This window comes from Indicator indicator, chromosome 22 (assembly GCF_027791375.1).
Source record: "Indicator indicator isolate 239-I01 chromosome 22, UM_Iind_1.1, whole genome shotgun sequence".
NCBI classification, from domain to species: domain Eukaryota; kingdom Metazoa; phylum Chordata; class Aves; order Piciformes; family Indicatoridae; genus Indicator; species Indicator indicator.
This window is the reverse complement of record NC_072031.1, coordinates 11,791,127-11,856,378: the sequence shown is the minus strand read 5'-3', so window position 1 is coordinate 11,856,378 and position 65,252 is coordinate 11,791,127. Positions and strand designations below refer to the sequence as shown.

Here is a 65,252-nt window from a genome sequence, read left to right as displayed (position 1 = left end):
CTCCAGGGCTGCAACTAGAAACATTTACAGTCAAAACCAAATTGCTTCATTGGCCCCAAAATTCTGTCTGTTTGGTGATGCCTGCTGTGAGCTCCTCCTGGTTTGGAAGAGCTGGGGATGCTTAGATGTTGGCAGAACTACTCAATGGCCCTTCAGACCAGGATGACCAGGCTTTGCAGAGCAGTGTGAAAAGAGATGTGTCTGAGAAGGTGGAAGGAGCATCTCTTTAGCAGCAGCTGCAGAAATCATCTCTTGGGAGATCAGGAAACAAACTCAAAAGGGTGGGACCATGGGTGGAAGCTTACTCTGCAGAGCTGGGCCTTCCCAATACAAAAAAAATCATCTGTGATGTGCTGATCTCTCCTTTTTGCTGTATTGAAGGTTCCCACAAAGCATTTGTTCTGCTGCCGTCCTCTGCTTGGACCCAGTGGAGCTCAGGAGGTTCTCCTGGCTTGGGGCATGTCACTGAAACCAGATCAGGGCTGAGAATGGAGCTGTCAAAAGGCAACTGGCTGTGCAGAGACAGCTGATGGCAGGAGCTTGTTCCTTCTGTCTGCAGCAGCCGTGACAGCTCTGGAACGGCAGCGGCAGTGCTGAAGCCCTGACTCTTGCCTGCCTTTTCATCAGCACTCTGCAACTTACATCTCTGCCTGGCTGAGCACCTTCTCTTCTCCCATCCTTGTTAATCTGACACTGTTATCCTTCACAGGACTGCTGAGCTCCTCTTGGGGGATGGGGCTACAAGAAAGCTGGTGAGGAACGTTTTAGGGTGTCAGATAATGATAGGATTAGTGGGAATGGAACAAAAATAGAAATGGGTAGATAGAGATTGGATGATAGGAAGAAATTCTTCCCCATGAGGGTGGTGAGACACTGGAGTAGGTTGCCCAGGGAGGTGGTAGAAGCCTCATCCCTGGAGGTTTTTAAGGCCAGGCTGGATGTGGCTCTGAGCAACCTGCTCTAGTGTGAGGTGTCCCTGCCCATGGCAGGGGGTGTGGAACTGGATGATCCTTGAGGTCCCTTCCAACCCTGACAATTCTGTGATTCTATGATTCTCTGCCTAGAAGGAGAGCTGGTGCCTTGCTTAGAAGAGCAGCAATGTGGAGGTTTGTGTGGTTGTTCCTGGGCAAGCCCATGGGGTCCCTATAGTTCACCCATTAGAAATCACTGCTCCCATCTGCCTTCCAGACAACATGTCCCAAAATCCCTGCTTAGACATTTCTCTACCATAATATTCTGTAGTTGAGAGCTTCCTAGGAAAGCCATGGGCTGCCAGGGCTGGTGGCTCCACTCAAGGCTGGGCAACATGCTCAACAGTGGCTGATGGGGAGGCTTTTGGTCTCCTCAGACTCCTTGCCCAGCTCTAGGGGAGGGACAATGGGAAAGGGAAAACTTTCGATAGGATTGTTCAGCATCCTGTGGCTGCACTCAGTTCAGCTCATGACAAGGCTGCAACAACCCTTGTGCCTCAGCTGGCACTGTTTGGTGCCTGCAGCCTGGCACTGGGCAGAGGTGATAGAGGATTGGAGCCCAGGAACTGGGCAATTCTGGAGCAGCTGAGGGGCTGCACTGGTTGGCAAGGAATGGGGCAAGAATGCAGGAGTAGCTGAATCCAGGCTGGGAACAGGCCCCAGCATGCTGGAGTGGAGAAGGTGACATGGTGCAGGCAGGCTGCAGTGAGAGAGACTAGGCTTGGGAGAAGGGGGACAGGACATGTCCTCACCCATGTTGTGATGGCATTCGCATTGAGTCCTCTCAAAGCCCAGCTGCTCCTCCATAGAGGACACCAGGACCTACCTCCATACCCTGCAGACTCCAGACAGCATTATTTATCTCTGCTGTAAAGATCAAATGTGTCTATGACCTATGATCAAAGCATCAGGTTTTTATGACCCCTGATGTGGCAGCTTCAAAAGGGAGACAGACCCTTGTCCAACATGCACAATGGACCTTTGCTGCCTTAGCTGGCACAGGTGGGCATCTCCAACCTGACTCTACCTTGCTCCTGCCAGGCCTGATGTGGCTGGCAGCATGGCCCCTCATCTGCACCAGTGCCCCAGAGCAGGACTGTGGCTCTTTGACCCAGCTCTGGGCAGCAGTGTACATCCCAGGAACCATGAAGGGTGTCCTGGAGCACCACACGGGTTTGGCAATGAGCAGGGCATGACTAAGCAGTGAGGTGCCTGCATGCTCTTGACTCAGTGGCAGCTGCCTGTGGGGCATGCCTAACGTTGGGGAACTGGAAATGTCCCAGCACTGAGCTCAGAGGCAAATCTGCCCAACCCACTACGTCAACAGTGGAAAGGCAGGGAGAGGTATGCAGGTTACAGCCACCACATGGAATCTCATGGCTAAAGGCCCTGATGTTTTGCCAGCCATTAGGAAGGAGGAAAGGTAGAGAAAGAGAGACCTTGCTTTGCAAGGAGCAGCACGCAAGAAATCTTGGGGGGGGAAAAAGGGAGAGGAAAACTCCCTCTATCATCTCTGTGTTAATGTGGGTGGTGGGCTCTATTTCTGTGACCGCCCCCCAGGGCTCCATCATCCCTTTCCTCCAGCCAGCTTCACCTGTGGCCTCAGTCAGTGACAAACCTCAGTCAGTGACAAACCTCAGTCAGTGACAAACCCTGCCTGCCCTCAGTTAAATTCCTCTGGCCATATCACAGTCCAGGATGGTATAATTCACACTTAACTTGAGGAGTTATTCACTAAAAGCTAAAAACTGTAAGATTTTTGTTAGCTTTGGGTATGTTAAAGCCAGCCCCACACCAGCTAAGCAGTCTGGTTTCTCAAGGGATAGCAGTTGCCTAAGGTGAACTGATTTTTAAATCTCTCCATTGCCTTTCTATGTGTTTAGATACTTCAGCCCTAAAGCAGCAGAACACAGAGCTTGCATTCTCCCCTCCTTTTAAATTCAAGAGACCCTTAGAATAATCAAGCTGCCTGTCCTGGGTCTCCCCTTTGGTGTCAGCCTGTTTGTGTGAACAGCATCTCTAGCACAAGAAGATATTGGGCAAAACCCATCAAGACACCCCCCCCCAGCAACAACTGAAAAATCCATTAAGCTCCAATAGGCCACTCATTGTTGGGTCATTAAGCTGTAAGAATTGATAATTGTCTTATTAGCATTAAGCAATTATGCAAATAATGGAAAACATACCATAAGAGTAATAAAATTGCCTCCCCCCTCCCCTTTTTATTTTAAACCAATAATGGCATTTAAAATCTTAAGTGATGTTTATGGTTTTGCTTCCCAGAGTTTATTTGGAACATCTCTGAAGAGGAGCAAGGCCTCTGTGGGCACTCAGCATAGGGAGAGCAGGACATCTTGAACCACATCTACCACAGGTTGTCTTGCAGAGCTTGTAGTGCCCCAGCACAAGGCTGTTCCCCCTTTCTGCACCCACTACAGATGGCCAGGAAGCCACACAGGGACATGCAGGTGCCCGTGGCTCTGGAGGACCATGCAGTGGTCATGCTGCTAGGCCAGGACTACAGAGGGAGAGTTTGAATTTTGTCTTATTGTAGACATCCAATGGCAGCCTCCATTCTCCCCTAAACAGAGCATGTGGTGCTTCAGGTTTGGTCAAGTGAAAACAAAGCGAGTTGTAGTTTTCCACAATAATTCAGTGCACACATGGAAAGTTCTGGCCTTTAAAGTTGTACTGGCTGAATTTCCTTACTATCAACTTAGTAGTAACCTGAGGTAAGAGCTGGCCTCTTCTAGCTGAGGTTCCAGCTGGATTTTGGAGGTCAGCAATGAACCAAGTGGTGAGCAAGTGGCTTTCTGTTCCTGTGAAATAAAGCCTTGTTTATCCCCACTGCCAGGAAAAGGAGACCTCACTTGTTCATGTCCACAACGAGCTTGGAAGAGGCCTGGTGCTCCTTTGCTTCAGCATGTTAACATTGTTAATGACTAACAAACACTATTTGTTTTCCAGGCTCTAAACTCTGCTCTGTTGATAAGACACAGCATTTCATATTAACCAAGCCAGCTCCTGCCTGCTCCAGGGTGGGTCTTGCTCCCATGGTGATGACATCTTAGATATGGGTCAGCTCACTCAGTCTTGTGATCCAGGCAGGTTCTGATTTGCAAAGCACACCTTTGCTTTCACTTTCTGGTATGAGCAGGGAAGTTTGCAGCTCCTGGACAAGTGGAGGGAATGTTCTGCCACAGCAGTGCAATGATCAGGGATCACCACTGCTGGTTTTAGCTTCCTCAGAACAGGAGTGGAGGTTACCCTCTGAAACAAACACCATCCCTGATTCCCTGGAGAGCTGCTTTTAGCTCCCTGGGACTCTCTGGTGACTCACCAAGCAGTTATTTATGGCCTCTTCACGTTTTCCTTCTCACCTGGTGTGTAGGATGTAGCATGTGAGCATTTGCTCACCCTCGTTGGCTGGAAATGTTTTTCTGACATTGAACTCTAACCTGTGCCTCACCTCTCTGTTGGCGGGGACAGGAAAGCCAGCAGGCCATCTTGCTGGTGGGCAGCAGGGACAGCTTTTTCCTTCCTTGTTGTGACATTGTGTGACACCTGGGTGACAGGGCAGACTTTGATGCTCACTGGTTTTGGTCCTTTGAGGTTTTAGGATAATGGATTTACCACTTATTAGCTTCTCAGAGGCATGTGTCATGGAGAGATTTAGCCAAGTGCCTCCTTCTGTGACTTCACATCTCACTTTTGTCTTCTTTCAGTGGAAATTCATGGTCAGACTTGAATTCTGTAATAACTTTTATTTTTTCTGCTACTTTGCAGGTCAAACTAGCCAGATTCTGAGGAGAGGAGGGTATCATGTGGACGCAGTTCCATGTGAGTAGCTGTGAAATCGTTGGGGCTTTCTTTTCCCTGGCTTGGGTCTTTCCATCTCTGTGGAGTCAGCCTGGCTGCCTTCTGGGAAGAGAGCTGATGAGGCGTGTTACTGATGAGACACAGTTTTTCCTTCTTGTTTTGAATCCCTCAATTTAATATGAACTGTTGGCATGAGAATGAATGAGAGCTCTTGGCTAAGAAACACACTTCCTATTGTTGGGAGTGAACTGCTCTGCATACAGCCTGCAGCAAAATGATGAAGTAGCTCCATTTGATCAGCTGATTTCCCACAATAGTTAAAAGATGAGATTTTTCTATGATGTTATGCTCTCTTACGAATAAAACCTGCATCACTTGATTCTCATCTTCATGAGGCCCCACATTGTCTGAAACAAGGAATCAACCCTTTCCCCCTCCCTCAGGTCCTGAAGCTAACAAACTCTGGTTGTGTTTCTTTGGGGATTAGGGTAGACCTAGTGATATATTTAAGATTTTTCTCTGCTAATGGTAAAGTGAAGGCTGGGGCATATGTGAACCAGGATAAATTTAAGTGATAATGCCAAAGGGTTATCCCCACCATAGTCATAGCAACCATCAGAAAGCACTCAGCATTCCTCAGCTGCAGTTTGGTATCTAGGAAGAGAATTGAAAGGAACTGTGGAAGAGAAAGAAAAGGAGAAGTGTCTGTAGTAAAGGAAGAAATCAGTCCATGTCTGTGGGCTTCTGTTTTCCAACAAGCTCCCAAACACACCCTGGGAAGGGATCTAGGGGAGCAGCACTGCACTCGCAGGATGCACTCTGCTCCATGAGCTGAAAGTGCATCACAGGTGGGAAATTCCAGCAGCACTGGGAAAAGCTCAGTGAGTGTGGGAAAGGTCCCAATAACAGAAGGATGTTTAAGGCTCCTCCAAGGAAAAGATGTAGAAGGGAAAACTACAATCCAGAGTAAAGATTTGTAAGCATCATCCTACAAAGAACATCCTGGGAGAGCAGTGGCTGTGGGTAATGGGGGGGTCCTGGGAGGATCCTCCCTTCCAGCTCAGTTCCTCCTGCTAGTGCTTGTTAGTTTACCTGTTGGTGTGTTAAAGTCTCACCATAGCTATAATCTCCTGCAAAGCTCTCCTTAATCACCAACTAAGAACACTGCACTGATGTCTGTATTTTGAAAAGCCATTATTGGGCCAGCAGTAATACTACTACTGCCTTAGCTAGCTCCTTCAGAGATGGCATTTTAATCACCTTAGCATACAATGTAGACCTGCTTCTTTTGGTGTACTGAGGGCTGTACCTCCACCCTAGCCCTCTCTTGGGGTGCACAGCTTGGAGCCAGCAACTAATAGTTTTTTCTTCTGGTGCCTGCAAGCCTGGATGCTTTTCTGATACAACCGTCTTGGTCAAACACAGATGACCAGGCAGAGTGCAGGAAGGGATGAGGTGAAGTGGAGTGGCCTGTGATATACAGAAAATTGCAGCTGCTCTCCAAGTCCAGCCTGGTTTTCTGCTCCATGGGTCTGTATCCCTTGCCACCCAGCCCCAGCTGCCCTTTCCTGAAGCACAAGGTAATGAGAAGGGACTAACGGCACCGACTCATTAAGCTGGGTTTGTTAGAAAACAGATTGTCACGTTAAACAAATACATTGTTAAAAAACCTAAATATCATTCCCCGGGTCATGCCCCATCTGGGCCATTAAGTCTGAAAGAGGTAACTGCAGCTGTGTCAAAGCTGGGCTCCGAAGCTGATTTTCACTATTTGTACTAGTTAGCAATTGGCAACAGCTCTGTTTTCAAACATCATTTTCTCCTCCTCGTAGATTGCATGCACGGCGGGGGATTCGTGCTGCTAAACAAAACAGTCTTTGGGACTCACAGAAAGAAACAAAACCATTTCCTAAACCCATTGCATCCTCTTCTGTTTCTCACCAGCCCACAAGTTACCCGATGACAGAGGATGGGATGGGCTGCCTGTTGTTAGGCAGTTGCCTTTTTGTAAGTTATGCAAATTTTATCAGTCTAATGAAAAGGTGATGTGGAAAAAGAAGCAGGACAGCTCAGCTTTCAGGGCTCCAGCGCTGCAAGTTTCCAGCTTGCAGGAAAGCAAGCATTTTTTTTCTGAGTGGAGGGGGAAAAAAGCCCAACTTTGAGTTAATCCAGCATTTCTTTTGATTGGTCCCTTGGTAGTCCGATTAATTTTGAGTGCAGATGTTTATGCTTTCCTTCCCAGAATACCTCCAGCACTCTGGAGCAGTGCTCATCACGCCGTATTTCCTCCATGCCACACCGTTCTTGTTCTGGTAGTGCAGCAACATATGCTAAGGCCTTATTACAAGGGATTCCTATAAATGGCATAAAGGATTAATAATGTATTTATAACACAACTTTGTTTTAGTATAAAGTGATCTATAAATTCGTAATAAATGTTTTATAATGTTTTTGTAGCCTGTTATAAATGATAAATGGGAGACTATAGATGCCACATCAAATATTCATGCTGCATTGTGTGCATTATTATGCCGTTACTGTTCAGGAAACCATTAATAATAAAGTGAATGGAGATGTAAAAGTTGCTGACATGCTCAGCAAGCCATTTATAATGAAATGTATAATCCTTACCATAAAGTAAATACATTGGCCAGTGATTGTTGATGAAATGGAAACACACTGAATTATTTGTGAGGTATTTATATATTAATGTATATTATCCATATCATGTCACAGAAATGCCATTAATATATTATATGTATTATTAATTATTTTTACCTAATTTATAGGCAGCTCTTGAAGTGTTACCTTGTCTCTTTGGCTATTTTGTCAGGCACCCGAGATCGGATGAGTTATTTCATGTGATGTGGTGTGCTGCAGGGTGGCCATTTGGGTTGGCAGTGCTGGTGCTGTCCCTGCCTGTGACTGGCTCAGCTGGGCCACAGCTGGCAGCTGCCTTTCCTGCTCCCTCCTCCAGCCACCCTGCTCTTCCCCTCCGCAGGGACAGGGAGTAGGGGTGGCTGGAGGTGATGGTGGGCAGCTACTTGTCCAACAAGTCAGGTAGACCCTATGGCTTGGCCACCTTCCTTCCCTAGCCAGGATTAGGCCTCTAGGCAGCCACACTTCATCCTCCCTTCTCCTCCTCACACCTCCCCTGCATGGCTGCCCCTTCACTGCCTGTTCTCCCTTCTGACAGCTCCCTGACAGGAGGCTGGAGAGGGATCAGAGCCATCCTCTTCTCTCAAGGAACAAGTGACAGGACAAGAGGAAATGCCCCCAAGTTGTGCTAGGGGAGGTTTAGGTTGGACATCAGGAAAAATTTCTTCCCCATAAGGGTTCTCAAGGTCTGTAACAGGCTGCCCTGGCCAGGGGTAGATCTCTGTCCCTGGAGAGGTTTCAAAGCCGTGTAGGTGCGCTGCTGAGGGCCAGGGTTTAATGGTGACCTGGCAGGGCTGGGTTAACAGCTGGACTTGACGTTCTTTTTTCGCGTGGGTGTGAAGGAAATTTCCTTTGTTCCCACCGAGGAGGCTTGAGGTGTGGGATCCCAAGTCGCGACAGCCCCCGTGCCTGTGGCGCCGCAGCCTCCTTCCGACCACACACGCCGGACCGCGGCCGCTGCCGCTGCCCACGCCGCTCCCGATCCGAGCAGTCCAGCTCCTCGCCGTTCTACCCCTGCTCTGCCAAGCTCGGCCCCGGGGCGCGGCAAAGGGAGGCCCTGAGGGGCCGCCACCGCCCGCCCCTCGCCCGCCCTTTTCCCCGCCTCCTCCCGCCGCGGCCGGCTGCCACACGCCGGCAGCCTCCGGCGGGGCTCGGCACAGCCAGGGGTCCCTCCTGCCCCGCCGAGCCGCCCCGGGGTACGGGGCCTGCCGCCATCGCCGCCTCCCCCGGCCCTCCCGTGGAGGCCATGGCGGCCATCCAGAACCTGCAGCTGTGGTGCAAGCAGCAGTGCGAGGGCTACCGCGATGTCAGTATCACCAACATGACCACCTCCTTCCGCGACGGCCTCGCCTTCTGCGCTATCCTCCACCGGCACCGGCCCGACCTCATGTGAGTACCCTCGCCGGGCGTCGAGGCTTATGCGTGGGCTGTCGGTTTGGCCCCCTGCACTCGCGGCCAAGGCCCTTGCTGGGCTGCGGTCAGCCCACCATCCAGATGAGAACCCCCAGCCCTCTGTCCACCATGGGCCCTCACCTTCCCCACAGACACAGCCCTAGCAGAAATCCCAGCTCCCCTGGGAGATGCTCTGGGCCAGCAACTGGCACCAGAAGCTCTGCTGGCACCCGAGATGAAAATCTCTTAAGTGAAGAGCTCTGCTCTTGCTGCCTACTTGCCTTTTCCCCCTGTATTTTTCCTCTTCCCCCTTTCCTCCCTCTGTAACTGAATTACAAAGGTTTTAAGTGCATCCTTTCCATTGCAAGACAAGTCCAGACACTGAATCTTCTCTGTTGGTGTTTGCCTAGGCTGGGCATTCCTCGCTCGTCCAGATGTGGCTCCAGTGCTCAGGAGTATGAAGGCAAAGGCAATTTAAACAAGTTACAATAGAAGGGCAGGGCCCAGCAGCTGCTGGATTCCTGCACATCACTTGTTTTTCCCATCTGGACCTCAGTCTGTGGGAGGTAAAACGCTTTCCACCCCTTGCTGGTGCCACTGCTGGTGCCCTGTGGGGTTTGACCTGCCTTTGCCCAAATGTTAACGTCTGGAAAGGTGAATTGTCAGAGAGACATCGATCCTGATTCTAGTTGGTTTTGGTTTTACTTCTAGGCTCTTTGGACTTGGAGGTTGGGAGAATGAGAGGGGAGGTCAAGGCAAGAGGAGCAGTGCAAAGATTGCCCAGCAGTATTGATTTAAGTGTTGGGTCTCTCCTAGTCAGATGTGTCCAGCTGGTAGAGGGCTGGAGTGGGTTTTCCTGTATTGCAGTTTTCCTCCTGTTCCTTGCAATTCCGCTTTTCCCCTCATGCTCCTAGGACAGCCTGCTGCTTGGCTTTGTTTGTGGAGATCTCTCTTACAGGTGTCTCACTTCTGAAGGAAGCCCAAAGAGATCTCCTCCTACTCTGTCTCCTCTGTTGTCTTGGAAGAAACAGAAGTGGGCTTAGGCAGTGAGAGGTTAATGCAGGAGCTTCAGGCACACTTTCCCTGTAATGCCCAGTGCTTGGGCAGTCACCATGGTGTTGCTGTGTATGGCTTCCTGACATGCTGTCATGTCCATGTGACTCCAGATAGTTCCTTTCCTTCCTTTAATTCACAGCCCTAAAAATACGTAATACCAGGGCAGAAAGGTTTATGTGACCAGGAGGGATGGTGACAGCTTCCTGGCCAATTCTGGATCATGGGTGTACAGAGGGGCTCTGTGACTTGAAAGCTGGAATAATCTTGTTGACCAGTTTAGTGCATTCTTTATAATCCTTGAACTGTACATCAAGGGTTGTGGATACACATACTTAAAATAAACTCTCCTGTGATGAAGAGGGAAAATGTTTTTTATGGCAGCTCTCTGTTCTCATTCATTTTCTTTCATGATGGAAATTCTGCCTGAATTTATTCAGGACCTTACAGAAGCTCTTTCTGACTGAGACTAGCTCAGCAAAGACTGCCTGAAGGTCAAAGTGAGAGAAGCTTTTATCAGTGGTGTCAGTAGTGTGTAGGGCAGGAAAGCACCAGGTGTATCCTTGGCTGAGCAAAGTCCTACTGGAAGGAAGTGATACCTTCAAGTGGTTGTAGCCAGGGCTGCTGGCTGTCTTGGGTCAGATCCTGGGACTGAATGCTTGTGAAAATGCTCCATGCATCTGCAAAAGCTTCCCTCGGTGTTGCCGGTGCAGGAGCCACCATGACAGGAGCGCAGCAGGGTGCGCATGTGGCTTCCCAAGGGCTTGAAGTGGTTCATCCTGAGCTCCAACCCTTGCTTCTAGCAAAGATCCTCGTTGAAGCTTAAAAGCATCATATTTGACAATAAAACTAGAAAAGGCTCATTGGTGTTTGGTGCACTCGGGGTGTTTGCAGCAGCTCTGCTTTATAAGTTGGTTAGGAAATGTGATTCAGTCACGGTGCTGGAGTTTTGCAACAGTGTGTTTTCTGTCTTGCTTTCCACAAAGGACATTCTGGGGCCGAGGAGTGCGGGGGGATTTCTCCCTGCGGAAGCCTGAGAAATTCCCAAGAAAACTTCAGACAGTTGCAAAACATGGCTATAGGCATGGGCTTTTTTTGTGGGATATGTGGCTCAGAGGAGAGGATGGTGGGGGGTCCCTCTCCCCTTCCTGTTTTCTTGCTGGAAAACATATGGAAAATATGGAAACCTCTCAAACTTGGCTGATGTATGTTATCAGTGAACAGGGCAGGCTGTTTAAAATTAGAAATGCATTTCCCACTCACTTCCCACTCACCCAAGGATGCTCTGGGAGTGTGGAGACACACACTGAATCACCATGGAAATTCACTCCTCTTTTGTCCCAGCTGCAGACTGCTTCGTAGCCAGCCCCAGCCAGGCACACACACACTGCATCAAGCAGATCCTAGCCCATTTTCTGGGATGATGATGGAGCTCTGAGGCTCTTTCATCTGAGGGATGTGAATCCTCAAGGCAGTGTGGTGGGAGGCTGAGGTCGACAGCTGCCACATGTGATAGCAATGGCCGTGCAAGCTCTGACCACGGTTTTAGTGGCCTTGGCTTGGCCAGATGAGTTAGCAGAAGCAAGGGAGCTGTGCACACTCGCTCAGATATTAATGCCAGATGTGGAGGAAAGGTTTTGATTAGGCTGCTGCTCTTTGTCCAGGATCTTGCTCTTTCCCAGACTGTAAGCTGGTGTTCAGCTCAGTGTTCTGGGAATTGACTGGTTATGAAATTCCCCTTGGCAGCTGAGCAGTAGTGGGTGCTCATTCCTCTAGCAGTATTTCCTGGGACACTCTGAGCTCAGTGGGGCAGAATGAGGCCAATAGTCACCAATCTGGACAGAGAGGGCTCTCACAATGCTGAGGATGAGTTGCCTGCAGTCTCCATCTCCTTAGCAAAAGGCTGGGGCAAAGTAGAGCTGCTGCCAGCTTGGCCTCCATGGGATTGTGGTTTGTGTGACAGGCATAGGCGAGGGGAGAACAGTTCTGGGGTCAGGGAGTCTCAACTGCTATTAGTCACCCCCAGCAGCACGCTGCAGCTTGCTGGCAAGATCAGAGTAGCATGGAGAAAGCATTGTTGGGAGGAGGATGACCACATGGGGAATATCTTTCACTTGGGATTCCCAGCTCTGTTCCTTCTCCCCAAGCCATTTGCACCTCCAGAAAGAGCACAGCAGAAAGGTCCTGTTCCCAACAGAGCACATTGAATTTAAAGCTTCTGTTAAGAACTATCAGCTGTTGAAAAGGTGCTTCACTCTTTTTTTCAGTGGTCCTTTTGATTGCACATCTCTTACTGTCTATGGAAAAAAAAATGTACAAAAGTGCTGTGAAACAGAAGCTTTTTTGGTACCATCATGGCTCTGGCATTTTTTTGCTCAGTCTGCTCCAAGGTCAAGTTTCCAACCAAGTTAGCGCTTGTAGCAGCAGCAGAGATTCTTCCTTTGGAAGCATGTGTGCTTGCAAAAGACTGTGGCATGCTCTGCTAATGCTGGATCTGTGCAGCTGGAGCAGTGGGTGGTCACAGAGATTTGTGGGCATGAGAAATGCTCATCCACTTTTTGCTAAGAGAAGGATTTTTTTGGGGGAAGCTAAAAACTTTACTTCTCTTCCCATGCTAGTCAACTCCACTCTGATTTGTTTCCAACACTGGAGGCCCTCTTGGGTCAGATTTATGTTTTTCGCTTCTTCCAATTAATTCAGTTGCTCGTGTTTTCTCAGTGGAGAACTCCTACTTCTCCATTTGTATTAGCTTTGCTTTCTAAGGATTACATGGGTCCAGAGAGCTTTGGTATTCCAAGATAGGAGATGCAACAGCAAGATCAATTTGCAAAAAAAATATTGTGTGTAAACAATTCACCTGACTAGCTAGGTGAGGGGGCAGAAGGCTCTTCAAATGACTAAGTAGCCTGGTTGTACCTTCCCTAAGGGAATAAAGGTGGTTTCAGACATTTACCTTCAGAGTTCCATATTTTTAGGTCTCTGTGTGAAGCTGCACACACACTAGCACAGCAATGTTCAGCGTGTGAGAAAAAGGCACTGGCCAGCAGTAAATAGGTAACTCCACTATGTTTTGTCTTATGAGTCAGCATGACCAAGGAACTGGAGCTTGCTTTTGCTCTTGCACATGTTTTCCTGCATTCAGGATGTCCCTGATGCAGAGGCTTTATTTGGGAGTGAGGCAGAGAGCTGCAATCACATCCTTCATCTGAATCTTAAAAAAGCTGATTTTCTTGCCTGACACAAAACAGGATGGTTGTATCTATTGTTTCACTGAAAATATTTTAGCTCGTGATTATTTTTGTTGCTCTTTTGAATCCATTGTCTCAGGGAAGGGAAATCTCTGGGCAGGAGCACTGCTTGAAGAAAAACCTCTGCATGGCCCTTTGATTTTGCACAGGAAAGAATATATGATTTAGAGGTGGGATGTGCCTTGCCTTTATGTGCTTCTTGGGGGAGTTTGACCTTTGGGTCTTATCAGTCAGTCATTCTCTCCTTATCTCACATAGCAATACCAGATGTGGGAAGCAGGGAGAAGGTCCAGGCTGTGGCATGGTGGACAACCCTGTGTGAAGGCCCCTCTCTTACTTTTAATGTAATGCTTCACCTTCTGTACTAAGTAGATAAAGGAGCTGGCTTGCTCCTTGCTGTTAGAAGTCGTGGAAAAAGTTCCCCTGCTGCGATGCAGATCATGTGTTTGCCTCATGAATAGGTTGCTGTGAGGCAGCATCACCCTGGCTTTCACACAGTTTTCCTGGCTCCTCTCAGAGGTGAGGGACTGGCTAACAAGGCCAGGTCCACATCGGTTATAAAGCTGCTGCCTACCAAAATGCAAAGTTGGTGCTGCAGACTTTTCTGTTTATCAGTAAGAATTTCCTCTCTGCTATCAGCCTTTCGCTTAGGTCTGCCAGCAGGTACTGGGATTGTAAAGTGAAACAAGGTTATCAAAAAGGAATTGACCCTGCCTGCTTGCCTGGGCAGAAGGAAGCGGCGTTGGAGAGCAGGGCTGCCAGCCAACAGTCAGCTATGTATTCCCAATTTAGCAAGTGACAGGCAGTTCAAAACAAAGCTGACAGGGGCTGTTTCCTAAGCAAGGGGCACGCTTGCTCTGGCTGAGAAAGCACCACACACTCCTCCCCTACCCCCTGCTTTCTTGCTATCCTGTCAGGTCCTGGCTTTTGAGCTCCCAGCAGAGTGCAGAGAGAGATGGCATCAGAGCTGGACCAGAGAGCAGGAGAGCAAATCTGGGGAGAGGGGAGGAGGGAAGTGATGTGCAGGGACAGCAGAAAGGAAGAAGGGTTGTTGATTTTGGCTTGTAACTGCAAATGGTAATTGTCTCTTCCTTTTGAGTTATTGATGATGATTACAAATCAGAAGTGACAGCCCTAGGGAAATGAGAATAAGATTTCTACAGGCACCTCTGGTGTTATCAGCTGCGGTATTGTGTTGTGGGCAGAGGTATTTCCCAGGCAGATTCCTGGTGCTGGTTTTGTGGAGCTCTGCCAGAGGAGAAAAGAGGATCTGAAACCAGAAGCTGTGCTGGTGGAATCCCAGCAGATTCTGAGATCAGAAGACACAGGTGCATTGGAGAAGCATGTGATGCATGCAGTGTCTGAGGGATCCACACCTCTGTGGAGCCCAGGTCTCTCTGTGCAGAGACAATTTGCAAGATGGGAGATGAGCATAGATGTGACTGCTTGGAAAGTACTTCCAGGGAGGCAGTGTTGAAAATCTGGCTAGAAAGCTGCACTGTATCTTTTTGTGGTGGGAGAGGATCGAGGCTGGGTTTTTTTGGTTTTGGTTTTTTTTTTTTTTTTTTTTTTTTGAGGTGGGGAAAGCCAGAAACCACCCCAGGAGTTAGAGGTTGCTCCTGGCTGTCTCAGCAAAACCCCTGAATCTGCATGGGATGTTTTGGCATCAGCACACCCTGTCTACAGGAGGCTGCAGGAGTCAGCCCTGTAAGTGTAGATGTGCCAAAAATGTGTTGTGCTGCCTGTGGGCAGATGGCTGTGCCTGCTGGGTCTCCTGCACATCTCTGTCCTGGGAGGTATGGCAGGCCTGTGACTGACTTGAACAGGATCTGTCACACTGCCTCCTCCAGAGCATCTCTGAGAAGGCAGAGTGGGAGGAGGTGCTCTGTCCCCCGAACCAGTGAGGCTCAGGGAGGGTTGAGAAGCTGGAAGTGTATAGTGTTCTAACCCCAGCCAGCAACTGAGCACCAGACAGCTGCTTGTTTACTACCCCACAGTGGGATGGGGGAGAGAATTGGAAAGAGAAAGCTCGTGGGTTGAGATAAAGACAGTTTAACTGGTGAAACAAAAGCTGCATACACAAGCAGAGCAAAACATGGAATTCACACACCACTCCCCATCAGCAGGCAGGTGTTCAGCCACCCCAGGAGGGCAGGGATCCATCACACACGGTGGTTACTTGGGGACACAAATGCTGTCACTCTGAATGTCCCCTCCTTTCGTGCTCTTCCTCCAACTTTATATATGGAGCATGATGTCCCAGGCCATGGGATATCCCTCTGGTCAGCTGGAGTCACCTGTCCCAGCTGTGTCCCCTTCCAATTTCTTGTGCACCCCCAGCCTGCTCACTGGTGGGATGGGTGAGGAGCAGAAAAGGCCTTGACTCTGTGTAAGGACTGCTCAGCAGCAGCTAAAACATCTCTGTGTTATCAACAGTGTTTTCAGTACAAACCCCAAACACAGCCCCATACCAGCTACCAAGAAGAGAATTAACTGTGTCCAGGCCAAAACCAGCACAAGGTGTAGCAACCTGCTTGACATCACCAACCTGAGATTTTTCTCTTCTTTCTGTATTTCAGCAACTTCGATTCCCTCAGTAAAGAAAATGTGTATGAGAACAATAAGTTGGTAAGTGACTTTTAATGCTTTACTTTTGGTCCAGTCTATGCCCTGGTACCTTGCTTATGTGATTTAGCAACAGAAAGCCTGCAGGTGCAGTGTGCTGTGTTCTGCTTGACTCCAGCCTTCTGATTTGAATCAATGTCCAGGCTTGGTGTCTGCTTGAAACCACCCTCAGATGATTCACACTTTTCACTGGCTGCACAGTGATGACTGTGTCAAGTGTGCCCTGTGGCAGCAGGAATTTGGGCATAGATGCTAGAGGTTGGTTGGACCTGATGATCTTAGAGGTCTTTTTCAACCTTAATGATTCTGTGAAAACACGGACATGATGCTCCTGATGGATGGAGCAGGAGCTGGGAAGTAGCTGGTGTGAGAGGGGAAGTGTAGGGAGTCTCCCCCACTTCTGCTCAATCCCAGTGTAGGTGATGAAGGCTGCTGGAAGATGGAGACATCCTACAACTTCATCCTGCTGGGACACTTCACTTTGGGATGGGATTTGAGTTTCTCTTCTCTCCATGAAGAAACTGGCCAGTGCAATCCCCTCCTGCACTGGACTCAGGCATGGGCTTAGTGTTCCAAGGAGGATTTTTTTCCTCCCCCTCTCCCTCACAAAGAGAAGCAGCAGATTAAAATGCTTCTCTTCCTTTGGCATTGCTCCACAGCTTCATGGCTGTTTGGCAGGAGCTCAGGACGTGACCGAACCGCAACAGCTTACTCTTGTCTGGACTGGAGGCAGGACATCCTTTGATGCAGTGAGCCATCTGAGGTGGTCCTTGCCTCTGGGGGAGCTAACCCTGCCCCTCCATGCTGCTTAGATTCTGCACCCCTTCAGCCCCAGCTGTGTTCGCAGCAATGTGATGGACTCCCCTCTTCCCAAGGATGTGTGCTGCAGTATGTGAGCAGTAACTCACATGGGGTTCAGCCCTGAGTGTTTCTCTCCTTTAGTGAGAGTCAGACCAAGTATTTTTGCCTTTGAGGTTTGGTATCTGGCAGGCATCAGGGCCTTTTTGCTGTGGAAGGTCATCCTGGCCAGCATGCTATGAAGGCCAGAGTTTTGCTCCTTCCCAAGCAGGGCTGGTGGTGTCCACTCTGCTGGCAGCATTGCTCATTTCTGGGAAATGAACTGTGTGAGCTGCCCCAACTGCTTGTGTTGATGAAAACCTTCTTTGTGCTTATAATAAAAAGAGAATCTCCCTTCCTTGGTTGCTGCCTGTGTTTCCCCCCTTTGCCCTGCTCCTTCTCTTCATTTCTTCTATGTTCTTTATTTTGCTCTCTTCCTTGTTCCACCTGCTGTAGGATAACTGGTCTGTGCTGTCCTTTCACTGCTGGTATCCTGCTGCCTTGGCTTTGCTGTGAGTGGGGTTGACCTCTCCATCTCCCTGTGTGCTCCTGGGCTGAGCATTCCTCTCAGACTGCTCTCCATCCTTGCTCTGACTGTCCTTGGCATACACGTGGGTCTGATTTCTTCCAGTGCTATTCCTCAGCTATTGTTCAGCTCTTTCTTGATGCTTCAATAACTTCTTTTCAGGGGCTGTGTTATTCAGCTAAAAAAATCTTGTTTGGGCTGCAATTTGCCATATAAGGTCTTCTGCTGAGGAAGAATGTGTCACTTCTCAAGTGCCAAAAAAACCAACCCTAAATCCTAGAAAAATTTCAGTTGGTGGCAGGTTTTTGCTAAAGGTTTTAAAAACACATAAAGAGGAGAAAGGTTTCTGGAGGCCTTGGATGCAGTTCTGTCAGTGCTTATGGAGAGTGGCATGGTGTAGCAAATACAGCAGTAGCCTGTGGCAGAGCAAAGCTGTGCCTGTCTGGTTCAGACGGCCTTGAGCATATCACTTTGTTTCCTCTACACAAATTGGGAGCACTGGCACTTACCTCCTTTGTAAGGCACTTGGAGCTGCACTGATGAGAGGCATTATACAGAAATAACCTGGTGCTTCTTCAAAAGCCACCCTGGGCATGCAGGTAGAGGAGAAGGCAAACTGAGCCTTGTTAGGTGGTGATCTTGTTGGATCTCCAGGTAAAAACCAGTACCCTGGAACATGAGGATGCCCTAGGCAGAGGGAACACTACGTTCTATTGCTGCTTTCTGCATTGCTCACCTGGTTCTGGCCAAACCAGTTGTGTGCATAGAGCATCCTGCTCTTTGTGGTCCAGGCAGCCTCTCCCACTTGTTGCATTTTGATTACTTTTGGCACCGTGTGGCAGGAGGTGGCATGGCCTGTGTTGCTGCTAGACTGCACACATGGAATGTCCAGCAAGAAAACTCCACTGGTCAGACCAGTTGTGCAGCCAGAGCAATGGGGAACACTCCAAAGACTATGTCAAGTACCAGGTTATGAGACAGGCAAGTGCCAGGCTGGGCTGGCAGCGATGAGGCACTGGAGGAAAGTGGCTGAAAGCAGGCTTAGAGTCAGCACAGTCACATTTTTACTGGGACACCCAATGGAAAAATATGGTAATTATCTTGCTCAAAAATAATGGCTGTTTGTTTCTTCTAAGCAGGAATTGCTGGCTTGTACACCAATAGTGTTGTTTGTCTGGGACAGAGGTCAGATGTGGAGGGTTTTAACATGTTCAAGTCTTTCTTTAACCCTTTCACTATGGGTTTAAGCAGTAGCATTCCTTGTGGCTCTGTTTTCCTTTACAGTGTTGACATTTCAAAGGGGATGCTCCAAAGAGGAAGGGAAAGGATTTTTTCCTATAAGCCAGGAAATAAGAGAGTTGGAGAAAGCCCTTAGTAAAAGCCCTATACTGGGTTGAGCAGAGGCAAAGTTGCCTTATGTCTACTGCAATTTCTTTTTGTCCTCTAATAAAGGCTTCTTGATCTGACTTTGAACATACAGATTCAAAGCAGAGTGGAATATTTGTCCAAAAATACGTTAGGCAGCATGGAAATGGTTAAGCTGGAAGAGAGCTAGGTATCAGGAATTCTGCATTATTCCAGTCTAGTCTTGGAGAGGGAGCTCTCTCCTGCATCCCAGATTTCCCCATCTTCAGATGGGGAAGAGCAGGCAGGAGGCATTAACATTTGCACAGCACTCAGAGATCAAAAGCTGCCTGCAAACACCTACCCGAGCACCATTAACTGGGGAGCACTCCAGCTTGGGCTGGAAGCCTGCAAGCCAGTCTGCCAGCCTGGACTGGCACAGCCCCTTCTGCCAGGCTTGCCTCTCTGCAGCTGTGCCTGCCCAGATAGAGGCAGGCTCGAGGAAGAGCAGGGGAAGCCCAGGTGAGTTCCTGTGCAGTGAGCTCAGGCCAGCTTGCCAGGCCAGATTTTTGGCTCCCTTCCTGAATTTCTCAAGGCGGTGGCTGGAAGCCATGACTCTGCTGGTTCCTGTAAGGGCTGTAGGATGTAGGAGTTAAACTGGTGCAGCTGTTCCCTGGTAGAGTTATTACTCAAATGGGGCTGTTTGCAGTGGAGTCTTTTATGTCTGATGAGGAGCAGCTCTGCAGCCTGGGCTGGGCAAGACCCCTTTTTTGGTTTTCTTCCTTCTCTAGGCATTTCGAGTGGCAGAGGAAGAGCTGGGGATCCCAGCCTTGCTGGAGGCAGAAGATATGGTTGCTCTGAGGGTACCAGACAGGCTGAGCATCCTCACCTATGTTTCCCAGTATTATAACTACTTCCACGGACGGTCTCCTAGTAAGTACCATGTTCCCTGGAGGGGTGGAAAGGATCAAGGCTTAATTTTGTGCTTTCCTTTGTCTTCTAACAATCATGGAAAAGCAAAATAGACTGCACAGGGGCCTTTTGGTGCCAGAACTACTTCAGTGGAGGATATGAATCCTTTACAATGCCTACAGTAGCACCATTGCTTTTGGAAGGGCGCAGGGCTGTGCCTTGTCTTTAAAGCAATCACTTTAAAATTTAATATACAGTATAAAATTTCTTACAGTTCAACCAGACAGAAGCAATGAAAGTTCCCCTCTGTGGTTCCCACCTCAGCTTTCCTTTCTTAAGCACCTCCAGTGCTTGCCATAAGAGAGGGCTGGTGAGAACACAGAGTCTGACAAGGCTGGGCTTGTCTGTGAGGCTGTGCCAATGGCACAGCATCCATGGTGGATCTTGTACAGCACAGCAGTACTGATATAAGGAAGCAGAAGAAAATGACCCCCCCCCCCAACTGGCATAATTGTGGTAGCAATTCCTCCAAACACAAAAAAGGCCACGAAGCTGCCAAGACATTACATTCACATACTGGAGAGTTTGTCTGGGCTCACAGGAGCTTTATTGTAGACTTGGTTTGTATTTGGCTTTAAGCTCATACAAAATGAAATAATACTATAAACCAATTTCTCAGGTTCCTCCAGAGGAAACTTTAGAAAGTGGGACACAAAGGACTTAACTGGTTAAGGTGAATCTAGATGGAGAGGACAGATATGGATTGAAAATGTCCTACATCTTGGAAAGAAAGAGCAGCTCATTCTGGGAGCTGCCTTCAATGTCTAAACTCTTCTCCCTTCTTCATTTCATTACATAGTTAAGCACACTTTTTCTCTTCTTCCACAACCTCTTGTTGCACCTCTCTTAATTTTTTTTTGTATCTTAATTCTTTAATTCCTTATTTTTTTAATTTCTTAATTTTTATTGCTTTTTTATTTATTGCTTATTATTTCTTCATTTTTTATTTTTTATTTCTATATTTTTTAATTTCTTCTTTTTTATTTAATTTTTTATGTCTTCATTTTTTTATTAATTCATTTTTTATTCCTTCATTTTTTTTATTCCTTCATTTTTTATTCCTTCATTTTTTATTCCTTCATTTTTTATTCCTTCATTTTTTATTCCTTCATTTTTTATTCCTTCATTTTTTTGTTCCTTCATTTTTTGTTCCTTCATTTTTTGTTCCTTCATTTTCTGTTCCTTCATTTTTTGTTCCTTCATTTTTGTATTCCTTCATTTTTGTATTCCTTCATTTTTTGTATTCCTTCATTTTTGTATTCCTTCATTTTTGTATTCCTTCATTTTTGTATTCCTTCATTTTTGTATTCCTTCATTTTTTTATCCCTTCATTTTTTTTATCCCTTCATTTTTTTATCCCTTCATTTTTTTATCCTTTCATTTTTTAAAATTCATAATTTTTAATTTTTTTATTTCTTAAGAGTTTTATTTCTTTGGGGTTTTTTTTCTTATTTTTTATTTCTTAATTTTTAAAATTTATTCTTTTATTTCTTAATTTTTTAATTTTTTTTTATTTCTTAAGGGTTTTTTATTTCTTATTTTTTATTTCTTCATTTTAAATTTTTTAAAAATTTCTTAACATTTTTTATTTTTCAATGGTTTTAATTTTTTTTTTTTTTTTTTGTTTGTTTCTTTTCTTGAAACCATTCTGACTGAAGCCAAACAGATTCCATCATGTTTGTGCCAAGTGGTGGGAATCTGGGTCAGTTTGGGATCTTTACCCCCTCCCCCCTGCATCTTGCCTACCATGTCACCAAGCACAGCACATTTTATAGTCTCTAGTGTCCCACAAAACACTCTGGTTACATTCCTGTTGCTGGGGTGAATGTGTGTGTCTCAAAATGAGCCCAGCCAGGAATGTGCCCTCTGACACCAGGCAGACTCCTAATGCCATAGTCGTGCCCTTCAAATGGGCTCTAGCAGGACCATGAAATAAGCAGGACACAGAAGGCCAGAGAAGGTGAGCAGCCAGTATTTTATTGAGGTCAGGTGTTGAGAGAAGAGTAGAGCTGAAGCCCCTCATCTTTCTGCTGGGCTTTGGGAGTTTTATAAATGGCACATGTGGGAAGTGAGGGGGCAGCTGGAGTCTAAACTGTTTGCTGGGCTGACTGTCACCAGCCCCCTGTGTCTGGTCACTGTGGTAAAGGAACCCTGGGTGTTTATTTGGATAGCCAGCTTTCTGGAGAGGAGGTTGCTGGGAGCTGGGCTTTCTCTCTGCTCCCTGCCCAGACTCACTATATATTTACTCAGGATATAATCTCTTCTCAGACGGGTGGCCATTTAATTGGCCACTCTTACAGTGAAGCTGTGGCTCAGTTATCCCACAAGGAACACAGAGACATCTCATTCAGAGTAGCAAGTGGTGCAAAAATAACATCCCTGTGAGACAGAGGAGGGGTCTTGTCTGTAAAAACTTCCCAGGGAAGCCTCGCTGCAGTTCCCAGGCACAGGGCATCATTCTTTGCTTGACTGAAGTGTTTTGGAGATTCTCTTTTCTCTGTTTGTTGTGAGTTCAGAGGGGACTGGCCATCTGCAGGCTTGTTGTCAAGTCTTGAATTCCACATCAACACCACCATGGTGCTTCCAAGTCTTTGTCATTGTAGAATTACCCATTTTTAGTGGTCATTTCTGCATTCAACAAGCCTCTTTGTTCCATGAGAGTCCCGGCTGGGATGTGGGGTGGACACCCTCAGCAGGGACAGTTCAGAGTGTGCAGGTAGTCTGGAGCACAGCAACTCGCTCTGTGCTTCAGTTCCTTAGCTGTGATACCTAACAGCAGTGCTTGTTTCACTGGTGATCAGTTCCAGCCAACCTATGGGCCAGGTACAAACCCACAGTCTTGTTCACACCACTGATAGATGGTGTTTGGTGGTTTTCCACTTTTTCATTCCCCTCTGTGGAATTCCCTGAGAATAAATTAAAAAAAAAAATCAGCAGTTTCAGCTGAATGTTGATAAAATTTACTTACCACCTCTTGCCCCTCACTCCACTACAGAACTGCTCGTGAATCAAGCATGTGTCAATTGGTATCCATCAGGCACCTCTGGATCTTCCTGTACTGTAAATTAGTCCTAAGCCCATGGCTTTTTCTTATGTTCCTTTAAAATCCTCCCTTCTTCCTTTCTTGCAGTTGGAGGCATGGCTGGAATCAAACGTCCTTCCTCTGAACCTCAGGAGCAGCCCCTTGGGAAGAAGGCTGTGTCAGAGCCTCCTAAACCAGTGCCACCAAAACTGCCTCCTGCCCACCCACCAGCCAGAGCAAAGCCAAAAGAAACTTCCCCAGTCACCACGGTAAGAAGTGTCTTTTGGGGTGTTCTTTATACCCTAAATCTGTTCAATGAGGCTAGCTCAAGGCTCCTGGGGGTAAGGACTTGGTCTCTAAAATTTCTGCTCACTGTGAGGGATTTAATCCAGAGATCTGATTACTGCATAGGTTCCTGTGGGAGTCACTGGAAAGCCAGCAGTGAGCTGGGACTCATCTAGTGTTGAATAGACCATGGGTGTCTTAGGACATGGCTATGCTGTTCCTAGGTCTTGGGGATAGAGATTTTTAGCAGATTTTTTGCTAGAAAACTTTGATTCAGTTCTTGGAAAGAGCTTCAAAGCAGGGATGAAAACAGGGTGGAAGAAGGGGAGTTCCTCTCTCAAAAGGGTAAAGGCCTTTCCAAGCTGACTCAAATCAGAGACCTTTACAGTTTAAATTTCCCATAGACAGACAAAACACCCTGGTGTCTGGCTTTGTGGGAACAAGTTCCCCTTACTCTATGCTCCCAAGGGCTGTTTCATGAGGGGCAGTGGGAGCAGGGATTTTCTGGCTATCACTTCTCTCTGTGTGTGCCAAGTGCTCACCTATCTCAGAGATTCATAGCTGTATGCAGCTGTGGGTGCTGCCTGCTCACCCACTGCTTCTCCCCACAGAAAGGAGTCCTGGCAGAGAGTGGCAATATCCCTAGCAGCAGCTGTGGGATCTGTGGGAACCATGTGCACCTGGTGCAGCGCTACTTGGTGGATGGGAAGCTCTATCACCGGAACTGCTTCAGGTACAGCTTTTCAAAGTGGGGCTGCAGGCCTGTGGGTCACAGAGGGGCAGCCTGATTCCTTTGGCACTGGAGGGAGAGTGCTGTGGGACTTCATTTTTTTTTCAGAGCAGAGGCAGAGCCTGCTTTTGACCCCATGCATAGAAGAAGCTCTTTGCACAGGTCTGTTTTCATCCAGACCTTGTCTACTTCAGACCATGCCATCAGCAGCTCCTGGTTTGGTGCCTGAGGAGTATGCATATGGGGATTTGCTCACTGCTAGTGTGCTACCACCTCTCTGTGCAGATAGTGGAATTGTGCCTGCACTCTCAGCTGAGTGTCAATGGCCTCCCAGTGCCCTAGAGGATGTTTTCTGAAACTTCTGTATCCACAGGTGCAGGCAGTGTTGGAATGTGCTTCTTCCTGGAGGCTACAAAGCTGGGCCTGAGCCTGGTACGTTCATCTGTACTAGCCACCAGCAACCAGACAGTGTCCAGGTCTCTGGTCTCTGCAGCACTGGGAGCAAACCTGAGAGTACCCCAGCCCCTACTGCTTCCAGGGTGTTCCAGAAAGCAGCAGAACCCAAGAAAACGGAGCAGGTGTTGAAGAAACCCAGCCAGGAAGGCTTTGCCAATTCAACCAAGCCATCTGTTTCATCTTCTGGAAGCTCAGGCTTCAGAAGTGTAAATACTCCATGGTCCTCTTCAGGTGTAAATAAATCAAGTGACTGCAAAGGTACCACATTGGGAAATAAAACAGACCACCTTAAAGGTGCCCCAACAGTGCCTCCATGGACAGCCTCCACAACAAGAACACAGCAAGCCCGAGAAAACTTTTTTCGGTCATTAGAGCCCTCCAGCAATAAAACCTCTGAGGCCAAAACCCAAGTCCCTTCTTCTCACTGTCCTGGTAAAACTGCCTCTACCAGAACCACTACTGAGGCCAGTCCAGTGAATGCTGACAAGGCTCAGGCACGAAACCATATTATACAGGCTCTGGCTGGATCACATGCTTCTCCAAACAGGCCAGGAGGACTCAGTTCCACTGGCTCCTCAGCATCCAGCAGGTAAGGACTATTTCTCTTTCCCATTTGACTGCCAAGATGATCCTTGGGATAACTTGGAGAAGTCCCTGCATCTTTCTTCCCTTTTTCCTGGCTGCTTTTGTTACTGAGCTAGGAGCAGTCATACAGATCTTTGGAACAGAAGCCAATAAAAAGGTCCATCCTTTCAAAAAGACTCACTAGGTTGTTCTCTTTTACAGTGGCAAGTTTGCCCCCACCAATTCTCCACAGGAGAATCCAGCTCCAAAAGCACAGTCCAGCAAAACAGGGTACACAGCACTTAAACAGGAGAAGACTGCAGACCCTCCACCCAAGAGCCAGGCTGCCAGCAAACCTGCTGACTCTGTGCACAAGCCAGAGTCAAAAGGCCTCAAAGGTGAGGATGACTGATCACATCCAGCTTTGCCTGGGCACAGCATGCCAGCTTAAAGCCTTCCTCTTGGCCCAGTATAAAGAATGTGTCAGTGATTCCTGCACTTTGTACCACAATGTAAGATTTTTCTGAATTCTGGGGCTCAACATACCTCCATTTGTCCCAGTGCAATTGCTGCTTTAAGCATGAGGAGTTTTTCTTCTCTGAGGATCTCCAGGTATTAACTATCTCTAGGCATTAGCTATCATCAAATATTGAGACCATGGAGGATTTTAGAGGCTTAGGTAGCCTTTCCCAAATGGAACACCTTACCAGAACTTCAGGATGATTTCATGACTGCAATTGGGGCTCACCCAGCCTCTTTGTGTGTTTTGAACTGAGCTTCCACCGTGGTGACTGAGCAGTGGGACAAGGGGTGATGTTCTGGGGGTACTCAGTGTCTCAAGCACTTCCAGCTGGCCTGGGTTTTTTTGGGCCATTAGCATTATGTATCTGCATTTGCTGTGAACTTGTTGGTTTTTTGTCTTTCCCCCTTCCTGCCCCATCCTTTGGTCTGAGCTCTGGACTGTTTTGTGTTACACTGCTGCTGGATGTGCCTGTCCATTTACATTGAAGCTGTGTTTCTGTAGCTGCATTTGAGCTAAAAGGGGCAAGGTGCCACCAGGGTTATTTACTCCCTACTGAACGTGAATCTGTCCATGTAAAACTTGGTGAACTGGTGCTGGTTTGCTGCAATAACATCATAGTATCTACCCCAGTGCATGGCTTATCTCCTAAGATCCTCCTGAGAATCAAATCTGGCTCATTCCTATTTATTCAAGTGTGATATTGTGTTCTTTTCTTTAGGAAGCATGAATGTTGGTGAAGACAAATCTGAGAGCCCAGCAGACTGGAGATCTCTGTTGAAACCTGTAGCAAACAAGTGAGTGCCTTGGAGCCAGAGGCTCTCCTGACAAATGAATGGGGATGTCTGTACTTGCAGCTGTGTTTGTTGCTGCAGGTCTGTGTTCACATAGGAGGGAAGAACTCCTGTGTTTTAATGCTTCTTTTTTCAGCAAGTTGATAAAAAAGGTGAAGACTTTCATTTCTGGGGAGGGAAAGCATATTGCAAATCACCAGACTCCAATTACAAAAGCATGAGCACCCCAGATGGAGACCCAGCCCAGGATGTCCAGAATCCCTTCCTGTGGACCATTCTGCAAGAGGGGTGGTTTCCTACCTTTGTCTTTCTTCTTCACAGAGACCAAGGTGGCTCTAAGAAACCTACTGATAACTCCCAAGTGGGAACAGGGAGCCCAGCACACAAGGAGACAAAGCCAAGTCCGTTAGTTGTCCCATCAGCAAAGCAGGACTCTGGTATGAAGGATATAAGCTTTGCCTTCATTTTGCTAGTCAGGCAGGGGACAGGGATTAGTGCTGCAAGGCAGATGTAAGGAACTTGGTGGTGGTGATTGTGATTTGCTTTCATAAATTTTTGCTCTCTGCACCTGCTTTGGCCCTGTGGTGCCTTCCCTAAGGAGATGGACTCAGTCTTCACAGGGTGCCCCTCTGCAAGACAGCTAGCAAGATTTCAGTGTCTCTTGCATAGCTGTGTAATGGTGAGACATCTTGGTAGTGATTCCCAACTGTTTGTTCTTCTCCACCCTTCTCTTGTACTCTGACTTCTCTCACACTCTGGCCTTGTAATTTGTAGCTTCCCTCTCTTGTCTTTGGGCTTCTGCCCCTTGCTATCATCAAGAGAGGAGAACTGGGACTGGAAATGAAGGTGGCTAGTGGTGAGTGCCAGAGATGATGGGCAGTAATGGGATTTTTATAAGAGAGTTGAAATGTCTTACCCCAAAACTGTCTGTGCTTCTTAATCCAGCCTCATCTGGTGGATTCATGAAGAAGAGATTGATCCCCAGCTCAGATCTTATCAAGAGCTGTCAGAATTCAGAGCAAAGTTGGGAAGACCCTGGAGGCTCTGCCAAGAAAAAAGAAGAGGGCAACCAGCTGAAGAAAAGCACTATTACATGTAAGGTCTCCTCTGCCTTCTTGAAAGCACTTTCTCTTCTGCACTGTCAGGCTACAGCCTGGGAGATGTCCCCTAGGTTTCTGTGGCTAAGCCTGTGGCTGTTGTCATGGGGGAAAAATCTGTGTCATTAATTTTTATTAGCCAGCTTGACCTAAGCAGGAACTAGTGAGGCCAGAGAAGTCAGTGGGAAGGGAAGAAATTAAATCAGGGATTTGTCAAGGTCACTGCTCTGTCATTCTTCATACTCAGAGCTATGAAGGGGACCATCTCCTAATTCAGGGAACTGGGATCTAGTTGATGTCTCTCTTCCTCTCCAGCTGAGTGGCTTTGGGAAATTAAAGGAATGCAGAGAACTATCAGCCAGAGACTCCAGCTGGCAGGACCCATGGTAGCAGCAGCCAAGGCTGTTGCTCCTTGGACTTTCAGAGATGTCCTAACCAGTTCTGACCAGTTTGTCCCTACTCTTAATCTAGTTTCTTACTTCTGTATGTTCAACCGCAATTTAACTGTGTACCATTCTTCCTTTGTCCAGTTGTCCTTGCTCCTACATATCCCACCACAATGCCAATGAGGTTGATGCCACTCACCTCATGCTTGCTGCTGTCCTATTTGCTCAGCTTGTTTTCCTTACCCCATCCTGCTCTACCCTACCTGTTTGGACTCAGGCTCAGCCCTGCCTCTGAGATTTGTCTCAGAGCAAACTGCATGGGTCCCAAAGGCTTGGTGGCCTCATGCTTTAGTGTTTGTTAGCTGATTCCAGCATTGTCCTTGGCCTGCACCTCTGATAGCTACAAGGCATTCAAACTCCAGTTGTGTTGTTCAGCATGTCTTCACTGCCATCATTTTCCCAAAAGTCTTCTTCTCCTTTTTCCTCAGCCTCAGCCAGAAAGTTCAGCAGTGCATCTGTCCCAGGAGAAGGGAGACTGAGTTCCTATCTGTCTTTCTAAATTTAATGATTGCTGTTGGGGAATTTCCACTATGGGAAATGTTCTTAGCAGTCTCACTCCATTTTTCATGTGTCTACAATTCTGCCACCTGAAAGGCTGTCCTCTTGCTGCTGTCACTTGGCAGCCTGTGGCTTAAGGACAGCTCCTCTGTGTAGGTCTTTACGTCAGGACTCAGAGGCTGTGAGCAGGCAGCTACTTGTCCTGCCCCTAACCCTGTGTGTGTTGTGTGGGGCTGTGGTGAACATTTTATTTGTGTCTTTTGGTATAGGTGGTGTTTTCTGTTGAGAAAAGAGGCTCCAGGGTTTTCTTGCCAACTGTCCTACTTCCAGTTTACTGGCAAGCAGCCAACCTGTTCTGTGGCTGTCAAGACACAAGTTGAGGATATCAGAGAGATCAGATCCTGAGCTGGTCAGCAGAGTGTCGTTTTACTAGCCGTTCCCTTCCAGTGACCTCAGTCTTCTCATGACCAAGGGATGCAGCTTCCTGCCTTGGTTAGAGGTGCTGCTGAGGTCACTCAGAGCCTGGAGATGCAGGGCTGAGCTGGGAGAGGGAGGTGTTGTTCTGGGAGCAGCAGCAGACTGCTCATGGCAGGCCAGGTCTCTCTCAGAGGAACCTTTAAGAGAAGTGGGAGTTGCAGGAGGTGTACAGGGCAGCAAATGAGCAGCATCCAGAGGGAAGACTACCCTGACAGAGACCAGCAGTGCAGGGACAACACAACTGATGCCACATCCAGCACCTTACCCTTTTGCACTCTACCAAGCAAACACAACAGAGCATGGGCTGGGCAGCCAGAGAGTTGTCCTTGAACTCTTCCTCTAGTCAGTAGCAATTGACAGACTCTCATGAGGTTCCCCAAGTCTCTCTCTCTCCTGTCTTTCTCCTTGTGTGTGCTGAGCCTTCAGTGCTGCTGCCTTTTTTGCAGCCATGCTCTTTTGGTACTGGAGTTTTCCTTCCTTATCACATCATCCACGTACACCTCTGTTCTCTCTCTCTGGTAATTATCCAGCCCAGCCCCTCGGGTATCCGAATACCTCACACTCTTCTGTAGTTATCCTTGCAGCACAGTTGGGCAGAGGAAGCTGAGGCACAGTGGAACAAATACACATTGCTTAAGGATTGATTTTAATAGGTGTCCAGGGCCTAAATAATGGTTTGTAGTGGGGCCTCTGGGACTTCTCACCTAGAAAGTGTTTTGTGGAGGAAACTAAACCTTAGTTGCCCACACCTGTGCTAAGGTCCCCTAGACCATCTTTGTTTCATCAGTATTTACTGATACTTCTTTCTACAAGAGCACTAGAGGGACATTTTTAAGTATATCTTGGTGTTTCCTGCAACAGCAACCCAATATTTCTGTCCTGTCCTTTGCAAGCTTAGTAAAGAGTGGGTTTTGCCACAATAAAAATCTCTGATTCTCAACAAGGTAATGAATAAACATGGAAGTCAATATTCTCAAGTGCAAGCTCCCAAGTCACTCCTGAGTTAGGTGACTACCTGTGCCCTGGGGATGAAAGCAGCACCCTGTGACTAGAGGGTATCTGAGTGTCCAACCACGAGGAGTAAATCAGGCTGTGCTGTTTCCTGGGGACACAGCTCTCACCTTGGGCAGTCAGTACTATGTGTTGGGTGCTGAGGATCTCTTGTGCTCTCTGCTGATGTAGGCACTGTCCTACCACAAATTTTTTAATCTTTCTTGTGGTGTTTTTTTGTTGTTTTTTTTTCTCTATTCTAGTTACACCCTCTGTTCCAAAAAGCATCCAGAGGCCTGAGGCAGTGTCCCCAACGAAGGTATGGCTGAAAAGCAGGTGTGAGTGGAACAGGCTGGGGTTGTTGACTCTCCTGCTGGAATGCTTACCCAGATAGGTCCCAGTTTGTTTTATTGGGAGGTTTTATTTGAATTACAGTCTCACAGTCTCACAGTATATCAGAAGTTGGAAGGGACCTCAAGAGATCATCAGGTCCAACCCCCCTGCCAGAGCAGGATCACTTAGGGTAGTCTGCACAGGAGTGCATCCAGGTGGGTTTTGAAAGTCTCCAGAGAAGGAGACTCCACAACCCCCCTGGGGAGCCTGTTCCAGTGCTCTGTCACCCTCACTGTAAAGAAGTTTCTCCTCATGTTGAGGTGAAGTCTTTTATGTTCTAGTTTGAACCCACTGTTCCTCGTCTTATCACTGTGAACCACTGAAAAGAGCCTGGCCCCCTCCACTTAACACCCAGATATTTATAGACATTGATCAGATCCCCTCTCAGTCTTCTCTTCTCCAGACTAAACAGCCCCAGGGCTCTCAGTCTCTCTTCATAGGAGAGATGCTCAAGTCCCCTAATTTCCCAGGGCGAAAAGGTCTGTGGCAGAGACAAGGTGGACAGAATGATGGTTCTCTCTCATGCAGGGCACAATAGAAGCTGGGATAAGGCAGAGCCAAACTAAATTCTGGTAGGTGTTGCAGCCCCCAGCAAGGGAGGTGTGGGTTGTGAAGTGTGCCTGCATGTTATCACTCACAGTGGATGTATCACAGCACTGTGACTTTGCAGTGGCCACCTCTCTGTTGTGAGCAGCCAGCTCTGCATTTCTGCTGACTTGGCCTTTCCAGGACACAGCTCTGCAGCTGTGCTCCTTGTGTCATTTCCCATCTGTTTTTGGGGGGCTGTGACCTCAGGAGGCAGTCTCAGGGCACTGAGTTTTATGTGGTCTTTCTTTTCCCAGCTGCACCCAGATTACCTCCCTGAGGAGAAAATTCAGGAGAAGGTGTGTGATATTGAGAAGCAGCTGGATGAGCTGGAATTGAAAGGAGTGGATCTGGAGAAGCAACTGCGTGGCTGTGAAGGAGGTAAAGGAGACTGAGGGGCAGTTCTGTTACAGTGGGGAGGAGTGAGGTTCACATCTTACCCCTGGGCATTCTTGACTCCATTTCAAGAGTCAATGTAATGTGAGACATTACATGTGAGACACCAGGTTGCTACAAGGTACCTGGTATATCAAGATAAAGCCCTGGGAATTCTGAACACACTCTGGCTGCTCTTAACCAATAGTTTGGGCAAGGCCTTGTGTTTATTTGGCTGCGAATCAGGGAGTCTGGGGAGGGGAAGGCTGCTATTGATCTGCCTTTTGGATCCTAAGCCAGACTGGCTGTCAAGGCTGGCTCCAGTTTTGCAGGGCTTAGTGGGTTCTTTTGGAATGGCAGCATTGAGCCAGACTCATGGAAGATGAGCTCAATGTCCTGTGGCAGAGTAACTGTGAGCAGCTTCCTTGAATCTGCAGGGAGTGATCTGCAGCCTTTCCCTTGCACCCAGGACTACCTACAATGAGCTGTTTCCACTTGAGGTTGCCTGTGGCTCATATAAGTGATCTTAGTCATTGTGCATTTGAGCCAGGGAGAATGAACTGCTGCAGCTTCTGAAGGAGTCTTGCTTTTTGTCTCCTTTGCAGATGAGTCTGAGGATGCCCTCATGGTGGAGTGGTTCAAACTGATCCATGAGAAGCAGCTGCTGCTCAGACAGGAATCAGAGCTGATGTACAAGTAAGTACAACCAGAAATTCACCTGTCTGCTCATATGCTTCACCTGTGAACAATAAGCAAGGAAGGAGAGGGAGTGTCAGCCAAAAAAAGTAACGTACCAATTGGTGGGATGAGGGAAGGCTTGAGGACCTCTCTGGGAGAACTTCTTGAAGTATTAGCTGATGAGCCTTTGAGCACTGATGAGCACTCAGTGCCTGTGGTGAATTTGTGAGGAGGGAAACCTTACAAACACAGTGGAGGGAGGTTTCCTCCAACCCAACCCTCCAACCCCTCCAATCCTCCAAGCCCTACCCACGTGGTGGACACTGCAGAGATGAGGCTTGAGCATGATATGGGAAGGGTCAAGCCCTGGGGCCTGGAGGGGCAGTAACTCATCACTTCTGTGGTCGCTTCCAGAATGAAACAGCAGAAGCTGGAGGAGCAGCAGTGGAATATTGAGATGGAGCTGCGACACCTCATGAGCAAGCCGGGTAAGGACCAGCTGCACCGAGAGTCCTGCTGGCCTCTGGCTGCATGGAGCCCTCTTCTCTGACCTGGAATGTCCTTCAGATCTGAAGGACACTGCCAGGGATTCAGTTTCACTCTTGAGTATCTCCTCACTGTGCTGTGGAGCTGTCAGGTACAGACTCCCTGTGACACCTCACCCACCCTGCACTCTCTGGAGTGCTGTGGGGTGTGCCCCTGAGTGTGAGGATAATCAAACCAGGGCCTGTGAGAGGGACTTGCTGGAGCAGGGTAGAAGCAGGAGTCACAGTGGGGAGGTGCTCATCTGTAGCTGTGACATGGCTTTCCTTTGTCTTGTGCAGAGGAACTGAAGACACCCAGGGAGAAGGAGCGGGAGCAGGAGCTGCTGGAGTCGTACCTGAACACGGTCAATGATCGCAATAGCATCGTGGAGTGCCTGGATGAGGACAGGCTCAGGTGAGGGCCCTCAGGTGGCAGGACATGAGCCAAGACCAGGGATGACTTCCACTGTACTTCCTCCACTGCCCAAGCTCTAGGGGTGGATGAATGGCTGTAATCCAGATTTCTGCTCCATAAGAGGTGGGTGGTGACCTGTCACCAACCATCTTGTCCTAAATGCTGCTGCCATTGCTTCCTTGGCAGCTGTTAGGAACCGAGAGCAAGACCACAGCCATGTTCGATGCTCTTTCAAGCTAATGCTGCTCTGAGGACAAGGGCTCTAAAAATGTAGAGGGCAGGGGGAAGGGAGGGAGAAGCTGGAGATGGGAAGAATAGAGGCAGAAGAGGAGCTGCAGGGGGATTCTGGGAACATGAAGCTGGGAATGTTCATCTGCTGCAGCAAGTGAAAGAACATCTGTAGCCAAGAGTTGGATCCTCCCCAGGTTCAAAGGAAGGCTGCCATGTCAAGTAGCTGGATTTGTGCCTCCTGTTTTTGAGAGCAGCCTTCATTTCTTGACCTGAGGGCACTGACTCCAGCTCCAGCAGTCTAGTAATGCTTATATGGTTTTGGCTTTGGCCTTGCCCAGGCCCAAGGAGACAGTAGTGTGTTTGTCCCCAATTTCAGTGAGCATCTCTGCAGCACCAAGCCACTGGCATTTGAACCTTTATTCACCTCCTTGGGTCTGGTGGTGTCTCACAACTCAGTGAACTGGGATGATTCATAGGCCAGCTCAGGGAAGGGCCTCTGTGCTGCAGTGCTTGACTACCACTGTCTGGAAATCCCCACACAGGGCTTTGCTTTCAAGGGAGCCAGATCAAACTTGCTAATGTCTAGGACTTCTCAAGCTGGGTGTTTTCTTTCCCTGCATGCTTCTCAGGGTGTGCTATGGAGGTTGGCCATCTTCTAATGGGGAGATAACAGCAGTCTGCATGGTTTTCAGTATCCTCCACCTTGTCATGAGGCATGGCAGAGTTTTCTAATGCCATACTGTTCCATTACAGAGAGCAAGAGGAGGATCAGATGTTGGCAGACATGATCCAGAAGTTGGGTAATGGCCTTTTCTACTCTTACAGGGCAGCACTGAGTGGCACTGAGGCTGTCGTTCTCACCTGCTCTGTGTCTGTTCCTTCTCCTGCAGATGGATCTCTTGAGAGCCAGGAGCCAGAGAAGAAGAAAAACAAATTCTGCTTGTCCAAAATATGGAAGCAAAAAAATAAGACTTAAAGCTCAGGAGTGATATTCCTTTGCCCAGTGGCCCAGAGTGGTCCATGAAAGGTATGTTCCTTTCTCAGTGCTGCTTTCCAGGATTCCTGCAGTACTGTGATGAGGCTTCTCAGCTTCCTGAGATGGAGACTGCAGGTTTGTGGACCAAAGGGACAGTGTTAATCCCCTCTGGCCCTGGCACGGGGCCCCAGGATACTTTTCCTAGAAGATGGACTTTGAAGATTCTTTTTCTCCTTTTGGATCTAGCTTGGAGTTGGCTTCAGCCTCTCTGGCAGCTCAGGAGGGCAGAGTTCAATTTGCCCATCCATAGCTCGGGTCACTGCAGTCCCGAGCACAACTCTGCATGGCACCCCATGGTGTCCCAGCCACGTCAGCCAGGGCTGCACCACAGACACTGCTGCAAAAAGGCCAGTCTGCCTTCCCTCCTCCCTCTCTGCCTGTGCCATGGCTCTTGGGCCAGCACCAGAGATGTGGAGAGGGAGGTGCTGTGGAGCAGGAGCAATTAAGGGTCTCCCCCTTAATACACCAGTTCAAACTGGAGCTGCAGGCCCTGCAGCTAGGGGCAGGCAGGGACAGAACCACCTCTGTATCTGTGGGGTGGGATGTCCTAGGCCCAGAGCAGTCTCAGCAGTAGCTCTCTGTTTGCAGACCTCCTTTTGGGAGTTGCTGTAGGCTGATTTCTCAAAGCAATGAGGGGTTGCCCACTGCTTCATTCCCTCTGTGGGGGAGATTAGTAGCTTCCTTCTTTCTCTGACTGCACAGTGAAGCAGGGTCTGTGGCCCATCCTGGTGAAAAATAAACAGAAGTCTTCTTTTAAGAACCTGTTGCTATCTGGGGGCAGAAGGGAATTAAATGGGTTTACCTCACCCAGGAGTCTTCTGCATGGCTCCAGTATTTCAGTTCCTGAGGCTCTGTCCCTGGGCAGTCAGCACCCTCAAGGGGTGCTGTGGTTCCCCTTGGTGAGAACAGGAGAGTATGAGCAGGTCCTGGGCTGTTGGCAGTGAGTCTTTCTACTCATCCTTCAGTCCAGTGACTGCAGCCAGACACCTGCCCAGTGTGGCAACATCCTCTTTCCAAGCAGCATCCTCTCTTCCTAGGCAGCCTGGGGAGCAGAGATGGAGACAGGCAGAGAAAGATCAGATTAATTCATGGTGCTCTGCTATCTGAGGACTTCCCTCCTCCCTCCAAACCAGATACTTTGAAGTTTCTGAGGGCCCTGTCTCCAGCAAGGCCTGGGGTTTTGCCCAGAGGAGGTTTGGTGCCCGCTGTGCCTGCTGGCAAAGCAGAGGCGATGCGTCCCTCACCCACGAGGTGGCAGTGGGACTCTCTGTCCCAGGCAGCATGCCCTGGGCAGCACAGGGGTGTGCTCTGTGAGGTACCAAGTGCTCTGGGGGTTCCTGGTGCCCACAGTGGGTGACATGTGTGTACATGTGGTGGGACGCCCTGTACCTGCATACGCTTTTGTCCAATAAAGAATTGCTGGAGCAGATCTCAGAGTCCCAGGGCAAGCTTGGATGTGAGTTACTGGGTGTGGGCTGCCCTGGTCACTGGAGCTGATGATCCCTCTCTGGAGCTGAGTGGTAGCAGGAGCTTGGCATACCTGTGATGAAGAGGCCTCGCTGCCAGAGCTTGCAGACCAACTGCAGGTCCTGAGAAAGCAGCATCACCAAGAGGTTTCTCAGTGGTTTCTTTTACTTGTCAAACTCCCCTGGGTCTCAGGTAAGTACATTTTTCCCATTTTTCCCCTTGCTTTTACACGTGTCCCCAAGTCTTGTGGGATCTCAACCAAGCCAGCAATGCAGGGGCAGATCTTGCTTTGCTATGGTTGTACTGTGGTGATGTGAAAGGGTGAATTGTGTTTTCCTCAGGTAAAACACTCATGGAAGTGCTGTCACCACACTCTTTGCTCCATGTTGGCTTGTGCTTGGCCAAAGGTGACCAGAGGAGCTGGTTGTGGGGGACGTGCTGACCACAGGGCCTGGTGCACTGTGCCTTGCCATCCCAGTCTGCTTGTCAGGAAGCTCTTTCTTCAGACTGTGTGTAAACATGGGGGGACAGAAGACAACTCCTCTTCCAGACCTAGGTGTTGGCAGTAAATCCCCAGAAATAAACCTACCCGCAGGAGCTCCAGCTGAGAGGGAAGGAGCTGAAACCAACTCTAAAGGAGAGAAATACTCTTCATAATGAGTGGCTCCCCCTCCTACAGTTATCCCAGGCCATTGTTCTTGCTGGCTTCTCATCTTTTCAGATTCAGATTCTCTACCCTCAGAAGTTTAGTCTTGTGGCTTTCAGGAGGACATTCTCCAAACTCATTCTCTCCTCCTCTCTTTAGGGGACATGGGGCAGTTTAACCTTTGTCCATGTTAAAGGCAGTGAGATGGGTCTGTGCAGGAACATGATCACAAGGTGCATGGACAGCAAGCCCTGGGGCCCTGCAGTGGCAGTGACAGCATGGTTTGACCTGCTGTAGGGTTTGCTTTCGTGAGAAGGCCAAACTGCTGCCAGCTATCAGGCACTCATTACACCTGCGAGCTACAGGCTTACCCTTCTCCAAGAAGAGGTTTTGAAAGGAAAACTTTACTGAAGTCTGAGCTGGTTAGCATGGTCTAGGGGCTATGAGGCTCATCTGGAATTGCTCTATGGGTTTAAGACATCTCTAGATAGAGAAATACTGAGAATGGGAATGGAGACAGGGCCCCAGCCTTAATTACCACACCACCAAGAACAGGAGGTTGTGACCTGGTGTAAGGCTGACTTCAAGACTGCCCTCAATTATTTCCACACCAAAGATGAGCAGATAAATAGTGGAGTACTGATCCAAATGCATCCTGGCCAGAGACTCAAACTCTTGTCTCCTACTCATGCAGCACTGTCTGGTCATAGCCAGGGTCTACCAGTACAAAGGCCCTTACAGCCTGCCGTGCCTCACAGCTCCTGCACACCCAGACAGCTGCTGGTTGTGAACATGAGGTCAAGCCAGATTGTTCCTCCTTTATCTTGAATTTGGGACTCAAAGGATTTAAATTTCCACCACTCTCCTAATCCGAGGCTTGAAATGGGCCCTAGGTGAACTAAGCTGCTGGCTAAGGTGGAAAAAGGGAATGGATTTTTGGCTTTTTTCCAGCTGGCTGCTTTTGGCTGAGCTGATTCCCCTGCCTGACCCCTGTTTGCTCGCCCGGCACAAGGAGCTTTGCTCACCCTGTGGAAGTGTTCCAGGAGGCAAAGCAGGAGGGTTTGGCCTTGGGACTGAGTGGGGAGGGAGGTGTTGGGGAACCACCTCTCAGCTGCCTCCCCATAGTGGTCACTCCTGAGTAATTGTGCAGTCCAGGCACCCTCCTGTAACTGAGAAGGAATCAAATTCCTCTCTTTCTCCACGGGAAAGGGCTGTTTGTGCTTCACTCCAGCCCCATCTGACGCCAAGCCCTGAGGTCAGGCTAGCAGGGGGTTGACTGAGAGGATGCATGTGGGTGTCTGCATTTCAGTGATGACTGAGAGCTTAATTGCTCTTCTAGGTCAGCTGCTCCACTTCCAAAACGGTTTTAAGGGGGCTGAACTTCCTACTCATTTCCTGATGGCTTCCAGTCTGGTTCATGGCCTCACCAGCTCCTGGATACCTGGAGTGCTGCCGCTGCTTTCTTTGTATCTGAAGAGAAGCATGAGGAGGGTGTGGGGGCTGTGCACCCCTGAGCCTCTGCCACTTAGAAAGGACACTTGGGAGACCTTCTGCAGGCTTAGGGTGGTGGGGAGGCTGCTGTCTGCTGCAGCACTTCAAGACTTGCAGCTGAAGCTGTGATGAGGCAGTGTGTGTGTGTGTATGTCTCTCTCTTCTGCCGTTTTCTTTAATTACAATCTCGGAGGTAATTTCTGACGCATCATTAACAGTTCTGAGTAAACAAGGGGAATTCTCCAAGTTATTCGCCATGAGCACAAAGGGAAATTGGCTTTCATCGTATCCCTCTTCATCCAAGGAAGAAAGAAGCTGATCTGCAGTAGGCAGGGAGTGGAAGGGAGTTTTGTGGCTGCCCTCAGATGCCTCGAGTCAACTTGAGATGGAGCAGCAACCCATCCAATCTATCCAGCTGACTGAGGCCAGCTCTGCCTGCAGCTTTTTGTCCCTGTTGCTGAGTTAAGTGGCTGGGACTTGTCGTGGTTGTGGCTGTAAGTGCAAGGTAACTCTTGCCTATGCTTTGGGTGCTGCTTTTGAGCGTTCGTCACCTGTTTCCAGGTGGATTAATCAGCACCTGAGCTGCTCAGTAGACAGGACAGACAAAAAGCATCCTTGAGGCTGTGCCTAAGCATGGAAGGTGGCCCCTTGGTCCTTGGCTCTTGGGATGGAGGGTAATGCCGGAGGCCAGTGCAGGGTTCAGTAGGAAAGGAGGAAGTGGTGATATGAAGGGACATGGGGCCTGAGAAACTGGGTTTGGTCCAAAGCAAGAACTCAAAGGGATGCTAGTTCACCCTGCTAGAACAGCAAATATGCCTGGCAGCTAGAGTGGGAGGAGGTCACTGGAAAGGACTTCTTTGGTAGGAGTCCTTGGGAGGGCATTCAGACCTCTTTGCTAGGAGTCCTTGGGAGGACATTCCAGCCTAGTGCAGGGCTTGGGTGAAAGGGGCTGTGTTAGAAGGGTGGTACAAGTAGCTCAGCCGAGTCAGTTGCAGCCACCTGAGCACCCACACCTCTCCCCACCCCGTGTACCACACTGCCCGCAGGCTGCGGCACAGCGGTGGTGTGTCTGTGGCAGCGAGCTCGGGAGCGAAGGTTATTTGTATTCCTGTTGCAGCTCTGCCAGCCGTGACTCTGTTATCTGCCATGCATGAGCATCATTTGAATACCGAGTGTGTCGTGACTATTCTTCCGCGTGAAACGAGGGATTTGCTGTGGGATGGGAGCCCTCCCTCTGGCTGTCAGTCAGGAGGGGTTTCCTTTTCCTGTCTCACTGGAAGCTGCGTCCCCAGCAAGGTGAGACAGTGGACACTTTTTCTCTTGTTAATATCCATGTCTAATCTCCTCTCAGAGGGGCCCTTTGTCCTAGGCTGTAGCCAAGATGAGTAATTCAGGGATAGATGAGACGCTATAATTGGTTTGTGACAAATTAAAACATTTTTCCTTCGGAGCTGAGAGCAGGACTGTGGTCTGGAGCTGTCAAGCGTCACAGGGGAGGGCGATTTTCGGAGTAAGCGCATTGCAAATTGGCTCCAGATACGCCTTGGAGTCTGAAATTAAACTCCAGCTGGTGACTCTTCTCAGCTGGGTTTGTGGGTTTTTTGGGGGGGGGGACAAAGAGAACACGTGCAGGGAGGGACAGCCTGATCGATAAAAGGAATGTGACTTTTTCTTTTGGCATCATGCTGTGAGCTGGGGACCAGAGCAAGTCATGGTGGGGATGCTGGGGAGCACCCAGAGGTGTGATGGGAGTGAGCGAGCTCAGTGTCGGAGCTCATCATTGCCTGCCTTTCCTTCACACTGCTCTCAGTGGTTCCTCCATTACATCCCATCAAGGAAAGGCCATGACATGATAGTTGCAGCTCAAACCATCTCTTCCTTTGGTTGTGAGTGGTTGCTGGGTACAGAACCTCCTCAGGAGCTGCAGGATGGTCCTTGCCCTGCAGTTTTCCACAGTCTGCCACTGTGGAACTGTGGGGACTCACCCCCACCTGGAGAGCAGGGGACCAGCTAAAGTCAGAAACACAGAGGTGGTCAGGACAGACAGTTTGTTGAAGTGCTTGGTTTGACCTCAAGGTAGTTTTGAGCTGCTTTTAGGCAAAGGGATGGAGTTGGGAGGAAAACCAGTTCCTGATGCAACTGCTCAGTGCTGCGTAATGGAGAGTACTACAGCAATGGCATCTCCACTTCGCAATGAAGATAGATGGAAGATGCATGAACAGCAGGCTTGGAAAGGATGTGGGTGTATAAAGAGGGTTTAATAGAGACCAAAGAAGTCACCATGTGGGCTGTTTTGTGTGTAAAATGTGTTGGGGAAGGAAACTGAGATGGGAGAGTGGACAAAGTCCAGAGGATAGAGGTGTGGAAGCTGGGCCTTGCCAAACTGGTGAGGTGGAGATCACCATAGGTAGGTTCAATATGGAGATAGGCCAACTATGTGGAAAGAAGGCCTTGAATTGTTTGTCCAAAGACATGGTATCTAATACCAAAGAAAAAGGGGGAGCAAGGAAGGGTTGCCAAGAGTTTTCCAGGGGGTGTTGTGTCTCTTGAATTGAAGAAGACAGTATGGAAGAGAAACTTGTGGGTATCAGAACATGGAAAGCCTCAAAGCTGTCAGTAAGCTGTTAAGATTTCAGTCCCTGGAGGTGTGGAATGAGGAGAGAAAGAGGAGATCTGGGCATCTAGGTATGAAGAGCATAACTAACAGGCCGTGGTGGCAGGGTGATGGGAATTGGAGAACTTGGGAGGAAAGATCACAGGATCTAGTTTAGCAATGGAAAGTGCAGAGATGCAGCAAATCCTGAAAGGCAGGATCAGATGGTGAGCTGTGACTGGTGTCACTGGCATTAAGACGTTGGCTAATCCGGTTTAAAGGGATAAGCCCAAGAAAAACTGTGGAGACCTAAATTGGAGCTTGTCACTCTCCTGTGGAAAGCGGAAGTGTGGAGGAGGAGGATTTGCTGCAACAGCCATGGTTGGTCAGAAACAGAGGGCAGCTGGAGGAGGGCTGTGAAGATGAAGGGTCAAGTGGTATCGGGTGGGAAGGAATTGCAGGAGTCACCAAGAGCTGTATGCAGTAGAGAAACCATTCGCTGTGGCAAGAAGAGGTGATGGGACAACCTCTGTGAGGGGTGGCCAGGGCAGAAGGTGATCTAGGGAGTGTGGGAGGGGAGTGGATGGGAGAAATGAGGGAAAGGTTGCTTAAACAGAGACACCTGTGATTCAGCACAGGGAGGGCTGTGCCACATTTCAGAATTCACATTCAATTTTACCATCTTTTCTTACCCTAAGTGTGATGTCATTGCAACAGAATAGCAAAAGGACGGATCAGGTTCAATTGTCTGGCTGATGAGGGTACAACAAACACTTAGCCATTTAGTTTTGGTTGATACTGCTGGATCTATTTCAAAAAGGAGACAGGGAAGGCACTGAGAGTTTGTAACTGGAAGTTACAAGGTCTGGAAGAAATCACGGGTCTAGCTCCGGCTCCATATGTAACTTCCCTCATTAGTTTGTCCAGGAGCCTTCAGGGCTGCACAATCTCTCACTTAAGAGCTGACCTGTAGCCCATCCCATTGGTGAAACTGGTAAGGTAGCAGCAAATCCACAGGAACCCAATGATTATGGTCTGGGAAGCTTATGTGATGCATATCAAAGCCAGTGTGTGAAGTGCGTAAGTGTGGTGTAGGTCTGGCACTAACGTGATAAGAGTCATATCAAGGGAATAACTTAATTAACTGGTCTTGATCAAAGAACTATATGAATTCAATAGCCCAGTTTCCAGCACTAAATGATGAAGTTTAGGGAAACTGTACTTGACGCAATTATCAATTTTCTTGTCCAAGGAGCTTTGAAGTGGCATTAAGAAGGGGCAGTCTGTTGTTCCATTTAGGACAACTTTCTCCCTCCAGTGCTCAGGAGGCCGAAGGGCTCCCTCTCCTTCCCAAGTGCTCATTTGAAATGGTCTGGAGAACAATAAACACAAGGGGAACAGTCTCTCTGCTTTCACAAGTTAATTGTTTCAGATGGTGTAAATCAGGAACAAAGAGCTGTCCTTTCCCTGCCAGCCAGGAAAGAAGTTCTTAAGTTTCCCTGTAGCTTTCATTTTGCTCTGGATTTTTGGGGAGAAGTGGTCCTAGTTAACTTCCAATGGTCCTGGACCTTTTGGCATGTCTTCTCAGCTGCATGGTGTTCAGACATGACACTGGGTGTGAGAACAAAGAAAGAGTTAGGCTGTAGGAGGGCTTCTGGAAGTCCTTAAAGTACAAAATGCCACATGAGTTTATCCAGTTTGAATGTGTCTGTACGTACCAAGTGATGGTGTCTGTCCCACAAGTTGGGTTTCTGTGCTGAGTGACTCTTTGGGCCAAAGGGAGAGGGAAGGATCAGGTCAGCATGAAGCACAGTGGTCCAGACGTGTGTGTGTGTTGTCCACCTGATACCTTCTTGATAGGTTCCTCAGGTGTTGACTCACAAAGATACTGAAGTTGGGTTTGCACCTTGATTAACCAGTGCCGATAAAGCACTGACATAGTCTCAGAAGATACACACAGAGGTATGCTGCCCAAACTCACTCAAGCTCAAGGAGGTGGATTTTCCCCTGCTAGGGAACTGCTGCATCCAAATGTAGCTGCAAGCAGGGAGGATGTTCAGGTGCTCTGCAGAGTGAGAATATCCTGATCTCTTACTTGGAATTCACTCATAACCAGTGATGAGGTTCATGCTGAAAGGTGGTATCTGAGAGCAGAAGATGCACCCTGCTGAAGGTGCACATCAAGGGACAAACAAACCCAGAGCACAGAGTTATATTAAGTCTAATGTTTCTTTATTTGGTCAATGATTGTAAAAAAATAATAGAAATAAATGCTGGAGCATCCTGAGAAATAACAGTGAAAGGTCTCTTCTGCAGAGGGGTAGAAGTTTAATGAACTTTCTGAGCAAAATCTGCCCTGTGTATTTGGTCTAGAACTAAGCATGGTGCCAGGGCTAGTCAATGAGATATTTGGCTTATGGAATCCACCCCACTGTGGAAGCTGAGCTTTAACCTTCTGCACAACCTAACAGCTGTTTTAAAGGAGATGGGGAGGGGAGCCGCCCTGCCCCGCACTCTGCACCATCGCATGTGCCCTCCTCCATTTGCTGGTGGCTTCTCTCCTGTCCTTTGTGTCCAGCTAGGGTCCAGGAGACTCAGTCTTCTGCTTGGGTAGAGTCAGTGCAGGTGATGGTTCCTTTCTCCATTGCTGCCATGGCAGACCTCAACCAGGCCTTCCAGAGAGGTAGCCAATGCTTTTGGATATTCCTCCTGGAAAAAGGATACCTAAACCTCATTCATCCATCAGTGACAGTGATGGGAGAAAAGCCCTACTGCTTCCAGCTGCTGCTACCTGTGTGCAGACAGCCCCACTCTTCTCCATCCCCTGGGTGCTGTGTCCTTGCCACTGGTGGCTACCTCATTCCTAAGGGAGAACTGGGCATGTATTGTGCCTGCCAAGTATGATAGGAGGCTGCTGTGAAAATCAGAGAAGCCTCAGAAGGCCCTTGGGAAGTCAAGGATTAATTCAATTTCCTTACAGCTCCAGGACTTCCCGCTGCAGAACACAGATGGGCTTTGGTTTTGCTCTGTGAAATGCGGTGATTCCCCTCCCTGGGCAGAAAGAGGGAATGATTTCCAAAGACAGCAAGCACAAGGTCCACTTGCTTGGGCCTTCCCCAGGACAGGACCAAGCAATGGAGGTGGGATGATTCGCTCCCTGAGTTGCACCACTGTTTTTTCTCCAGGAGATGGAGGGAAGCTGGGTGTTGGTAGCTGGGAGGCGAAGCTGCAGCTGGCCACACCAGCTCTGAGCAGCGAGGGCAATTAGAGATCAGAAGAGCTGGGGTGGCTTCGTCACATTTCCCTGCTGCCGTTCTGGAGGTGATAATATAATTCATATCAGAAGAGTTAGTGGGCTGAAAATGAATTGGAGAAATCAATCCAGAGGGTATAAATGAATTAGCATGTAAATGAGGACACTTGCTCTACATAGTTTAATATTGCCTGCAGCTGTAAATAATTCCAGGGATGGAATCAAAAGCCGAAAACAACTTCATTTTTGTACTCCTCCCCCGTCCGGGAGTACCTGCAGCTATGACCGACCCACCCTTGCAGAATCATTGCATTGCAAGGGAATTAAAGGAGTTGAGATGTATGCACATTATTATTTTTCCCCCCTGATTGGCCATTATTTACAAGCCTGCTGGTCCTGGTTTCGTGCACTGAGGTGCTGTTTTTGCATGCACAGAGCGGTCTGAGTGTGGGGAAGGGGGAGGTGGCTACCGGCTTGCGGTGAGATCTCATGCAGCCATCCTGGTCACCCTGTGGTAGGTTGGCATGTGTGTGAAATAGCAATTTCTCACCAAGACCTGCAGCATAAAAGGCCTTGATTAGAGTGGAGGACTTACCCCTCCTGGGGTATCTGAGGGTGGGAGAGGTGGCTTAAATAAAAAGGTGCTTGGAGCTACCTGGAGAGATGGCATTTCCAGGAGAGATGGAAAAGCTTTTGCACTAGAAGCACAGTGGGACTTTGAGTGCTCTGTGTGGTCTGGAAAACTGGAAGAGGTGCAGAGATAGGCCATTAGAGTGGGGAAGGTGTTGGAACGCCTCTTCATGAGAGGCAACTAAACAGGCACAGCTTATTTAGCCTAACAACGTGAAGGCTGAGAAATGTGATTGCACAGGCAGATAAACACAAGGGAGGGAGAGGAGCTAGTTAAACTAAAGGCCAATGTTGATACCAGAACATGCAGATACAAACTAGTCATGAATAAATTTCAGAGGGAAATGAGATGGAAGTGTCTGAGCACCAGAGCAGAGACTATGGGCGAGCACTGGAGAGTCCACACAACCAGGCTGCTCTTGCACTGGTGTTTGACTGTAAAATAGGATTATAGGAGCAAGTCCCTCGAGATCAGGCAACTGTGCTTTGTGATCCTGGAAGTCCTGCCTGTTGCCAAAAAGCCCCTTTAATATTCTGGCAGGGGAAGGATGCAGATCTGAGGAGGGCATATGTCTCGTTGAGTGACTCCAAGAGCAGTTGTTGAGAGCTTTTGGAGTGGTGCTGATGACAGGAGGTTAAAGATGATCCTCGGCAGTCTTTTATCAGTGCTTCCCTCTTGTTTTCGACACTGACGGATCACTGAGTTCCCTCTTTCATCGGGTTGGAGTTTCAGGTTCTGCACTAACTAGATCTCCCAGGTGGACTGGAAACGCTGATTAAGATGGATAGAGTGAAAGCAAGTCCATTAAATTGTTAATAAAGAATATTACACACATACCTTAATCTGCAGCTAGCCTGACACTTTATAAAAGTACATTAGGATATAATCCAATTGAAGCCACAATATCGAGAACATCTTATCTCATCACAAATTGAAATTATATCATATTCCTCATTTCTTAAATTAAAAAGCTAAAACCTTTTAGTTTGCTCTCATATGCTTGTGTAAAACTTAATCAGTGGTTTTAACAACATTATTTTTCAATATGGGCCATTTCTCCTCTCATTTATTTACAAGAGAGAACTTCCTGGTAGGAGAAGTGATTCAATTTGCAGGAGGATACATCAAGCACTTAAGGATTTTGTAGGGATTGATTGATTATTTATCATGTTATCTTGCCTGGAGAAGTCTGATATGCCTCTTCTTTTGCTATCTCTGGTTCCACCTGATGCTCTTCCTTTGCATCTTGCTCCCCTCCAGTGCTAAGGGCACTTTCCTGCATGCATGTGCCTGCATGAGTGTGTTGGAGGAAAAGAGGGTCATGGAAGGCAAGGCTGAGGCTGTCTCTGTTGGGATGAAGATGCTGGACTGGGCAGATACGAGAGATTCATTTCACTGGAAGATAGCACAGAGGTAAGAGAGGTTAAAGGGTGGTTTGAAATTCTGCTGGATTTTCACGGTAGGCTGCTGTGCGGCTCAGCCATAGATCTCCAAGTGTGTCAAATGCATCCTTCCTCACACAGAAGGAATTGTGGTTTGCTGAAAGTCCCCCCAGGAGTGAAAAACAGCCCAGAAGGACCATCAGTAGCTGTTCACCTCAGGACAGTCTCCTCAGGGTAGCTGTAAACACCTTCAAGTTGCCCAGTGAGGTACTGGATGATGTCAGGACACCTTCTCCAGGCAATGCTTCCTGCACAGCTGAGCTGTCCCAGTCATGCACAGCCAATGGCTTAGCCTGGGCTCTTTGCAGAGCCACTCTTGTCCCTGTGCCTGTGATGAATGTGATGATTCTTGTAGGGTTGGGGTGTACAGAAGAAGGGGCCATCTCCTTATGCTTAAAGGAAACTGCTCTTGTAGCAGTAGCCTCACAGGGAGGAGGATGCTTCTTGCCTCGCACTGTCTTACTGTGGCAGGACAGTTTGTTAGCAATGATACATCCTCCACGAAGGTGCCAAGGTCTCAAGCCCAAGGCCAAAGGTCTCCATGTGAGGGGGGATGACCCTCAGGAGCCCTGCAAGGGGACCATGACTTGAACTTTGTCTTGAACGTGGGCTGCTCTTTGGCACTGGGGAATCAGTGGGTGAAGGAAGGATGCTGCCATGGGGGGTCTTAGCCGCACATCTCTGGTGGGTTTTTGGGACATTTGATACAGCAAGAAAGAAAACTTTCTTAACTTTAAGCAAAAGAACAACAAAAGCAGGAACTCCAACTAAACTTTCAACTATTTGGACCATGGTTGTCTTTCTGCTGAGGGGAGGAACTGGGAACAAGGACATTTGAGGTTTACTGTTTTCACTACTGCAGATTTTGGGAGATTGCTCTCCCTGCCATAGTTTTTTCCTGAGCAGTTTGAGATCAGATGGTTTTACTCTTTTATGGGTATTGGAGTGCAGGAATTGTTCTCTTCTTGTGAAAACAAATACAGAAATCCTGAAGCATGACTCCAAAGAGAGATGAGCCTGAGAAAAAGCACCACGCTGGAAACGAGAATACCTTTGGTTTCTCTCATTTTCTTTTGCTTTATGGGCTTTTAGGGTTCCTGTTTTAAGGTTTTGTGTTGATTTTGGCTAGGATACAGTTAGTTTTCTTCTCAGTATGGGGCTGTGTTTTGGGTTTGTACTGAAAACACTGTTGATAACACAGAGATGTTTTAGCTGCTGCTGAGCAGTCCTTACACAGAGTCAAGGCCTTTTCTGCTCCTCACCCATCCCACCAGCGAGCAGGCTGGGGATGCACAAAAAATTGGAAGGGGACACAGCTGGGACAGGTGACTCCAGCTGACCAGAGGGATATCCCATGGCCTGGGACATCATGTTCCTTATATAAAGCTGGGGGAAGAACAAGAAAGGGGGGGGATGCATTCGGAATGATGGCCTTTGTGTCCCCAAGTAACCACTGTGTGTGATGGATCCCTGCCCTCCTGGGGTGGCTGAACACCTGCCTGCTGATGGGGAGTGGTGTGTGAATTCCATGTTTTGCTCTGCTTGTGTATGCAGCTTTTGTTTCACCAGTTAAACTGTCTTTATCTCAACCCACGAGCTTTCTCACTCTTACTGCTCTGATTCTCTCCCCACCCCTTTGTGAAGGGAGTGAGCAAGTGGCTGTGTGGGGCTGAGCTGCGGGCTGGGGTTAAACCACGACAGGATTGCACCAGGATGGCAAACTATGAAGATTTGAAAAAAAGGAAAGCACAACCCCCTGACTCCAGGAGCTCACATTTCATTATCAATACATACCTCAGGATGCCCTTGTGGGTGCTGATGGAGCAGATGAGTCGGTGAGTGTGGAGGTGAACAGCTCCAGAACCCCGCCGAGCCCCGCGCTCCGGATTCGCTGAGCCCAGCGGAATAAATTCCTGTGTAGGATGATCCATGAGCATGGGCTCCTGCAGGATCAGGGCCAAGGTTTGCAAAGTGCTGTGAGATGCTTGGATGAAAGGGACTACAGAAGCACAAAGTATTACTTTTTCATGATTACTGCAATTGCTATCCTTGGGGCTGTCCAAACGCTGTTATTCCGAGTGCAAATATAAAATCCTTTTGGCACTTTGCTTTTTGTTTTTTTTTTTTTTTTGCATTGTGATAAATAGAAATGCAGTAGGGGAAAAAAAAAAAAAAAACAACCCACAACATTGCTCCTAACAATGAGAGAAGGAAAGCAGTCCCTGTGCAATTTGTTACACATCTCATATGTCTCTGACTGCTAGCTGCAAGAGATATTTAGAGGGAGTATTTAGTCAACCCAGTGCACAGCCTCTGGAGTGCTGGCTTCTGCTTTGGTCCATGCTTGGTTGAACTTCTACAGCAGCTTTATGGTTTTTTGACACAGCATTTCAGGAGAGGCTTTGATTCTGAAGGATGCCAACTGTGCTGAGTGGGGCTAAGATGATTAATCAAATTATTTGAAGGGCGTTCGCCAGAACTGGGAAGTGACCAGTCTCCATCCTAATCTCTGGATTGAGTTGTCAAGCCAGTCTCCAGCTTGGAGCACTGAGCTCGCCAGGAAGCAGAGGGTGGAAACAAATCTCCAGCAGCCAAGAGCCTGGCAGGGCTATCCAGGATGCAGAAGGATGCTGGCCATCAGGGGTTGTGGAATGGTGCTGCTGGGTGAGGCTGTGGGGCCTTTGCACATCAGGGGGGCCAGACAAAGCTCCTCCAGCCATGCCTGTGCCTCAAGCTGCCCTTCTCAAACCAGGCTGCAGGGGGCAAGGGGGAATAGATGTGTGTGCTGTGCTCCTGCAGCTCCTGGCTGTCCACAGGGAATGAGCTGCTCAGCTCCCACCCCGATTTTAGGTCTTCACTGAGCAGGACGGAGAAACAGGCAGGCTGGCATGGAAGAGACATAAGCACAAAGTCGTTTTTTAACTTGGGCTCCAGTGTCGGTGCTCTGAGGAGCTGAGCTTTGGCTGAAGTCCTGCAGGGGATGTCTTAGGGTAGACAGTGTGGGACTGTACTGATGAGGCTGGCAGAGGGTTCTGCAAGATGAGAAACATGGCAGGGAGCAGGGATTGGCTCCAACAATGCATTCTCTCTTCAGGGACCAGATGAGTCCGTTGCCTATCTGATAGTGCTTTCAGTAAGTGCTTGGATTTATCCACAGTTAAAGATCAAGCCAGAGCACCCAAGAAGGAGCAGGCATGTGCTGCAGTGGCATAACACAGGACAACCAGGACTGGGCTGAATGTTACAGGATTAAGAGGGAAGCCACCTGCATGGGGTCAAGAGACCTCCTGCCGCCCTCCTTCTGCTGCCTATCCTGTGGCTTGCTGGCAGATGGCCTTTCCCCAAAGCCAGGGCAAGCACTTGACACTGCTGTGCAGGGAATTGTAGGTCTTGACTCTGCTCTCTAGCTGGCTGGGTGACCATTATCCCTGCTTCCATGTGATGCCCAAAACATGCTGACATCCCCTTTGCAGCATGAGCTGAGGGGTGTTTCATGTACTTTCAAAGCCCACCTGGACACATTCCTGTGTGACCTGCCCTGGGTGATCCTGCTTTGGCAGGGGGGTTGGACTTGATGATCACCAGAGGTCCCTTCCAAACCCCACCATTCTATGATTCTGTCCTTCCATAGACCAACATCTGAGCATCCTCACTATCTGCCCTCCCTAGCACACTCAACACCACGTTCCTACCCACTCCTCAGCTCTTCCTCAGCAAACACCTCCTGCCATCTCTCCACCTCTCTTGCAGTGCCAAAGTGGGGGGCCCTTGCCCTCGGCCAGAGGAGCTCTGGGGCTGTGTGTTTGCAGAGCCCCCGCTCGCCATCTGTGCCGTGCAGTGCTGGCGACGCTGGCTCGGGGCCAGGCCGTGGTGGGTTGAGCTGCAGGGCACCCGGAGCCCAGTGCCCATGGCACCACGGTCACGTGTGGCCATCAGCTGATGGGGAGGATGACTCAGCCGGCAGCTGTCGGGCCCCTAAAATAATGACAAAAACAATTAGCAGTCCAAGCAGTAGCCTCTCCTTAATTATCTCCTCCGAGTTTAATTAACTAGCTAAATTATCAGCAGTAATGTAGGCATTAATTATGTCAAATTACAGTGTAAAAATCACAAAGTGTGGAAAATGTCAATTCAGCTGTGCTCACCTGCCGGGCTGAGACAGCGCCGGTGACAGAGGCTCAGCCTGGTGCAGGGGAAGGGGGGAAGGAGCTGTTCCCCTTCCCCAGGGGATCAGGACCCCACCACAGCAGCCTCAGTGACACCAGGAGGGATGTTGATGATGGTGGTGACAGGAGCTGGTGGCACATTCGGTTGGGAGCCGTTGGGGACTGCCTGGATGGGTGCAGGAGTGGGGAAGCAGGAGAGGTTTGGCTCTGGCGGAGGGAGGGGAAGGAGCATGGCTCCCCAAACCAGATGGCTTGGATGCTGAATTATTAAATTATGAATATTAATACAAATCAGACACGGAAGAGGTAATAATTTTGCTGCCCTACAGAAATAATTAACATAATTTTGATAAATTACATGATAAGAGAATCTCAAAATTGAGGTAGATTTATCTTAATTAATATCTTGGACTTGCTCCGAAAGGTAAATTGTTCCACTGGGGACCAGGGAAGGGTGAAGAAGGGGCCCCTGGCTCCGTGAACTGGACCCTTCCTGGTGTTAGCATGGAGGGGGGACAGGGCAGCCCCTGCATTCTGCACTCCAGCCCTGGCTCAGCAGCACAGAGGACAGCAATGTCAGGGTTATTCCCACCCCCATGGGGGACCTGAAGTGACTAATTTCAGGTTGCATGGGTCAGTTAGGAGAGCAGAGCTTCAAGCTGAGGTCTACAAACTCCCACATATCCAGAGCCACCCTGGACTGGGCTCTGATGAGCTTTTTGCCCTCTCTTTCCATAGAGGCAGTGCTGAGTGTGCCCCAAGGAGCCCTTGGGATAAATGGCTTCACCAGGACCTGCCTCCCAAGTGCCCCTTGACCTCACTTCAGGTGCCTCTGCTTGGATGTGTGCATTGTGACACACCTGCTTCTGACACTCACCCATCTGTGCTGCTGCAGGCACATGAAGGTGGGTAGAGGCTTCCTGGTTTCCCAGCTCATGCAATAATGTGGGCATCTTCTCCTGCCCATGCCTAGCCAGGTGTGTGAGTAAAACTTCCTGAGCTTTCTGTGCTGGCACACACATGTTTTTTATCCTTCCTGGTGTATTTGTAGCACCTTCATCCATGTGCTGGAGGCAAGCACACAAGTGGGTGAACACTGCTTCCCAGGGCCTGCAGAGCAGTGTCCATGTTGCACATCTCCTATGACTCCAAGGGTCTCCAGGGCTGGATCCCAAGCAGCCAGAGACACACCAGGCAGGTACAGTGCATCTGTTTGCTGCAGGTGAACACCAAGAACTGTGTGTGGCTGAACCAAAGTCGGTGTGGACATCCCAGGGTGATAGTCAGCCTGGGAAGAGGACATTCAGTTATCTAGAGATTTGCTTCACCATTCATCACCATGGTGTGGGGCTGCTTTGTTACTGCTCCATATTGTTTTCCTTCAGCTTGTTTGACTCTAGAGAAGCCTGTATCCCTCTGCAAGTGTGTGCAGTGCCTTTCCCCTTTGCCAAGTCATGGTTAGTGCCATGGTGCTGCTGCTGATCCTCAGCTCAGCCTGCAAAGGTGCAGATCTGCCTCCAAAGTGTGCGTGCATGGGGTGTTCACCTTGCTTTAGCTTGCATTCAATTTTGCACTCAGATGCCAGTGTCATTCAGGGGAGGACAACCTCATACCTTCAGCAGAGGAGCAACCAGAGCAGGCTGGGAAGTGATGACTTAACCCCTGTAGCAGCAGGCATCCCCCAGGCATAGGCAGTGCATGTGGTGGTAGGAGGATGTGGATGGAGATCATTGACAGATTGTGGCATCAAAACTGCAACACAAATTCCAGGGTTAATTGCAAAATGAAATGAAATGAAATTACTTTTTTTTTTTTTTTTTTTTTTTTTTTTTTTGCAATACCAGTTCAAGCAATTGCAGGTAAGTGTTTGGAGCAGTAGCTGTACTGCAGTTACATTTCAAGTCTGTGTGTGCTGAGAAGGCTCATAGCTTGGTTATTTGATGTGCTTCTGACATGGGTGAGCAGGAGAAGTGTGAGGAGCAGCCAGGAGACTGTTCTCAGTAGGCTTTGGTCTTGGTCTCCAGCTCAAGAGATTTTTAGATTCACATCCATGTGCTTGCCAGCTTAATTGGCAAAAGCTTTAATTTTTCAGAAGGGTTAGAAATCTTGTTGATCTGTTCCCACTGGCAGGATTTAAAGCCTCAACCACTTTTCCTTTTCAAAGAGATATACAAATGTTAGCTAATACAGCCCCAGTTAAGAATAATCTCTAGATGGGAAAACGGAGTAACGAGTCCCTTAGCCTGAATGAGAGAGGTGCTGGGTCCCGCTGTGGTCACCCTGATGCCCTTTCTGCTCTCCACCCAGCTTGTGGTAGAAGAGGAAGGTTTACCTTAGGGTTCCCTCTTGCATGGACTCTATCCAGTGGTCCTTGTGGCTGGAGCTGTCAGCAGCCTTGCCAGCAGGGAGGGATGTGAAGCCACGTGTCTGGATAGTGCTGGAAATCCTGCTAAAACAAGGGCACCCTGCTGAGGGGCATTGAATGTGGCTCTGTTCCACTTGTCACCTCAGCTGGGTCCTGCTAGGACTTGGCCACGTTCACCTTCCCTGCACACATACTGATGGGTGCCCAGCTCCTACAGGGTGGGTGCCCCTTTGGTTCTCCACACACACATCTAGACATTCTTGCAACAGCAGGTTAGAGCAGCCAGGGCTCTGGTGCTGCAGAAAGACCTTGTGTGCATCACACCACATGGCCCCAGAAGTGGTTTCTGCCTGGCAAGCCTCACACTGTGTGTAGATGTATGCATGAGCACACGGATGGATGGATGGATGGATGGATGGGCTGCATCCAACGATTCAATTTGAGCCCAACCTTAACCCCTTCAGTGCTGCAGAAGCATGTCCTCGGGCTTGGTCCCATTGGGAGGGGACACACACGCTGGGAAGGATGTGGCTGGCCACAAACCAAACTGTTCAGCTCTGTCTGAGGTGCGAGGTGGAGAAAGGAAAATGAAGCCCAGTGTAATGTGGGGTACAAATGAGGGATTTTAGAAGGTCTGGGTGGAAGGAGGGTTGGATGGAGAGTGGGGCTAGCAGGATCCCCCACTTCATGCAGCAAACCCCAATCTGTAGGTGGAGGATGTGTAAGGTGGGGGAAACTGAGGCAAGGAAGTAGTTGCACACATACAGAGTGGGAAAGTTGTTGGTGTGACTGCCCTGCTTCTGCAGAACAAGAGCAGGACCTGGGCTGAAGGACATTTGTATGGGGCGAAGGAAGCCAAACGGAGACATCAGGAGAGCACAGGAGCCACACTGATGTGAGCACACACTTGGATGCAAGCAAGAGTTTTCCACCTGGGAGAAGACAGCCAAGATGCAGAGCTGCTGGAAACATTACCCCTCTTGCAGCCTCCTCTCTGCTGGGGCTGAAGGTAGGGAGACTGGCCCTGCTTCTGCCTTTTGTGGTTGCTATTTCCACTTTGTTTCAGGTCTCTCCTCTGCTGGGATTTTGGGCCTTCCCGTTCCCCAGTAATTATATAATTACTTCACAACATGCTGCAGGAATAGTCAGGGAGATGGCTACAGCTAGCACAACAATGGTGACAAGTAAAACATTAATTTCTGGAGTTCTTTTAATTAATTCATCAGGAATCGTGCTGTGCGGGATGATTACGTTAAAGTGTTTAATTACAAATTTATATGTAATGATGCACTTTAATTACTTTGGACTGGTACAATATTATTGGGCCCTTTTCCCAAGATTCCTGGCACTGGGTTTGGGCTTGCACATAAGCAGTGCCATGGATGCTTGTGCCTCTAAATTATTTACATGGCATGGGAGAAATGCACTCCTGATTGATGAGAGCAAATTCTCCCCTTAGCTGAACGGGAGGAGCGAGGGCCGTGGGGAATCTGGAGAAGGAAGGTCAGCGTGGCGTGCGTGTGTCAGGCAGAACATCAGGGCATTTTTTGTTGGAAGAATCGAGGTTAATCTGGTGGAAACTGAAGTGATAGAGAGCCAGGCGTGATAAATATTTATCAAAGGGACCAGTGTCAGGATTCTGGTTCACCGATGCAGATATGTCCCGGAAGGATCTCACCAAGCAGCGCGAGCTGCTGCTGCTGCAAACAGCCCTCGCCAAGCACAGGGGGTGGTTTTCTCCAGCTCCACTCCTTTTGCTTGTCCCTCTTTCCTTTGTCTTGCCTGTCTTTGTGTGCACATGGGGGTGTGCATGCACGCTCATTTTCTTTCCCTGTAGGCTCCCATTCTCCCCTCATCCCGTCTCTGTTTGCCTCCGTGCATGGGGGAGCATCTGGCATTCTTCTTTCTCCTTTGTCAGTGTCCTCCCAGGCTAGACAGAGCCAGAAGGGCAGCCACACTCTTAGGAAAGACTGAGAGTTGAAGTGCTTCAAGTTAACTTTGAGGTAGGCCTGTCTTTAAGCAGCTCTACATGCAAAATAACCAGTTATGTAGTGCAGATATGTGTGTGGATATATAAATAAATAAATAAACAAACACACACACACACCCCTGTGCTCACAGTAATGTGCAGGGCAGGCACTGCCTTGCTCTCATGACTTTGCAGCATTTGGCACACTGAGGTCTGGCAAAACCTGTTTTGTTCTGCTTGAGTTTGGAGAGCAGGATCTGGCAAGGAAGAAATCAGATCATTTCCTCTTCAGGAGAGAGGGAGATAGAAGTCAGCATTGGGTATGTGACACTGATGGACCCTGGAGATGCGCTGGTGAGGCTGAGTGTCGTGTCATCGACACTTGTCTTGCAGTGGGTTTGTGTCACTCTAATTGCAACCAGGATTTGCTGGCAAATGGACCCTGTGAGATGCTCTGCTCCACTGAAGCTGGGACTTTGCATGCTTATTTCTTGTGCAGTTGCACAGATGATGCAGTGCTTTGTGTAGGACTGCAGGGTCCTGAGGTCCAAGCCATTTAGTTGCATTATTTGGCTTCGAAAATACACTCACACACACACAGAGTCACATGCAGTAGCTGATGTCACTCTGTCTGTGTGGGTGCGTGTTGCTTTTACTGGCAATCTTGGTTCCACTGAAAATAGGATTCAACAGAGGGTACCAGACCCCCATCTGCTCATCTCTGGACCTAGAACACCTTCTGACCTGCAGAAATGGATCTTTTGGTAATCTCTTGAGCGGCTGGAGGCACATAGCTCACATGATACTCAGTGACAGCCCCAAGAATATTAGTTGCAGTTCAGTCTAGGGCCATGGAGAACTTCATGAGGAGAGAACAAAACAGCTCCTACAGGGTTTCAATGGACAGGAAAGCTCATTGCTAGGGTGACTGGGCATTAAACTTCAATGCAGAAGGGTACAGACTTGCTAGGTCCCATCTGAAGTGTTAGGTGTTCATCTGCTGGGTCATCAGATCATTGGTGTGCGCAAAAAGGGGATGCTGTAAGGAGCTGATCCCTGAGAGGTTCCCCATGTGAGAGCTTACAGACAGCACTGCCCGTGCCCATGCTGTCAGCTGGGTGCAGCTATCAGGAATGCTCATTTATCTTCTGAATGGTGCCAGGGCTGTTACAGGAGGTGATGTAGGTCTTTCACCATTAGAAAGGATGGCAAAAGGGTTTGGATGCCCTTCTGGCAGAGCAGGCAAGGCCTGGTCCAGCTGGTGCAGAGACCTGCAGGGAGCCTGTGGCAGCATCAGTGGGCCATTTCCTAGTGTAAATTATGGATCCAGATTTCCAATCCAAGCCTTCCCCTGAGCTCCTGGCAGTCACCGCTCATTGAAGATGGAAAGAGGCATCAGGATTGCATCTTCAAGAAGATCCAATGCAGGGCATGTGGAACAAACCCTTGCAGCACAGGGTGCCCACTCTGGGCAAGCAAGAGGCCAACTGCTGAGCAAGAGAGGTCCTGGTGAAATGAGGCCATTCACATGGGCTCCACCTGGGTAAGCAAGTTGGAAATACAACTGGGTAAGCAAGTTGGAAAGACAGGAGCCAAAATATACATTGCCCTGCTGGCTCACAGCAGCTGCTGCTCCTGATGATGCTATAGCTGAGGTGAAGGAGGGAACAAACCTTTTTGTCATGGGAGGACATGGTGTGTGCAACTCCTGCTTGTTTTAGAAAGTTTTGTCTCCTGCATACCAACTCCTGTGACAGTCAAGCTTTGCAGAGCTTGTCCCAGCAGATAGAAATTATCCCTCACTACACAGGAAAGGGACCAAAGAACTTCTCCCTGCAGGCTTCCTGTGGCCCTTTCTTCTGCAGCTGTGTTCATAAGCTGCAGTGCCCCTGCATTATGGCAGGGAGCTGAGAGCATTGTACATTCCATTGACTGCAGAAGTGCCTTTTGCCACAGCTTGGGTGTTTCCAAGCCAGAGTTGCTCCCAGCGTTTGTCACTGCACATGCTGGATCATGCAAGCCTTCTTCTGGTAGTCTGCAAGAGAAGTGATGCAGGAGTAGGGCTTTCCTGCAGCGTGGGTGGGAGATGGGGGCTGTGATCGAGGTACAGGCAGAGTGTGTGAGCATCAAATGGATTCATGTTCATGCTGAAGTCCTAGAGTGGGATATATCCTGCACATAGAATTATCATAGAATGGTCTGGGTTGGAAAGGACCTCCAAAGGTCATCTAGTCCAACCTCCTCTGCAGTAAGCAGGGGCATCCTCAACTAGATCAGGCTGCCTGTTTGTAGGAGCTGTAGACTCTGCATGATGGAGTTTGTTGGACTGCCACGCAGGATTCAGATGTCCCTTTTTCTCTGTTCATTCACTTTGACACTAGTCCAGACATCCAGAAATGGTTTTAGTGCTAGTACTTACTGTGGGAGGAGGAGATGAGGTGCTGCACAAATACCCTGTCTCCCAGGTGCTCTGTGCTGGTCAGAGGCACAGGGCAGCTTTCCAGAGCAGACCTCCTGAGTGGAGAGCTTCATTCTGCTGTAAGTAATTCCCATTTGTGGCTTTTCTTCTGCCCACACCAGGCCAGTTCAGACACTGGAAGCAGAGGCTGCTGCCTTGCCACATTGTGTTGGAGCCTCACTCACCATGCCAGGTAGGACTCCCTGTGATGTCAAAGAGCTTCCCAGTGCCCTCTCTTGATGCTTGAGAGACTGGGGAATCACTGGGTGGCAAAGAGATGATGCCTGAGCTGTTTTAACGCAGCTGAGGGTTGCCATAGGCTCCCTTTAGCACAAGGCCAGGCAACAAAACCCCCAATCCCTTCTCCAATTCCCGTCCCCAGAGGTGTTGTGACACCTTGGCTGTGCCGAGCGTGGCTGGCACCATCCGTCCGTGCTGCCAGCGCGGGGAACGGCTCCTCGGGCACCAGGCCTGCCAAGGCCAGATGGTGTTTGTGAGCGGCGCCAGGTCCCAGCTGAGCGCTGCCCGGCGAGGCGCACGCAGAAGCTGCCGCCGCAGCCGGCGCTGCCAAACCCGCGGCATATGCTGCGCTCTGCCCTACACCTGCCAGTGGGCAGCCTCTGCCCGCCGCGTGCGGGGCACCGGCGTGAGGGAAGGAGGAGAAGCGGCAGCCCCATCTGGAAGGAGCTGAGCTCAGGATAAACGAGGGCGGTGAAACCCCAGCGTGGAAAACGTCAAAGGAGGAAGATGGCGCAAGGGGAGACACAGCCACCCTGGTAAGGCGATGGGGCACACGGGGTGAGGGCTGAGCGGCACCCAGGGGTGACGGTGCATGGGCACAGGGCGGCCAGGACATGTCCGCTTTGCCTGGGGACCCCCACATGCACCAAGACCTCTCTTTCCCTGCGCACAGCCCTAGGCCGGCTGCCCTGCCACCTTCCCACCAGCCTCAGCAAAAGATGCTGGGAGGTTGCTGGGGGAATGTTTAACTTCTCCATCTCAGGAGCAAAGCCCAAATGATCATAAGCAAAACTGCTGGGGGATGTAGTTTGTGTCTGCTTTGAGTTCACTTTTGTGAACCGTATGCACTCGGGGCTCGGGTCTATAATTTATTGGAAGGAACCAGCCTGGAAATCAGCTTCATACTGTGAGTAATTTCTAGCATCTCTGTCATCTATCACTGGGAGACAGGGCACTTTGTTTCTCTGAAAAATTATTTTTATCGTTGGCTTAGTAACAACAACAATTATTATTATTAATATTAATAACTACTTGTGTAAGGCCTTCCATGCGTGTCTCGGGAAGCATTTTGCACATAGGTCAGTAGGTGTTAGCTGCTTCTCATGAGGGAAGGGAAACTGAGGCACAGGTTTGGATGCTGCCTTGCTTAGGCTCACCCAAGCATGCATCATCCTCACTCCCAAAATACAGCTTGGGAAGCAGGATGCTGATGCCCTTCGTGTATTTCTGCAGTATCCCATGGTTTAGTAGTGATGAAGCAGAAGATCAGGAAACTATTTTCTTTAAAATTTGGGTGTACTTGGGTGCATCATTCAGAAAAAACTAGAAAGAAGTAGCCCTTGCCATGCCATGGTGACTAGAGCTGATGTGCAGGTTGTCCCCCACCTGCTCCAGCTTGTCTCCTGGGAGAACACAGAAACAAGCACAACATCTCAGCTTGGAAATAGTGACTTAAGCATTTCCTCCACTTAGTTTTAATGCAAGAGAAGTAGAAAATTTCAGAAGCCTTTGGTTTCCCCCAGACTGGCTCTTCAATGTCTGGCCTATGGCCACTGAGGCCCCAACACCATCCTCTGGAGCACGAGGGCTGGAAGTGCAAATGACCCAAGCTTGGCAGCAGTGGTGCCAGGGCTGAGATCCACAGGACACCCATCCTTAACTCCATGCTGCCAAGCTCACCAGCTTGGCTTATTGAATAACATGATGCCACTTCAGAGGGATGTCCCCAGTCTCACTTTCCAGAGTGGAAAAATGCCATTTTTGGGTAGGGAACAGCAAAGACCTGCTGCTGAAAACACACCACGTGCTGCGAACTGGGGAGAGCCCCTGGCTTCTGGGGCAGAGAGGCATGGGTGGTGACAGCCCAAAGCCACCCTTTCATCCTTTATGCTGGACACTTGTGAACTTACTGTAAATGAGGGAGTGAAACTATTTCTACACATACACCATTCGAGGCACTGTTTTACCTGTAATGAGAGAACTCTTCAGCTGAACTTTAGCTTTGTCTCTTTTCACTTCTTGCTTTGTAGCAAGAATAACAATATTTAACATTTATGGAGCACTTTACATCTTCCAAGTTCATTTGTAGGCATTAACTAAGGAAGCCTTGAGCTGCTCCCATGAAGTGGAGGGGCATGGCAGCATCGTCTGCATTTGCAGGTGGGAAGTGCAAAGCAGGTGAGGGCAGGATGAGAACTGGATGAGAACTGGAGCCTGGACATCAACACCTGCCCCAAGCAGTGCCTTGCTGTGGCCCATCATCTCTGAATTCCCTTGCAAAATGTTCACATCCAGTAAGAAAAGTGGGTTAAGAAAGAGTAAATCACAAAGTAATATTTCTCTTTTTCTTTTCCCCTCCATTAGGAATTTTCATGCTTTTTTGGCATTCTTTCTTTATTTCATTAACACAACGAAAACTGTTCAGAGCAGTGCCATGTTCCTTAATCCTGTACAGCAGTAATGTAATCTGCATTTGTTCAGAGCCATTCAACCTGAATCATCCCCAAGCACAGAAGCTGACATGCAAGCAATGCAGGGTGATAAATCCACCCATACCACCTCGATGTGGGCACTTCCAGTTCAAACACAGAGAGCAGCCTGGGCACAGGTGGGGCAGGGTGAGGACACTCCACTCCTTTACTCAGGAGCACATCAGACTGGAGTCTTACCAGAAGACGCCCATTTCTGCTCAGTTTGTTGTGCCAGATTTGGATGTGTGTGACTTACTCTGCAGGTATGTGAATGCTGGACACATTTTGCCTGTGCTGTCCATCCGTTGAGGGTTTCTGGACATCAGCATTTTCAAGCAGGGTCATGCAACATCTGCATATCCCTGGGGAAAAAAAAAAAAAAAAGGAAAAGAAAAAGAAAAATAAAAATCCTCTTTTCCACCTGGAAAAAAAAAATCCAGGAAGGTGTGTTGGGAGAGACATGATATGTGGCGGTGGTAGTAGTTAATTATGCAGTATCCCGGTGGGTCTGAGCTGTCACCGTCACCATTAACGCTGGAGAAGCAGAGCCACGAGGAGGGCAGCTCCACAGCCCTGCTCACACGCAACGCCAGGCATCAGATGGAAAAGCAAAGTGTTGATGCTGCCAGACCCATCATCTCCACCTGCAGAGCTTAGAGAGGAGGGCAGGCAGCAGCTCGGGGAAACCCAGAGCACATGTAACAATTTTTTCCCCCGTTTTCTCCCATTTCCCAGGACTTTCGAGGGTGCTGCTCCATTTCACGGGGAGAAAGCCAACAGATGGCACTGTGCTGTTTCTGGAGAAGCCTAGCCTTGCTGCAGGCAGGCCACGGGATGCCTGAATGCTGGAAAAGCACCGCTCTTCAGGGAAGTTTCTCCATGCACAAAGGCAGAGGTGAAGTCTCCCCATGGCCCCCCCTCCACCTTCAGCTGCTGCTGCTTTGGCCTGAAGCAGTGTGCGAAGCAGGTGTGTTTGTACACAACCCAGGGACATTATCTGCTAACAGGAAAGAGGATGCAAAACTATCCTGCAAAACCATCCTGCAAACTGAAAAGCTCAGATTCCCACCAAGCACATTTTTCTCCCTGCATCCCTTGTGGCAGGCATGGGCAGATTGGATGCCCTCAGTGTCGTGCCAGTGCCTGGCTGAGGAAATCGATTGTGAGGAGCTGATGGTTTTGGCAGGAGGTGCAAGGATCCTTGGGAGCATGGCTGGATCAGCTGGTGGCCCTCATCTGGAGTCTTACTTTAACTCCAGGGACTCCTGCTGTTTGGGACTGGCAGAGCAGAGGTGAGAGATGGAGTGATGCTGAGGGTGGTCCCCGGCAGTAAACCCCTGCCTGTTCTTTTCATCAAGCCTGGCAAGAGTGCCTTTTATTTCTGTCCCACAGATTTGCCCTTGCTACTCTAGGGGCAGAGACATGTTCACAGCTTCAGCTATAGGAGCCTGGTAGCAGCGTTGGGAGGGTGATTTAGAGTTATCCCCACTGTTCAAAACATGCCTGTTAGCCAAGCTGAATCTCTGCTTTCCAGTCCAGTATTGCAAAGTCCTGTGCAGCCATTTCCCAGTGTTCCCAGTCCTACCTTACTGTCATCACTGATGTGTTGGGCTCCCTTGTTTCCAGCTCCTTAACAAGCTTCTGTGCCCTGAGATCTCTTCTGCCCCCTGCGCTGCAATCGCATCCTCCATGCGACAGCAGAGCCCTGTGATGGGGGTGGGAAAGCTGGGCTCCAAACCCAGTGACAGGAGCTGCTCTTACCTGGTAGCTACATCTCAACAGGCTTTGCTGTCCAGGTAGAAGGAAACTCAGAAACATGGCCTGATTTTCTTACCATAAGCCACAAGACCTTTTCCAGTGAGCAGGACCAGCAGTGACTGCACCCCAGAGCTCCGCACCCTGCGCTGCTTCCTCTCCACCTCGCCTCCCTGCACTTTGCCATGGCTCTTTCCTCCCTCACTCTTCTGTAAACCAGGTCCAAGTCCAATCCAGAGGAGATATGCAATGTTTGCCTCCAACTCCTGAGCATCCCCATCTCCCACAGGGCCCTGTGCACCCTCTGAGGACATGCAGGGCATCGCTGCTGTGCCCAGCCATCCCCCACATGTAATGATGACCGTGCTGCCATCAGATGCCACCTTCCAAATTGCTGACTCCAAATTAGGATAAGTAGTTATATTAGGCTGACCTCTGCCTTGTCAATCTTTCTATCATTCAAAGACAATTCAGACTGTTCATTCTTAACAAGAGACTATTGATTGAATAATCTCTGTTATTAGCGCCCGGGTAGAACTTGCTCTTTGTTTTATTTTATTATCGGTTTTGTTGGTTAGCTTAAACCTGCTTCTGTTTTGCCCTGCTGTAACTGCTGCTGCAATTACAGTAAGAAGTATGAGCAGATACTTGATTAAGCCCTGCAGAGATTATTACAAAGCAAGGCCTCTTTCCAAATGCACATATTTCAGAAGAAATAGCATAAAGAAGCGTGCATGTATGAGTTCCTAGGATCTGCAAGCACAATTTATCCTTGCAGGTCAATAGCTCATATTGTCTGCTCTGCCAAATTGTTCAAACATATATAATGCTCTCAAAACATTGCTTAATTAGATTCTAGAGAACATTGACACACAAACAAAAGATATTAATATCAAGGATTTCGGCCTCAAATGTAGTTTACACAGATCAAAGAACATTTTTGGTGCAAAGAGGTTATGAATGTGACAGGTTGTTACTCCGCGAGTGAAGAATACGACAAGAGGGGGAAGCAGGGATCAGAGAGCAGAGCACAAAGAGGAATGAGTAGAGACTTGTGAGGGCCACCAGGAAGATAAAGCTGCAGAAACAGAAAAAGGAAGATTACAGGACAGGAAGGGAAAGCACCTTGCAAAAACCAGTGACAGACTCTGTGACAACACCCTCCAGTATGGGCACAGAGCTCTCCGGGGGAATCGCTGCTGCGGGGTAGGATGAGACTTGTCCCCTTTCATAGGGTGGCCTGGTAAGAGCAAGATCCAAAACTGGAAAATGTGTTTGTAAGCAAAATCTTCCTTGAAATTAATGGCCAAGGTCTTGTGCTCTTGTGGCTAAGAGAGCCAATGGGATCCTGGGATGCATCAAGAAAGGTGTGTCCAGCAGGTCTAGGGAAGTTCTTCTACCTCTCTACTCTGTCCTGCTGAGACCACACCTGCAATCCTGTGTCCAGTTTTGGGCTCCCCAGTTCAGGAGAGACAGAGACCTGCTGGAGAGAATCCAACAGAGAGCCACAAGTATGATTAGGGGACTTGAGCATCTCCCCTATGAGGAGAGCCTGAGATCCCTGGGGCTGTTTAGTCTTGAGAAGACTGAGAGGGGATCTGATCAATGTCTATAAATATCTGAGGGGTGGGTGTCAGGAGGAGGGGGCCAGACTCACAATGATAAGGCAAGGAATAATGAGCTCAAACCTGAACATAGAAGATTTCACCTCAACATGAGGAGAAGCTTCTTTACAGTGAGGATGACAGCACTGATCTTTCTCTGGAGAGTCTTTCACCTGGATGCATTCCTGTGCAGACTACCCTAAGTGATCCTGCTCTGGCAGGGGGGTTGGACCTGATGATCTCTTGGGGTCCCTTCCAACTTCTGATATACTGTGATACAGTGAATAGAGAATTGGTCCTTAGGAGGGAGCATTATGCTGCTTAGCCATTTGACCTGGTCTGTGTTGCTTGAAACTGGGGTGAAGCAGAGAAGAGGTGAAGGAAAAGGATGTGGAGATGAGTTGGAAGGGTCATGAAGTGACAGGCTGAAGTCAGAGGTGAGTTGTCAGAAGATGTACAGTCCTAACCAGGCCCAGGATCTTGGGGGGGCAATAAGGTAGGAAAGAGGACAAATAGTTACCAGTTGTCTATCCTGAGTTTCAGAAATGCTACTGAGAACAAGTGGTATATCTGCCTATGCCCAATGTGGGGGAAATTGATGGACTCCTTGAGATGTGGATGGTCTGCCCCATCTTCCTGAACTAGCCACAGTGTCTGTGAGCAGCTTGGTAGAGCTTCAATGGTCCTGGGACAAGCAGGACAGTCCCAAAGCTGCAGTCTGAGCTGGGAAAATTTTCATTCTGGTCAACAGGATCTTAATTCATCTCATTTGCAGTGCCTGGAACAGAAGATTACTCTCCAGTAGCTAACATGGAGCAGAGGAAAGAAAACATGGGATGTACATGTAAGGGTAGGCACAATATAGCAGGCCAGGGAAGCAAGCAAACATCTAAAAGAGCAAACCAAGGGGAAGTCAATAAAATTGACTTAAAATACATATGAATTACAAAAAAAATTAATAAGCCAAAGCTGTATTTAATGTCAATATTGTTGTAGTAGTCTGAGAAATCATAAATAAATAAAAGCAGATGGTGGATTGATCATGCAACACCAAGAAAAACACTTGTGAAGAATATTTTCTTCTCAAAGCAGACAGGCTCATGTGTGTGTTTCTCGTTTGCTGTAATGAGAGTCATGTTTGCAAACTCCTGTGTATTGAGGAGCAGGTAAACCTCAGTGATTAAGGCTTGTTTTGACACAATTATTTTCTTTTTTTTTTTCTCCTGGAAAGTATTAACTTCTATTTCAAAAGTGTTCCACCTGCATATTACACTATAAATCACAGCAGCCTGCCAAACCCACTGTAAATTATTCAAAAATCTGCTGACAAATTAAGGAGCAGCATTTTAAAGTGTGGGGAATTTGCAGCATTATTGAAGAGCACCCCAGACCTTAAACTCTTCCCTTGTCAGCACTGAAAGCAAAGCATCCCTGTCACTGCTGACAAGAGAAGGATTGTCCTCAGCCAAATGCTGGCTGAGCTGCTGGGACCTGCACCTTGGTCCTGAGAGATGCTGAGTGCTCAAAGGACAAACTCCATTGAAGAAGCTCAGCTCCTTGCCCAACTTTGCATATATAAAGGGTGAGTACCAAGAGGATGGAGTCAGGCTATGACTGGTGCCCAGTGACAGGACAAAGGGCAATGGGTGGAAGCTGAGGCATAGGAAGTTCTATGGAAACATGAAGAAAAATTTTTTTCACTGTGAGGGTGGCAGAACGTTGGAACAGGCTGCCCAGGGGGGTTGTTGAGTCTCCTTCTCTGGAGATATTTAAAACCTGCCTGGATGTGTTCCTGTGTGATCTGGTACAGGTAATCCTGTTCTGGCAGAGGAGGGGGTGGACTAGATGATCTTTTGAGGTCCCTTCCAGCCCCTAACATTCTGTGATTCTGTGATTTTTCTATGTGGATTGTGCATAGTAATATCTCACTTAAACCCTGGGAAGAGATGAAAGTGCATCACAATGAGCTACGTGTGCCTGAGACAGAAGGCTTACTATTAGGCATGCACTTTCTGAAAAATCTTATTTTTATTGGGCTCTCTCATTAGGTAGGTCCTTAGTTATACTTCAGGTGCAGAGTCCAAGCAATTTGTTTCTCTCTCTATCACCAGTTCTCATTGCTGTGGTGTGTAGCCTTCAGAGACCGAAATAGCATCCTTAACATCCCTGCAAAAGTGCATTATTTGTCTTAAAATGTAACTCCTATTATTAAAATCAAAGTGTGAGCAGTAAGGAAGTGGCTAGGCACAAAAATTGTCAGAATATCACAGTCTCACAGTATATCAGAGGTTGGAAGGGACCTCAAGAGATCATCAGGTCCAACCCCCCTGCCAGAGCAGGATCACTTAGGGTAGTCTGCACAGGAACACATCCAGGTGGGGTTTGAAAGTCTCCAGAGAAGGAGACTCCACAACCCCCCTGTGGAGCCTGTTCAGTGCTCTGTCAGCCTCACTGTAAAGAAGTTTCTCCTCATGTTGAGGTGAAATCTTCTATGCTCTAGTTTGAACCCATTGTTCCTTGTCTTATCACTGTGTACCACCCAGAAGAGCCTGGCCCCCTCCACTTGACACCCACCCCTCACATATTTATAGACATTGATCAGATCCCCTCTCAGTCTTCTCTTCTCAAGACTAAACAGCCCCAGGGCTCTCAGTCTCTCTTCATAGGGGAGATGCTCAAATCCCCTAAGCATCCTCATGGCTCTCCGTTGGATTCTCTCCAGCAGGTCTCTGTCTCTCTTGAACTGGTGAGGTCAAAACTGGACACAGGCTTGCAGGTGTGGTCTCAGCAGGGCAGAGTAGAGAGGTAGAAGAACTTCCCTAGACCTGCTGGACACCTTTCTTGATGCATCCCAGGATCCCATTGGCTCTCTTGGCCACAAGAACACATTGTTGTTCCATGGAGAACTTGCTGTCCACCAGCACTCTAAGGTCTTTGTGGAGCTGCTTTCCAGCAGAGCAGCCTCTAACCTGTCCTGGTGCCTGTTGTTATTTCTTCCCAGATGCAGGACCCTGCACTTGTCCTTATTAAACATCATGAGGTTTGCCTTCACCCAGCTCTCCAGCCAGAGACAGTTTCTGTGTGCCTTAAGCAACCCATGTTTAGAAAACCTCTGTTGTAGCCTTCAAGATGGCTTGCTT

At 48.7% G+C, this 65,252-nt stretch overlaps 1 protein-coding gene across 1 annotated transcript; it reads left to right on the top strand.

The window, feature by feature from the left end:
* Positions 1-8,694: 8,694 nt before the first annotated feature.
* On the top strand, positions 8,695-33,501 carry MICALL2 (MICAL like 2). The gene is made up of 17 exons (XM_054391325.1): positions 8,695-8,837; positions 15,721-15,769; positions 19,265-19,406; positions 22,576-22,736; positions 23,364-23,485; positions 23,856-24,527; positions 24,725-24,900; positions 25,744-25,819; positions 26,138-26,253; positions 26,762-26,911; positions 29,588-29,643; positions 30,560-30,683; positions 31,283-31,373; positions 31,770-31,843; positions 32,180-32,294; positions 33,279-33,325; positions 33,416-33,501. Exons 1-17 carry the CDS (start codon positions 8,695-8,697, stop codon positions 33,499-33,501), a joined length of 2,400 nt encoding a protein of 799 aa, XP_054247300.1.
* The last annotated feature ends 31,751 nt before the right edge of the window (positions 33,502-65,252 follow it).

Coding starts and splice junctions, on each gene's coding strand:
- MICALL2 (XM_054391325.1), top strand. CDS start 8,695: ATGGCGGCCATCCAGAACCTGCAGCTGTGGTGCAAGCAGCAGTGCGAG. Junction 24,528..24,724: donor GGCTCCTCAGCATCCAGCAG/GTAAGGACTATT, acceptor TCTCTTTTACAG/TGGCAAGTTTGCCCCCACCA. Junction 25,820..26,137: donor TTGAAACCTGTAGCAAACAA/GTGAGTGCCTTG, acceptor TCTTCTTCACAG/AGACCAAGGTGGCTCTAAGA.